The following is a 70,952-nucleotide window of genomic DNA, read 5'->3' as shown; positions in this document are numbered from 1 at the left end:
TAATTTTTGGGCGTCCGTGGCGCAATGGTTAGCGCGTTCGGCTGTTAACCGAAAGGTTGGAGGTTCGAGCCCATCCGGGAGCGGTGTTGTGAGGTCTCAGATGTGAAGTAAAAAGTCAAAGTTTTACCTCAATACCTGACGACCATTTAATATTTGGGCTTCCGTTGCGCTATGGTTAGCGCGTTCGGCTGTTAACCGAAAGGTTGGTGGTTCGAGCCCACCCGGGAGCGGTGTTGTGGGATCTCTAATGTAACGTAATAACCCAAAGTTTTCCCACAATACCAGACGACCATTTAATTTTTGGGCGTCCGTGGCGCAATGGTTAGCGCGTTCGGCTGTTAACTAACAGGTTGGTGGTTCGAGCCCATCCGGGAGAGGTGTTGTGACGTCTCAGATGTAACGTAAAATGTCAGAGTTTTTCCACAATACCTGACGAACATTTAATTTTTGGGCTTCCGTGGCTCAATGGTTAGCGCGTTCGGCTGTTAATCGAAAGGTTGGTGGTTCGAGCCCATCCGGGAGCGGTGTTGTGAGGTCTCAGATGTAGCGTGAAAAGACAAACTTTTTCCATAATACGTGATAACCATTTATTTTTTGAGCTTCCGTGGCTCAATTGTTAGCGCGTTCGGCTGTTAACCAATAGGTTGGTGGTTCGAGCCCACCCGGGAGCGGTGTTTTGGGATCTCAAATGTAACGTAAATAGCCAAAGTTTTTCCACAATACCTGTCGACCATTTAATTTTTGGGCGTCCGGGGCGCAATGGTTAGCGCGTTCGGCTGTTAACCGAAAGGTTGGAGGTTCGAGCCCATCCGGGAGCGGTGTTGTGAGGTCTCAGATGTGAAGTAAAAAGTCAAAGTTTTACCTCAATACCTGACGACCATTTAATATTTGGGCTTCCGTTGCGCTATGGTTAGCGCGTTCGGCTGTTAACCGAAAGGTTGGTGGTTCGAGCCCACCCGGGAGCGGTGTTGTGGGATCTCTAATGTAACGTAAAAACCCAAAGTTTTCCCACAATACCAGACGACCATTTAATTTTTGGGCGTCCGTGGCGCAATGGTTAGCGCGTTCGGCTGTTAACCGAAAGGTTGGTGGTTCGAGCCCATCCGGGAGCGGTGTTGTGACGTCTCAGATGTTACGTAAAATGTCAGAGTTTTTCCACAATACCTGACGAACATTTCATTTCTGGGCTTCCGTGGCGCAATAATTAGCGCGTCCAGCTGTTAATCGAAAGGTTGGTGGTTCGAGCCCACCCGGGAGCGGTGTTTTGGGATCTCAAATGTAACGTAAATAGCCAAAGTTTTTCCACAATACCTGACGACCATTTAATTTTTGGCCGTCCGTGGCGAATGGTTAGCGCGTTCGGCTGTTAACCGAAAGGTTGGTGGTTCGAGCCCATCCGGGAGCGGTGTTGTGAGGTCTCAGATGTAACGCAAAAAGTCAAAGTTTTTCCACAATACCTGACGACCATTTAATTTCTGAGCTTCCGTGGCTCAATGGTTAGTGCGTTCGGCTGTTAACCAATAGGTTGGTGGTTCGAGCCCATTCGGGAGCGGTTTTGCGAGGTCCGAGATGTAACGTAAAATGTCAGAGTTTTTCAACAATACCTGACGAACATTTAATTTTTGGGCTTCCGTGGCGCAATGATTAGCGCGTTCAGCTGTTAATCGAATGGTTGAAGGTTCGAGCCCACCCGGGAGAGGTGTTGTGGGGTCTCAGATGTAGCGTAAAAAGTCAAACCTTTTCCACAATACGTGACAACCATTTAATTTCTGAGCTTCCGTGGCTCAATGGTTAGCGCGTTCGGCTGTTAACCAATAGGTTGGTGGTTCGAGCCCATCCGAGAGCGGTGTTGTGAGGTCTCAGATGTAACGTAAAATGTCAGAGTTTTTCCACAATACCTGTGGAACATTTAATTTGTGGGCTTCCGTGGCGCAATGACTAGCGCGTTCAGCTGTTAATCGAAAGGTTGGAGGTTCGAGCCCACCCGGGAGAGGTGTTGTGGGGTCTCAGATGTAGCGTAAAAAGTCAAAACTTTTCCACAATACGTGACAACCATTTAATTTCTGAGCTTCCGTGGCTCAATGGTTAGCGCGTTCGGCTGTTAACCAATAGGTTGGTGGTTCGAGCCCATCCGAGAGCGGTGTTGTGTGGTCTCAGATGTAACGTAAAATGTCAGAGTTTTTCCACAATACCTGTGGAACATTTAACTTGTGGGCTTCCGTGGCGCAATGACTAGCGCGTTCAGCTGTTAATCGAAAGGTTGGAGGTTCGAGCCCACCCGGGAGAGGTGTTGTGGGGTCTCAGATGTAGCGTAAAAAGTCAAAACTTTTCCACAATACGTGACAACCATTTAATTTCTGAGCTCCCGTGGCTCAATGGTTAGCGCGTTCGGCTGTTAACCAATAGGTTGGTGGTTCGAGCCCATCCGGGAGCGGTGTTGTGAGGTCTCAGATGTGACGTAAAAAGTCAAGGTTTTTACACAATACCTGACGAGCATTTAATTTTTGGGCTTCCGTGGCGCAATGGTTAGCGCGTTCAGCTGTTAACCAATAGGTTGGTGGTTCGAGCCCACCCGGGAGCGGTGTTGTGGGATCTCAAATGTAACGTAGAAAACCAAAGTTTTTCCACAATACCTGACGACCATTTAGTTTTTGGGCTTCCGTGGCGCAATGGTTAGCGCGTTCGGCTGTTAACCAATAGGTTGGTGGTTCGAGCCCACCCGGGAGCGGTGATGTGGGATCCCAAATGTAACGTAGAAAGCCAAAGTTTTTCCACAATATCTGACGACCATTTATTTTTTGGGCTTCCTAGGCGCAATGGTTAGCGCGTTCGGCTGTTAACCAATAGGTTGGTGGTTCGAGCCCACCCGGGAGCGGTGTTGTGGGATCTCAAATGTAACGTAGAAAGCCAAAGTTTTTCCACAATACCTGACGACCATTTATTTTTTGGGCTTCCTTGGCGCAATGGTTAGCGCGTTCGGCTGTTAACCGAAAGGTTGGTGGTTCGAGCCCAACCGGGAGAGGTGTTAAAGGGTCTCAGATGTAACGTAATAAGTCATAACTTATCCACAATACCTGACAACCATTTAATTTCTGAGCTTCCGTGGCTCAATGGTTAGTGCGTTCGGCTGTTAACCAATAGGTTGGTGGTTCGAGCCCATTTGGGAGCGGTTTTGTGAGGTCCGAGATGTAACGTAAAATGTCAGAGTTTTTCAACAATACCTGACGAACATTTAATTTTTGGGCTTCCGTGGCGCAATGATTAGCGCGTTCAGCTGTTAATCGAATGGTTGAAGGTTCGAGCCCACCCGGGAGAGGTGTTGTGGGGTCTCAGATGTAGCGTAAAAAGTCAAACCTTTTCCACAATACGTGACAACCATTTAATTTCTGAGCTTCCGTGGCTCAATGGTTAGCGCGTTCGGCTGTTAACCAATAGGTTGGTGGTTCGAGCCCAACCGGGAGAGGTGTTAAAGGGTCTCAGATGTAACGTAATAAGTCATAACTTATCCACAATACCTGACAACCATTTAATTTCTGAGCTTCCGTGGCTCAATGGTTAGTGCGTTCGGCTGTTAACCAATAGGTTGGTGGTTCGAGCCCATTCGGGAGCGGTTTTGCGAGGTCCGAGATGTAACGTAAAATGTCAGAGTTTTTCAACAATACCTGACGAACATTTAATTTTTGGGCTTCCGTGGCGCAATGATTAGCGCGTTCAGCTGTTAATCGAATGGTTGAAGGTTCGAGCCCACCCGGGAGAGGTGTTGTGGGGTCTCAGATGTAGCGTAAAAAGTCAAACCTTTTCCACAATACGTGACAACCATTTAATTTCTGAGCTTCCGTGGCTCAATGGTTAGCGCGTTCGGCTGTTAACCAATAGGTTGGTGGTTCGAGCCCATCCGAGAGCGGTGTTGTGAGGTCTCAGATGTAACGTAAAATGTCAGAGTTTTTCCACAATACCTGTGGAACATTTAACTTGTGGGCTTCCGTGGCGCAATGACTAGCGCGTTCAGCTGTTAATCGAAAGGTTGGAGGTTCGAGCCCACCCGGGAGAGGTGTTGTGGGGTCTCAGATGTAGCGTAAAAAGTCAAAACTTTTCCACAATACGTGACAACCATTTAATTTCTGAGCTCCCGTGGCTCAATGGTTAGCGCGTTCGGCTGTTAACCAATAGGTTGGTGGTTCGAGCCCATCCGGGAGCGGTGTTGTGAGGTCTCAGATGTGACGTAAAAAGTCAAGGTTTTTACACAATACCTGACGAGCATTTAATTTTTGGGCTTCCGTGGCGCAATGGTTAGCGCGTTCAGCTGTTAACCAATAGGTTGGTGGTTCGAGCCCACCCGGGAGCGGTGTTGTGGGATCTCAAATGTAACGTAGAAAACCAAAGTTTTTCCACAATACCTGACGACCATTTAGTTTTTGGGCTTCCGTGGCGCAATGGTTAGCGCGTTCGGCTGTTAACCAATAGGTTGGTGGTTCGAGCCCACCCGGGAGCGGTGTTGTGGGATCTCAAATGTAACGTAGAAAGCCAAAGTTTTTCCACAATACCTGACGACCATTTATTTTTTGGGCTTCCTTGGCGCAATGGTTAGCGCGTTCGGCTGTTAACCGAAAGGTTGGTGGTTCGAGCCCAACCGGGAGAGGTGTTAAAGGGTCTCAGATGTAACGTAATAAGTCATAACTTATCCACAATACCTGACAACCATTTAATTTCTGAGCTTCCGTGGCTCAATGGTTAGTGCGTTCGGCTGTTAACCAATAGGTTGGTGGTTCGAGCCCATTCGGGAGCGGTTTTGCGAGGTCCGAGATGTAACGTAAAATGTCAGAGTTTTTCAACAATACCTGACGAACATTTAATTTTTGGGCTTCCGTGGCGCAATGATTAGCGCGTTCAGCTGTTAATCGAATGGTTGAAGGTTCGAGCCCACCCGGGAGAGGTGTTGTGGGGTCTCAGATGTAGCGTAAAAAGTCAAACCTTTTCCACAATACGTGACAACCATTTAATTTCTGAGCTTCCGTGGCTCAATGGTTAGCGCGTTCGGCTGTTAACCAATAGGTTGGTGGTTCGAGCCCATCCGAGAGCGGTGTTGTGAGGTCTCAGATGTAACGTAAAATGTCAGAGTTTTTCCACAATACCTGTGGAACATTTAATTTGTGGGCTTCCGTGGCGCAATGACTAGCGCGTTCAGCTGTTAATCGAAAGGTTGGAGGTTCGAGCCCACCCGGGAGAGGTGTTGTGGGGTCTCAGATGTAGCGTAAAAAGTCAAAACTTTTCCACAATACGTGACAACCATTTAATTTCTGAGCTTCCGTGGCTCAATGGTTAGCGCGTTCGGCTGTTAACCAATAGGTTGGTGGTTCGAGCCCATCCGAGAGCGGTGTTGTGTGGTCTCAGATGTAACGTAAAATGTCAGAGTTTTTCCACAATACCTGTGGAACATTTAACTTGTGGGCTTCCGTGGCGCAATGACTAGCGCGTTCAGCTGTTAATCGAAAGGTTGGAGGTTCGAGCCCACCCGGGAGAGGTGTTGTGGGGTCTCAGATGTAGCGTAAAAAGTCAAAACTTTTCCACAATACGTGACAACCATTTAATTTCTGAGCTCCCGTGGCTCAATGGTTAGCGCGTTCGGCTGTTAACCAATAGGTTGGTGGTTCGAGCCCATCCGGGAGCGGTGTTGTGAGGTCTCAGATGTGACGTAAAAAGTCAAGGTTTTTACACAATACCTGACGAGCATTTAATTTTTGGGCTTCCGTGGCGCAATGGTTAGCGCGTTCAGCTGTTAACCAATAGGTTGGTGGTTCGAGCCCACCCGGGAGCGGTGTTGTGGGATCTCAAATGTAACGTAGAAAACCAAAGTTTTTCCACAATACCTGACGACCATTTAGTTTTTGGGCTTCCGTGGCGCAATGGTTAGCGCGTTCGGCTGTTAACCAATAGGTTGGTGGTTCGAGCCCACCCGGGAGCGGTGATGTGGGATCCCAAATGTAACGTAGAAAGCCAAAGTTTTTCCACAATATCTGACGACCATTTATTTTTTGGGCTTCCTAGGCGCAATGGTTAGCGCGTTCGGCTGTTAACCGAAAGGTTGGTGGTTCGAGCCCAACCGGGAGAGGTGTTGTAGGGTCTCAGATGTAACGTAATAATCATAACTTATCCACAATACCTGACAACCATTCAATTTCTGAGCTTCCGTGGCTCAATGGTTAGCGCGTTCGGCTGTTAACCAATAGGTTGGTGGTTCGAGCCCATCCGGGAGCGGTGTTGTGAGGTCTCAGATGTAACGTAAAATGTCAGAGTTTTTCCACAATACCTCACGAACATTTAATTTTTGGGCTTCCGTGGCGCAATGATTAGCGCGTTCAGCTGTTAATCGAAAGGTTGAAGGTTCGAGCCCACCCGGGAGAGGTGTAGTGGGGTCTCAGATGTTGAGTAAAAAGTCAAAACTTTTCCACAATTCGTGACAACCATTTAATTTCTGAGCTTCCGTGGCTCAATGGTTAGCGCGTTCGGCTGTTAACCAATAGGTTGGTGGTTCGAGCCCACCCGGGAGCGGTGTTGTGAGATCTCAAATGTAACGTAGAAAGCCAAAGTTTTTCCACAATATCTGACGACCATTTAGTTTTTGGGCTTCCGTCGCGCAATGGTTAGCGCGTTCGGCTGTTAACCGAAAGGTTGGTGGTTCGAGCCCAACCGGGAGAGGTGTTATAGGGTCTCAGATGTAACGTAATAAGTCATAACTTATCCACAATACCTGACAACCATTTAATTTCTGAGCTTCCGTGGCTCAATGGTTAGTGCGTTCGGCTGTTAACCAATAGGTTGGTGGTTCGAGCCCATTCGGGAGCGGTTTTGTGAGGTCCTAGATGTAACGTAAAATGTCAGAGTTTTTCAACAATACCTGACGAACATTTAATTTTTGGGCTTCCGTGGCGCAATGATTAGCGCGTTCAGCTGTTAATCGAATGGTTGAAGGTTCGAGCCCACCCGGGAGAGGTGTTGTGGGGTCTCAGATGTAGCGTAAAAAGTCAAAACTTTTCCACAATACGTGACAACCATTTAATTTCTGAGCTTCCGTGGCTCAATGGTTAGCGCGTTCGGCTGTTAACCAATAGGTTGGTGGTTCGAGCCCATCCGAGAGCGGAGTTGTGAGGTCTCAGATGTAACGTAAAATGTCAGAGTTTTTCCACAATACCTGTGGAACATTTAATTTGTGGGCTTCCGTGGCGCAATGACTAGCGCGTTCAGCTGTTAATCGAAAGGTTGGAGGTTCGAGCCCACCCGGGAGAGGTGTTGTGGGGTCTCAGATGTAGCGTAAAAATCAAAACTTTTCGACAATACGTGACAACCATTTAATTTCTGAGCTTCCGTGGCTCAATGGTTAGCGCGTTCGGCTGTTAACCAATAGGTTGGTGGTTCGAGCCCATCCGAGAGCGGTGTTGTGAGGTCTCAGATGTAACGTAAAATGTCAGAGTTTTTCCACAATACCTGTGGAACATTTAATTTGTGGGCTTCCGTGGCGCAATGACTAGCGCGTTCAGCTGTTAATCGAAAGGTTGGAGGTTCGAGCCCACCCGGGAGAGGTGTTGTGGGGTCTCAGATGTAGCGTAAAAATCAAAACTTTTCCACAATACGTGACAACCATTTAATTTCTGAGCTTCCGTGGCTCAATGGTTAGCGCGTTCGGCTGTTAACCAATAGGTTGGTGGTTCGAGCCCACCCGGGAGCGGTGTTGTGAGATCTCAAATGTAACGTAGAAAGCCAAAGTTTTTCCACAATATCTGACGACCATTTAGTTTTTGGGCTTCCGTCGCGCAATGGTTAGCGCGTTCGGCTGTTAACCGAAAGGTTGGTGGTTCGAGCCCAACCGGGAGAGGTGTTATAGGGTCTCAGATGTAACGTAATAAGTCATAACTTATCCACAATACCTGACAACCATTTAATTTCTGAGCTTCCGTGGCTCAATGGTTAGCGCGTTCGGCTGTTAACCAATAGGTTGGTGGTTCGAGCCCATTCGGGAGCGGTTTTGTGAGGTCCTAGATGTAACGTAAAATGTCAGAGTTTTTCAACAATACCTGACGAACATTTAATTTTTGGGCTTCCGTGGCGCAATGATTAGCGCGTTCAGCTTTTAATCGAATGGTTGAAGGTTCGAGCCCACCCGGGAGAGGTGTTGTGGTGTCTCAGATGTAGCGTAAAAAGTCAAAACTTTTCCACAATACGTGACAACCATTTAATTTCTGAGCTTCCGTGGCTCAATGGTTAGCGCGTTCGGCTGTTAACCAATAGGTTGGTGGTTCGAGCCCATCCTGGAGCGGTGTTGTGAGGCCTCAGTTGTGACGTAAAAAGTGAAGGTTTTTACACAATACCTGACGAGCATTTAATTATTGGGCTTCCGTGGCGCAATGTTTAGCGCGTTCGGCTGTTAACCAATAGGTTGGTGGTTCGAGCCCACCCGGGAGCGGTGTTGTGGGATCTCAAATGTAACGTAGAAAGCCAAAGTTTTTCCACAATACCTGACGACCATTTATTTTTTGGGCTTCCTTGGCGCAATGGTTAGCGCGTTCGGCTGTTAACCGAAAGGTTGGTGGTTCGAGCCCACCCGGGAGCGGTGTTGTGAGATCTCAAATGTAACGTAGAAAGCCAAAGTTTTTCCACAATATCTGACGACCATTTAGTTTTTGGGCTTCCGTGGCGCAATGTTTAGCGCGTTCGGCTGTTAACCAATAGGTTGGTGGTTCGAGCCCACCCGGGAGCGGTGTTGTGGGATCTCAAATGTAACGTAGAAAGCCAAAGTTTTTCCACAATACCTGACGACCATTTATTTTTTGGGCTTCCTTGGCGCAATGGTTAGCGCGTTCGGCTGTTAACCGAAAGGTTGGTGGTTCGAGCCCAACCGGGAGAGGTGTTGTAGGGTCTCAGATGTAACGTAAAAAGTCAAAACTTATCCACGATACCTGACAACCATTCAATTTCTGAGCTTCCGTGGCTCAATGGTTAGCGCGTTCGGCTGTTAACCAATAGGTTGGTGGTTCGAGCCCATCCGGGAGCGGTGTTGTGAGGTCTCAGATGTAACGTAAAATGTCAGAGTTTTTCCACAATACCTCACGAACATTTAATTTTTGGGCTTCCGTGGCGCAATGATTAGCGCGTTCAGCTGTTAATCGAAAGGTTGAAGGTTCGAGCCCACCCGGGAGAGGTGTTGTGGGGTCTCAGATGTAGCGTAAAAAGTCAAAACTTTTCCACAATTCGTGACAACCATTTAATTTCTGAGCTTCCGTGGCTCAATGGTTAGCGCGTTCGGCTGTTAACCAATAGGTTGGTGGTTCGAGCCCACCCGGGAGCGGTGTTGTGAGATCTCAAATGTAACGTAGAAAGCCAAAGTTTTTCCACAATATCTGACGACCATTTAGTTTTTGGGCTTCCGTCGCGCAATGGTTAGCGCGTTCGGCTGTTAACCAATAGGTTGGTGGTTCGAGCCCACCCGGGAGCGGTGTTGTGGGATCTCAAATGTAACGTAGAAAGCCAAATTTTTTCCACAATACCTGACGACCATTTAATTTTTGGGCTTCCTTGGCGCAATGGTTAGCGCGTTCGGCTGTTAACCGAAAGGTTGGTGGTTCGAGCCCAACCGGGAGAGGTGTTATAGGGTCTCAGATGTAACGTAATAAGTCATAACTTATCCACATTACCTGACAACCATTTAATTTCTGAGCTTCCGTGGCTCAATGGTTAGTGCGTTCGGCTGTTAACCAATAGGTTGGTGGTTCGAGCCCATTCGGGAGCGGTTTTGTGAGGTCCTAGATGTAACGTAAAATGTCAGAGTTTTTCAAAAATACCTGACGAACATTTAATTTTTGGGCTTCCGTGGCGCAATGATTAGCGCGTTCAGCTGTTAATCGAATGGTTGAAGGTTCGAGCCCACCCGGGAGAGGTGTTGTGGGGTCTCAGATGTAGCGTAAAAAGTCAAACCTTTTCCACAATACGTGACAACCATTTAATTTCTGAGCTTCCGTGGCTCAATGGTTAGCGCGTTCGGCTGTTAACCAATAGGTTGGTGGTTCGAGCCCACCCGGGAGCGGTGTTGTGGGATCTCAAATGTAACGTAGAAAGCCAAAGTTTTTCCACAATACCTGACGACCATTTATTTTTTGGGCTTCCTTGGCGCAATGGTTAGCGCGTTCGGCTGTTAACCAATAGGTTGGTGGTTCGAGCCCACCCGGGAGCGGTGTTGTGAGATCTCAAATGTAACGTAGAAAGCCAAAGTTTTTCCACAATATCTAACGACCATTTAGTTTTTGGGCTTCCGTCGCGCAATGGTTAGCGCGTTCGGCTGTTAACCAATAGGTTGGTGGTTCGAGCCCACCCGGGAGCGGTGTTGTGGGATCTCAAATGTAACGTAGAAAGCCAAAGTTTTTCCACAATACCTGACGACCATTTATTTTTTGGGCTTCCTTGGCGCAATGGTTAGCGCGTTCGGCTGTTAACCGAAAGGTTGGTGGTTCGAGCCCAACCGGGAGAGGTGTTAAAGGGTCTCAGATGTAACGTAATAAGTCATAACTTATCCACAATACCTGACAACCATTTAATTTCTGAGCTTCCGTGGCTCAATGGTTAGTGCGTTCGGCTGTTAACCAATAGGTTGGTGGTTCGAGCCCATTCGGGAGCGGTTTTGCGAGGTCCGAGATGTAACGTAAAATGTCAGAGTTTTTCAACAATACCTGACGAACATTTAATTTTTGGGCTTCCGTGGCGCAATGATTAGCGCGTTCAGCTGTTAATCGAATGGTTGAAGGTTCGAGCCCACCCGGGAGAGGTGTTGTGGGGTCTCAGATGTAGCGTAAAAAGTCAAACCTTTTCCACAATACGTGACAACCATTTAATTTCTGAGCTTCCGTGGCTCAATGGTTAGCGCGTTCGGCTGTTAACCAATAGGTTGGTGGTTCGAGCCCATCCGAGAGCGGTGTTGTGAGGTCTCAGATGTAACGTAAAATGTCAGAGTTTTTCCACAATACCTGTGGAACATTTAATTTGTGGGCTTCCGTGGCGCAATGACTAGCGCGTTCAGCTGTTAATCGAAAGGTTGGAGGTTCGAGCCCACCCGGGAGAGGTGTTGTGGGGTCTCAGATGTAGCGTAAAAAGTCAAAACTTTTCCACAATACGTGACAACCATTTAATTTCTGAGCTTCCGTGGCTCAATGGTTAGCGCGTTCGGCTGTTAACCAATAGGTTGGTGGTTCGAGCCCATCCGAGAGCGGTGTTGTGTGGTCTCAGATGTAACGTAAAATGTCAGAGTTTTTCCACAATACCTGTGGAACATTTAACTTGTGGGCTTCCGTGGCGCAATGACTAGCGCGTTCAGCTGTTAATCGAAAGGTTGGAGGTTCGAGCCCACCCGGGAGAGGTGTTGTGGGGTCTCAGATGTAGCGTAAAAAGTCAAAAGTTTTCCACAATACGTGACAACCATTTAATTTCTGAGCTCCCGTGGCTCAATGGTTAGCGCGTTCGGCTGTTAACCAATAGGTTGGTGGTTCGAGCCCATCCGGGAGCGGTGTTGTGAGGTCTCAGATGTGACGTAAAAACAAGGTTTTTACACAATACCTGACAAGCATTTAATTTTTGGGCTTCCGTGGCGCAATGGTTAGCGCGTTCAGCTGTTAACCAATAGGTTGGTGGTTCGAGCCCACCCGGGAGCGGTGTTGTGGGATCTCAAATGTAACGTAGAAAACCAAAGTTTTTCCACAATACCTGACGACCATTTAGTTTTTGGGCTTCCGTGGCGCAATGGTTAGCGCGTTCGGCTGTTAACCAATAGGTTGGTGGTTCGAGCCCACCCGGGAGCGGTGATGTGGGATCCCAAATGTAACGTAGAAAGCCAAAGTTTTTCCACAATATCTGACGACCATTTATTTTTTGGGCTTCCTAGGCGCAATGGTTAGCGCGTTCGGCTGTTAACCAATAGGTTGGTGGTTCGAGCCCACCCGGGAGCGGTGTTGTGGGATCTCAAATGTAACGTAGAAAGCCAAAGTTTTTCCACAATACCTGACGACCATTTATTTTTTGGGCTTCCTTGGCGCAATGGTTAGCGCGTTCGGCTGTTAACCGAAAGGTTGGTGGTTCGAGCCCAACCGGGAGAGGTGTTAAAGGGTCTCAGATGTAACGTAATAAGTCATAACTTATCCACAATACCTGACAACCATTTAATTTCTGAGCTTCCGTGGCTCAATGGTTAGTGCGTTCGGCTGTTAACCAATAGGTTGGTGGTTCGAGCCCATTTGGGAGCGGTTTTGTGAGGTCCGAGATGTAACGTAAAATGTCAAAGTTTTTCAACAATACCTGACGAACATTTAATTTTTGGGCTTCCGTGGCGCAATGATTAGCGCGTTCAGCTGTTAATCGAATGGTTGAAGGTTCGAGCCCACCCGGGAGAGGTGTTGTGGGGTCTCAGATGTAGCGTAAAAAGTCAAACCTTTTCCACAATACGTGACAACCATTTAATTTCTGAGCTTCCGTGGCTCAATGGTTAGCGCGTTCGGCTGTTAACCAATAGGTTGGTGGTTCGAGCCCACCCGGGAGCGGTGTTGTGGGATCTCAAATGTAACGTAGAAAGCCAAAGTTTTTCCACAATACCTGACGACCATTTATTTTTTGGGCTTCCTTGGCGCAATGGTTAGCGCGTTCGGCTGTTAACCGAAAGGTTGGTGGTTCGAGCCCAACCGGGAGAGGTGTTAAAGGGTCTCAGATGTAACGTAATAAGTCATAACTTATCCACAATACCTGACAACCATTTAATTTCTGAGCTTCCGTGGCTCAATGGTTAGTGCGTTCGGCTGTTAACCAATAGGTTGGTGGTTCGAGCCCATTTGGGAGCGGTTTTGTGAGGTCCGAGATGTAACGTAAAATGTCAAAGTTTTTCAACAATACCTGACGAACATTTAATTTTTGGGCTTCCGTGGCGCAATGATTAGCGCGTTCAGCTGTTAATCGAATGGTTGAAGGTTCGAGCCCACCCGGGAGAGGTGTTGTGGGGTCTCAGATGTAGCGTAAAAAGTCAAACCTTTTCCACAATACGTGACAACCATTTAATTTCTGAGCTTCCGTGGCTCAATGGTTAGCGCGTTCGGCTGTTAACCAATAGGTTGGTGGTTCGAGCCCATCCGAGAGCGGTGTTGTGAGGTCTCAGATGTAACGTAAAATGTCAGAGTTTTTCCACAATACCTGTGGAACATTTAACTTGTGGGCTTCCGTGGCGCAATGACTAGCGCGTTCAGCTGTTAATCGAAAGGTTGGAGGTTCGAGCCCACCCGGGAGAGGTGTTGTGGGGTCTCAGATGTAGCGTAAAAAGTCAAAACTTTTCCACAATACGTGACAACCATTTAATTTCTGAGCTCCCGTGGCTCAATGGTTAGCGCGTTCGGCTGTTAACCAATAGGTTGGTGGTTCGAGCCCATCCGGGAGCGGTGTTGTGAGGTCTCAGATGTGACGTAAAAAGTCAAGGTTTTTACACAATACCTGACGAGCATTTAATTTTTGGGCTTCCGTGGCGCAATGGTTAGCGCGTTCAGCTGTTAACCAATAGGTTGGTGGTTCGAGCCCACCCGGGAGCGGTGTTGTGGGATCTCAAATGTAACGTAGAAAACCAAAGTTTTTCCACAATACCTGACGACCATTTAGTTTTTGGGCTTCCGTGGCGCAATGGTTAGCGCGTTCGGCTGTTAACCAATAGGTTGGTGGTTCGAGCCCACCCGGGAGCGGTGATGTGGGATCCCAAATGTAACGTAGAAAGCCAAAGTTTTTCCACAATATCTGACGACCATTTATTTTTTGGGCTTCCTAGGCGCAATGGTTAGCGCGTTCGGCTGTTAACCGAAAGGTTGGTGGTTCGAGCCCAACCGGGAGAGGTGTTGTAGGGTCTCAGATGTAACGTAATAATCATAACTTATCCACAATACCTGACAACCATTCAATTTCTGAGCTTCCGTGGCTCAATGGTTAGCGCGTTCGGCTGTTAACCAATAGGTTGGTGGTTCGAGCCCATCCGGGAGCGGTGTTGTGAGGTCTCAGATGTAACGTAAAATGTCAGAGTTTTTCCACAATACCTCACGAATATTTAATTTTTGGGCTTCCGTGGCGCAATGATTAGCGCGTTCAGCTGTTAATCGAAAGGTTGAAGGTTCGAGCCCACCCGGGAGAGGTGTAGTGGGGTCTCAGATGTTGAGTAAAAAGTCAAAACTTTTCCACAATTCGTGACAACCATTTAATTTCTGAGCTTCCGTGGCTCAATGGTTAGCGCGTTCGGCTGTTAACCAATAGGTTGGTGGTTCGAGCCCACCCGGGAGCGGTGTTGTGAGATCTCAAATGTAACGTAGAAAGCCAAAGTTTTTCCACAATATCTGACGACCATTTAGTTTTTGGGCTTCCGTCGCGCAATGGTTAGCGCGTTCGGCTGTTAACCGAAAGGTTGGTGGTTCGAGCCCAACCGGGAGAGGTGTTATAGGGTCTCAGATGTAACGTAATAAGTCATAACTTATCCACAATACCTGACAACCATTTAATTTCTGAGCTTCCGTGGCTCAATGGTTAGTGCGTTCGGCTGTTAACCAATAGGTTGGTGGTTCGAGCCCATTCGGGAGCGGTTTTGTGAGGTCCTAGATGTAACGTAAAATGTCAGAGTTTTTCAACAATACCTGACGAACATTTAATTTTTGGGCTTCCGTGGCGCAATGATTAGCGCGTTCAGCTGTTAATCGAATGGTTGAAGGTTCGAGCCCACCCGGGAGAGGTGTTGTGGGGTCTCAGATGTAGCGTAAAAAGTCAAAACTTTTCCACAATACGTGACAACCATTTAATTTCTGAGCTTCCGTGGCTCAATGGTTAGCGCGTTCGGCTGTTAACCAATAGGTTGGTGGTTCGAGCCCATCCGAGAGCGGTGTTGTGAGGTCTCAGATGTAACGTAAAATGTCAGAGTTTTTCCACAATACCTGTGGAACATTTAATTTGTGGGCTTCCGTGGCGCAATGACTAGCGCGTTCAGCTGTTAATCGAAAGGTTGGAGGTTCGAGCCCACCCGGGAGAGGTGTTGTGGGGTCTCAGATGTAGCGTAAAAATCAAAACTTTTCCACAATACGTGACAACCATTTAATTTCTGAGCTTCCGTGGCTCAATGGTTAGCGCGTTCGGCTGTTAACCAATAGGTTGGTGGTTCGAGCCCATCCGAGAGCGGTGTTGTGAGGTCTCAGATGTAACGTAAAATGTCAGAGTTTTTCCACAATACCTGTGGAACATTTAATTTGTGGGCTTCCGTGGCGCAATGACTAGCGCGTTCAGCTGTTAATCGAAAGGTTGGAGGTTCGAGCCCACCCGGGAGAGGTGTTGTGGGGTCTCAGATGTAGCGTAAAAATCAAAACTTTTCCACAATACGTGACAACCATTTAATTTCTGAGCTTCCGTGGCTCAATGGTTAGCGCGTTCGGCTGTTAACCAATAGGTTGGTGGTTCGAGCCCACCCGGGAGCGGTGTTGTGAGATCTCAAATGTAACGTAGAAAGCCAAAGTTTTTCCACAATATCTGACGACCATTTAGTTTTTGGGCTTCCGTCGCGCAATGGTTAGCGCGTTCGGCTGTTAACCGAAAGGTTGGTGGTTCGAGCCCAACCGGGAGAGGTGTTATAGGGTCTCAGATGTAACGTAATAAGTCATAACTTATCCACAATACCTGACAACCATTTAATTTCTGAGCTTCCGTGGCTCAATGGTTAGCGCGTTCGGCTGTTAACCAATAGGTTGGTGGTTCGAGCCCATTCGGGAGCGGTTTTGTGAGGTCCTAGATGTAACGTAAAATGTCAGAGTTTTTCAACAATACCTGACGAACATTTAATTTTTGGGCTTCCGTGGCGCAATGATTAGCGCGTTCAGCTTTTAATCGAATGGTTGAAGGTTCGAGCCCACCCGGGAGAGGTGTTGTGGTGTCTCAGATGTAGCGTAAAAAGTCAAAACTTTTCCACAATACGTGACAACCATTTAATTTCTGAGCTTCCGTGGCTCAATGGTTAGCGCGTTCGGCTGTTAACCAATAGGTTGGTGGTTCGAGCCCATCCTGGAGCGGTGTTGTGAGGCCTCAGTTGTGACGTAAAAAGTGAAGGTTTTTACACAATACCTGACGAGCATTTAATTATTGGGCTTCCGTGGCGCAATGGTTAGCGCGTTCGGCTGTTAACCAATAGGTTGGTGGTTCGAGCCCACCCGGGAGCGGTGTTGTGGGATCTCAAATGTAACGTAGAAAGCCAAAGTTTTTCCACAATACCTGACGACCATTTATTTTTTGGGCTTCCTTGGCGCAATGGTTAGCGCGTTCGGCTGTTAACCGAAAGGTTGGTGGTTCGAGCCCAACCGGGAGAGGTGTTGTAGGGTCTCAGATGTAACGTAAAAAGTCAAAACTTATCCACGATACCTGACAACCATTCAATTTGTGAGCTTCCGTGGCTCAATGGTTAGCGCGTTCGGCTGTTAACCAATAGGTTGGTGGTTCGAGCCCATCCGGGAGCGGTGTTGTGAGGTCTCAGATGTAACGTAAAATGTCAGAGTTTTTCCACAATACCTCACGAACATTTAATTTTTGGGCTTCCGTGGCGCAATGATTAGCGCGTTCAGCTGTTAATCGAAAGGTTGAAGGTTCGAGCCCACCCGGGAGAGGTGTTGTGGGGTCTCAGATGTAGCGTAAAAAGTCAAAACTTTTCCACAATTCGTGACAACCATTTAATTTCTGAGCTTCCGTGGCTCAATGGTTAGCGCGTTCGGCTGTTAACCAATAGGTTGGTGGTTCGAGCCCACCCGGGAGCGGTGTTGTGAGATCTCAAATGTAACGTAGAAAGCCAAAGTTTTTCCACAATATCTGACGACCATTTAGTTTTTGGGCTTCCGTCGCGCAATGGTTAGCGCGTTCGGCTGTTAACCAATAGGTTGGTGGTTCGAGCCCACCCGGGAGCGGTGTTGTGGGATCTCAAATGTAACGTAGAAAGCCAAATTTTTTCCACAATACCTGACGACCATTTATTTTTTGGGCTTCCTTGGCGCAATGGTTAGCGCGTTCGGCTGTTAACCGAAAGGTTGGAGGTTCGAGCCCAACCGGGAGAGGTGTTATAGGGTCTCAGATGTAACGTAATAAGTCATAACTTATCCACATTACCTGACAACCATTTAATTTCTGAGCTTCCGTGGCTCAATGGTTAGTGCGTTCGGCTGTTAACCAATAGGTTGGTGGTTCGAGCCCATTCGGGAGCGGTTTTGTGAGGTCCTAGATGTAACGTAAAATGTCAGAGTTTTTCAAAAATACCTGACGAACATTTAATTTTTGGGCTTCCGTGGCGCAATGATTAGCGCGTTCAGCTGTTAATCGAATGGTTGAAGGTTCGAGCCCACCCGGGAGAGGTGTTGTGGGGTCTCAGATGTAGCGTAAAAAGTCAAACCTTTTCCACAATACGTGACAACCATTTAATTTCTGAGCTTCCGTGGCTCAATGGTTAGCGCGTTCGGCTGTTAACCAATAGGTTGGTGGTTCGAGCCCATCCGAGAGCGGTGTTGTGAGGTCTCAGATGTAACGTAAAATGTCAGAGTTTTTCCACAATACCTGTGGAACATTTAATTTGTGGGCTTCCGTGGCGCAATGACTAGCGCGTTCAGCTGTTAATCGAAAGGTTGGAGGTTCGAGCCCACCCGGGAGAGGTGTTGTGGGGTCTCAGATGTAGCGTAAAAAGTCAAAACTTTTCCACAATACGTGACAACCATTTAATTTCTGAGCTTCCGTGGCTCAATGGTTAGCGCGTTCGGCTGTTAACCAATAGGTTGGTGGTTCGAGCCCACCCGGGAGCGGTGTTGTGGGATCTCAAATGTAACGTAGAAAGCCAAAGTTTTTCCACAATACCTGACGACCATTTATTTTTTGGGCTTCCTTGGCGCAATGGTTAGCGCGTTCGGCTGTTAACCGAAAGGTTGGTGGTTCGAGCCCAACCGGGAGAGGTGTTGTAGGGTCTCAGATGTAACGTAAAAAGTCAAAACTTATCCACAATACCTGACAACCATTTAATTTCTGAGCTTCCGTGGCTCAATGGTTAGCGCGTTCGGCTGTTAACCAATAGGTTGGTGGTTCGAGCCCATCCGAGAGCGGTGTTGTGAGGTCTCAGATGTAACGTAAAATGTCAGAGTTTTTCCACAATACCTGTGGAACATTTAATTTGTGGGCTTCCGTGGCGCAATGACTAGCGCGTTCAGCTGTTAATCGAAAGGTTGGAGGTTCGAGCCCACCCGGGAGAGGTGTTGTGGGGTCTCAGATGTAGCGTAAAAAGTCAAAACTTTTCCACAATACGTGACAACCATTTAATTTCTGAGCTTCCGTGGCTCAATGGTTAGCGCGTTCGGCTGTTAACCAATAGGTTGGTGGTTCGAGCCCATCCTGGAGCGGTGTTGTGAGGCCTCAGTTGTTACGTAAAAAGTGAAGGTTTTTACACAATACCTGACGAGCATTTAATTATTGGGCTTCCGTGGCGCAATGGTTAGCGCGTTCGGCTGTTAACCAATAGGTTGGTGGTTCGAGCCCACCCGGGAGCGGTGTTGTGGGATCTCAAATGTAACGTAGAAAGCCAAAGTTTTTCCACAATACCTGACGACCATTTATTTTTTGGGCTTCCTTGGCGCAATGGTTAGCGCGTTCGGCTGTTAACCGAAAGGTTGGTGGTTCGAGCCCAACCGGGAGAGGTGTTATAGGGTCTCAGATGTAACGTAATAAGTCATAACTTATCCACAATACCTGACATTTAATTTCTGAGCTTCCGTGGCTCAATGGTTAGTGCGTTCGGCTGTTAACCAATAGGTTGGTGGTTCGAGCCCATTCGGGAGCGGTTTTGTGAGGTCCTAGATGTAACGTAAAATGTCAGAGTTTTTCAAAAATACCTGACGAACATTTAATTTTTGGGCTTCCGTGGCGCAATGATTAGCGCGTTCAGCTGTTAATCGAATGGTTGAAGGTTCGAGCCCACCCGGGAGAGGTGTTGTGGGGTCTCAGATGTAGCGTAAAAAGTCAAACCCTTTCCACAATACGTGACAACCATTTAATTTCTGAGCTTCCGTGGCTCAATGGTTAGCGCGTTCGGCTGTTAACCAATAGGTTGGTGGTTCGAGCCCATCCGAGAGCGGTGTTGTGAGGTCTCAGATGTAACGTAAAATGTCAGAGTTTTCCACAATACCTGTGGAACATTTAATTTGTGGGCTTCCGTGGCGCAATGACTAGCGCGTTCAGCTGTTAATCGAAAGGTTGGAGGTTCGAGCCCACCCGGGAGAGGTGTTGTGGGGTCTCAGATGTAGCGTAAAAAGTCAAAACTTTTCCACAATACGTGACAACCATTTAATTTCTGAGCTTCCGTGGCTCAATGGTTAGCGCGTTCGGCTGTTAACCAATAGGTTGGTGGTTCGAGCCCATCCTGGAGCGGTGTTGTGAGGCCTCAGTTGTGACGTAAAAAGTGAAGGTTTTTACACAATACCTGACGAGCATTTAATTTTTGGGCTTCCGTGGCTCAATGGTTAGCGCGTTCGGCTGTTAACCATTAGGTTGGTGGTTCGAGCCCATCCGGGAGCGGTGTTGTGAGGTGTCAGATGTGACGTAAAAAGTTAAGGTTTTTCCACAATACCTGACGAACATTTAATTTTTGGGCTTCCTTGGCGCAATGGTTAGCGCGTTCGGCTGTTAACCGAAAGGTTGGTGGTTCGAGCCCAACCGGGAGAGGTGTTGTAGGGTCTCAGATGTAACGTAATAAGTCATAACTTATCCACAATACCTGACAACCATTTAATTTCTGAGCTTCCGTGGCTCAATGGTTAGCGCGTTCGACTCTTAACCAATAGGTTGGTGGTTCGAGCCCATCCGGGAGCGGTGTTATGAGGTCTCAGATGTGACGTAAAATGTCAAGGTTTTTGCACAATACCTGTGGAACATTTAATTTGTGGGCTTCCGTGGCGCAATGACTAGCGCGTTCAGCTGTTAATCGAAAGGTTGGAGGTTCGAGCCCACCCGGGAGAGGTGTTGTGGGGTCTCAGATTTAGCGTAAAAAGTCAAAACTTTTCCACAATACGTGACAACCATTTAATTTCTGAGCTTCCGTGGCTCAATGGTTAGCGCGTTCGGCTGTTAACCAATAGGTTGGTGGTTCGAGCCCATCCTGGAGCGGTGTTGTGAGGCCTCAGTTGTGACGTAAAAAGTGAAGGTTTTTACACAATACCTGACGAGCCTTTAATTATTGGGCTTCCGTGGCGCAATGGTTAGCGCGTTCGGCTGTTAACCAATAGGTTGGTGGTTCGAGCCCACCCGGGAGCGGTGTTGTGGGATCTCAAATGTAACGTAGAAAGCCAAAGTTTTTCCACAATACCTGACGACCATTTATTTTTTGGGCTTCCTTGGCGCAATGGTTAGCGCGTTCGGCTGTTAACCGAAAGGTTGGTGGTTCGAGCCCAACCGGGAGAGGTGTTGTAGGGTCTCAGATGTAACGTAAAAAGTCAAAACTTATCCACAATACCTGACAACCATTTAATTTCTGAGCTTCCGTGGCTCAATGGTTAGCGCGTTCGGCTGTTAACCAATAGGTTGGTGGTTCGAGCCCATCCGAGAGCGGTGTTGTGAGGTCTCAGATGTAACGTAAAATGTCAGAGTTTTTCCAGAATACCTGACGAACATTTAATTTTTGGGCTTCCGTTGCGCAATGATTAGCGCGTTCAGCTGTTAATCGAAAGGTTGAAGGTTCGAGCCCACTCGGGAGCGGTGTTGTGAGGTCTCAGATGTGACGTAAAAAGTCAAGGTTTTTACACAATACCTGACGACCATTTAGTTTTTGGGCGTCCGTGGCGCAATGGTTAGCGCGTTCGGCTGTTAACCAATAGGTGGGTGGTTCGAGCCCACCCGGGAGCGGTGATGTGGGATCTCAAATGTAACGTAGAAAGCCAAAGTTTTTCCACAATACCTGACGACCATTTATTTTTTGGGCTTCCGTGGCGCAATGGTTAGCGCGTTCGGCTGTTAACCGTAAGGTTGGTGGTTCGAGCCCAACCGCTAGAGGTGTTGTAGGGTCCCAGATGTAAGTTTTGACTTATTACGTTACATCTGAGACCCTACAACACCTCTCCTGGTTGGGCTCGAACCACCAACCTTCCGGTTAACAGCCGAACGCGCTAGCCATTGCGCCAAGGAAGCCAAAAAATAAATGGTCGTCAGGTATTGTGGAAAAACTTTGGCTTTCTACGTTACATTTGAGATCCCACAACACCGCTCCCGGGTGGGCTCGAACCACCAACCTATTGGTTAACAGCCGAACGCGCTAACCATTGCGCGACGGAAGCCCAAAAACTAAATGGTCGTCAGACATTGTGGAAAAACTTTGGCTTTCTACGTTACATTTGAGATCCCACAACACCGCTCCCGGGTGGGCTCGAACCACCAACCTATTGGTTAACAGCCGAACGCGCTAACCATTGCGCCACGGAAGCCCAAAAACTAAATGGTCGTCAGGTATTGTGGAAAAACTTTGGTTTTCTACGTTACATTTGAGATCCCACAACACCGCTCCCGGGTGGGCTCGAACCACCAACCTATTGGTTAACAGCTGAACGCGCTAACCATTGCGCCACGGAAGCCCAAAAATTAAATGCTCGTCAGGTATTGTGTAAAAACCTTGACTTTTTACGTCACATCTGAGACCTCACAACACCGCTCCCGGATGGGCTCGAACCACCAACCTATTGGTTAACAGCAGAACGCGCTAACCATTGAGCCACGGAAGCTCAGATATTAAATGGTTGTCTCGTATTGTGGAAAAGTTTTGACTTTTTACGCTGCATCTGAGACCCCACAACACCTCTCCCGGGTGGGCTCGAACCTTCAACCTTTCGATTAACAGCTGAACGCGCTAATCATTGCGCCACGGAAGCCCAAAAATTAAATGGTTGTCAGGTATTGTGGATAAGTTTTGACTTATTACGTTACATCTGAGACCCTACAACACCTCTCCCGGTTGATCGCTGGGTTGATGCTTCCCACATATATGACAGAACATCTCCCCACAACTATGTCTAGTAGTACGTTTTACGAAATCAATTATTTTAAAGCAGCTTTTGCAATGGTAAAGCCGCTCGCAAAGGGCTTTTTTGTTACCAACAGGAACCAAATGGCTGTTATAACAATCGTCACCCCAGAATTTTCGTAGGGAGGAGTCGCATGTTTTTGCACGTCCATGACAAACAGTCGGACGCATACATTTAAAGCAAAAATCATTGCATTTATGAGATTGAACACGCCAGTAAGGTGTGAGGCACTTCTCGCAAAAGTGTTCGTGACTAAACAATGGTTTTAAATTTGTTATGACGTTATAGTGATTATTCTCATTAAGTAGAAAGAGGCGTGGTCTGGTATCTGTAGGGTCGTTTTCGCCTAAAATTAGAATTGGAACTCTGTTTTCGAATTTATAAACAAATATAGAATAGGGGGATAAATAAACTTTAAATTTCTGGAATGAATCGGGGGTACCGCATTCGGATACAGAGACTCCGGCCTTTTGACAAAGATCTAAAGCCTCTGTTTTTTGGCTTGTGTAACGGGGTCCTGCTTGTGATATGGTCACGTAACGATTTTTTAACTCTGTGTTGTTTTCGTTGTTCATGTGGAGACGATGAGCGACAGCAACACAAAGGCTACGCGCTAAACAGAGATTATCAGTGTTTGGTATTCGTCGAATCCCCCTTCGATCCTTTGAAAAAATACTGAATGGCTTGAGTTGACGATGATTAGAACGTCCATACCCTTCTGGTATTCTGACTATACTAAATATCATTTTTATAGGTCCTTGAAAAAAATGTTCGATCTCATCATCATAAAGTAACTCGGCTAGTTGATCAAAGAGAATAGAAGGGTCTACTTGATCGAGCCTTTTAAAGGATAATTCAAGTTCCGAACGACAGTTTATACCCAGACTTCGTAAAGTTATTTGCACGTAATCTGTTGCTCTATATTCGCTTAATACGTGTTCCGTAATAGAACATATGCTATCCACCGGATCATCAGTTATATTTAGAGTTATTTCCCTGCCATACATATTAAAATGTTCAAAAAATCTCTCGCTCTGCTCTAGAATTTCGCAAGATGGTACATCTTCTATAGGCGAAGGGGGACACCCCCCACCCCATTGATCATAAACATTCGCCTCGGCCTCCTCCGAATCTACGATGGAGCTCTTTTCGCTGGGGGCGTAATCGGAAAAGTTCAGAGACATATATTCAAAAGGGTCGTTTTCCGTCTCGTCTTGTTGACACGCGTTATCTAGAATCTCCCCCATCTCCCTGCCAGTTTGTGAATTATCGAAACTGGGTCTCAAAGATTCATGGTTATTACGTTCCATTTCTTGCTTCCGTCTTTTCACGCGGTCTAAGTAAGAAATTTTTAAAGGGGTAGGAATTAAATTATATAAATGTTCCAATTCGTCATGTGTTTGACAGGTTTCAGGTGTACGAGGAACGTTCTTCATATAGTCTATTAGATCGAGGAACGTTTGAACATTATTTAAGCCGCCATTTATGATAAAACCGGGTAATGTTGAAGGTATATTAGCAGGATCTAAGTGTAAATAAGAGCATAGAAAATAATAAAACTTGTATATTTCGACTATGTTCCAAGGCTTATTTACGGCCATTTCGTCAAGTGTCCAGCGAAGTGCTTCAGCGTCCATGTTGAGGTTTTGACGATTGATGTTCGACTGTGAAGTACTGTTATTTTCTCACGTTCTTTATACTAGATTCCTACCCCCCCTTCTCTTCCTCCTCTCAAGGGGGGTCAAGGACAGTTGATTTTTCGAAATTATTGACTAACAATACAAGGTCCTAGCAAAGGCCATCGCAGCTGATTCCCGACATGTTTAAACACGTCTAACATTGTTTGACAGTGAACAATAGGTGATATAAGATAGACGTACGATGGCTTGACAGGGTGTCAAATAGTCGTATAACAAAACAACGAATTTGCAATAGATTTTATAATTCAACAAAAGGAATAATTATAACAAAAGAGTTGGTGCGACATTCCACTAGGTGGGGACTTCTTCAACAATGACATTGAGATTAACAGTTGAACGCGCTAATAATTGCGCCACGGAAGCCCAAAAATTAAATGTTCGTCAGGTATTGTGGAAAAACTCTGACATTTTACGTTACATCTGAGACCTCACAACACCGCTCCCGGATGGGCTCGAACCACCAACCTATTGGTTAACAGCCGAACGCGCTAACCATTGCGCCACGGAAGCCCAAAAATTAAATGGTCGTCAGGTGTTGTGGAAAAAACCTTGACTTTTTACGTCACATCTGAGACGTCACAACTCCGCTCCCGGATGGGCTCGAACCACACACCTATTGGTTAACAGCCGAACGCGCTAACCTTTGAGCCACGGAAGCTCAGAAGTTAAATGGTTGTCAGGTATTGTGGATAAGTTATGACTTTTTACGTTACATCTGAGACCCTACAACACCTCTTCCGGTTGGGCTCGAACCACCAACCTTTCGGTTAACAGCCGAACGCGCTAACCATTGCGCCAAGGAAGCCCAAAAATTTAATGGTCGTCAGGTATTGTGGCAAAACTTTGGCTTTCTACGTTACATTTGAGATCCCACACCACCGCTCCCGGGTGGGCTCGAACCACCAACCTATTGGTTAACAGCCGAACGCGCTAACCATCGAGCCACGGAAGCTCAGAAATAAACTGGTTGTCACGTATTGTGGATAAGTTTTGACTTTTTACGCTACATCTGAGACCCCACAACACCTCTTCCGGGTGGGCTTGAACCACCAGCCTTTCGATTAACAGTTGAACGCGCTAATAATTGCGCCACGGAAGCCCAAAAATTCAAGCAAATGTAACGATATTCATTCAAAAAACTGTTAAAATTCAATTTTTCAATAAGAAATCGTTGTCACGGATTTTGTATCTTGAAGAAGAAAAACATGCGATTTTTTCGGTACACCTTGGAATGCATTTTTTTCTGGAGAAATTCTTGACCGAATTCAGCTTAATTCCCTATAAAACACTCATTGAAAGTGATTTCATCTCGATTGAACAATAATTAAAAATTTACCTCGATTTTTAATAACATTTTCAAAATCGACGTTTCACGGCCAAAGAAGCATACTTTGAGTAATTCTTCACTATTTTCAAATATATTCATTGAAACCATTATTTTTATACTTTTTGCTTTAATTCAAGCAATGTAACGATATTCATTCAAAAAACTGTTAAAATTCAATTTTCAATAAGAAATCGTATTCACGGATTTTGTGTCTTGAAGAAGAAAAACCTGCGATTTTTTCGGTACTTTTTTGAATGCATTTTTTTCTGGAGAAATTTTTGACCGAATTCAGCTTAATTCCCTATAAAACACTCATTGAAAGTGGTGGTTCGAGCCCACCCGGGACCGGTGTTGTGGGATCTCAAATGTAACGTAAAAACCAAAGTTTTTCCACAATACCTGACAACCATTTAATTTTTGGGTTTCCGTGCCGCATTGGTTAGCGCTTTCGGCTATGAACCGAAAGGTTGGTGGTTCGTGCCCATCCGGGAGCGGTGTTGTGAGGTCTCAGATGTGACGTAAAAAGTCAGAGTTTTTCCACAATACCTGACAAACATTTAATTTTTGGGCTTCCGTGGCGCAATGGTTAGCGCGCTCAACTGTTATTCAAAAGGTTGGTGGTTCGAGCGTACCCGGGAGCGGTGTTGTGATGTCTCAGATATGACGTAAAAAGTCGAGGTTTTTCCACAATACCTGACGACCATTTAATATTTGGGCTTCCGTGGCGCAATGGTTAGCGCGTTCGGCTGTTAACCGAATGGTTAGTGGTTCGAGCCCACCCGAAAGCGGTGTTGTGAGGTCTCAGATGTAACGTAAAATGTCATAGTTTTTCCACAATAACTGACGAACATTTAATATTTGGGCTTCCGTGGCGCAATGGTTAGCGCGTTCAGCAGTTAACCGAAAGGTTGGTGTTTCGAGCCCACCCAGGAGAGGCGTTGTGGGGTCTCAGATGTAGCGTAAAAAGTCAAAACTTTTCCACAATACGGGACAAACATTTAATTTCTGAATTTCCGTGGCTCAATGGTTAGCGCGTACAGCTGTTAACCGAAAGTTTGGTGGTTCGAGCCCACCCGGGAGAGGTGTTGTGAGGTCTCAGATGTGACGTAAAAAGTCAAAGTTTTTCCACAATACCTGACGACCATATAAGTTTCTAGCTTCCATGGCGCAATGGTTGGCGCGTTCGGCTGTTAACCGAAAGGTTGGTGGTTCGAGCCCATCCGGGAGCGGTGTTGTGAGGTCTCAGATGTGACGTAAAAAGTCAAGAGTTTTCCACAATACCTGACGACCATTTAATATTTGGGCTTCCGTGGCGCAATGGTTAGAGCGTTCAGCTGTTATTTAAAAGCTGGTGGTTTAAGCCCTCACGGGAGCGGTGTTGTGAGGTCTCAGATGTGACGTAAAAAGTCAGAGTTTTTCCACAATACGAGACAACCATATAATTTCTGAACTTCCGTGGCTCAATGGTTAGCGCGTTCGGTTGTTAACCAGTAAGTTGGTGGTTCGAGCCCACCCGAAACCGGTGTTGTGAGGTCTCAGATGTGGCGTAAAAAGTCAAGGTTTTTCCACAATACCTGACGACCATTCAATTTTTGGGCTTCAGTGGCGCAATGGATAGCGCGTTCAGCTGTTATTCAAAAGAGTGGTGGTTTGAGCCCTCCCGGGTGCGGTGCTGTGAGGTCTCAGATGTAACGTAAAATGTCAGAGTTTTTCCACAATAACTGAAGAACATTTAATTTTTGGGCTTCCGTGGCGCAATGGTTAGTGCGTTCAGCAGTTAACCGAAAGGTTGGTGGTTCGAGCCCACCCGGGAGAGGTGTTGTGGGGTCTCAGATGTAGCGTAAAAAGTCAAAACTTTTCCACAATACGGGACAACCATTTAATTCCTGAGCTTCCGTGGCTCAATGGTTAGCACGTTCGGCTGTTAACCAATAGGTTGGTGGTTCGAGCCCACCCGGGGGCGGTGTTGTGGGGTCTCAGATGTAGCATAAAAATTCAAAACTTTTCCACAATACGTGATAACCATTTAATTTCTGAGCTTCCGTGGCTTAATTGTTAGCGCGTTCGGCTGTTAACCAATAGGTTGGTGGTTCGAGCCCACCCGGGACCGGTGTTGTGGGATCTCAAATGTAACGTAAAAACCAAAGTTTTTCCACAATACCTGACGACCATTGAATTTTTGGGTTTCCGTGGCGCATTGGTTAGCGCGTTCGGCTATGAACCGAAAGATTGGTGGTTCGTGCCCATCCGGGAGCGGTGTTGTGAGGTCTCAGATGTGACGTAAAAAGTCAGAGTTTTTCCACAATACCTGACGAACATTTAATTTTTGGGCTTCCGTGGCGCAATGGTTAGCGCGCTCAACTGTTATTCAAAAGGTTGGTGGTTCGAGCGTACCCGGGAGCGGTGTTGTGATGTCTCAGATGTGACGTAAAAAGTCGCGGTTTTTCCACAATACCTGACGACCATTTAATATTTGGGCTTCCGTGGCGCAATGGTTAGCGCGTTCGGCTGTTAACCGAAAGGTTGGTGGTTCGAGCCCACCCGAAAGCGGTGTTGTGAGGTCTCAGATGTAACGTAAAATGTCATAGTTTTTCCACAATAACTGACGAACATTTAATTTCTGAACTTCCGTGGCTCAATGGTTAGCGCGTTCGGCTGTTAACCAATAGGTTGGTGGTTCGAGCCCATCTGGGAGCGGTGTTGTGAGGTCTCAGATGTAACGTAAAAAGTCAAACGTTTTCCACAATAACTGACGAACCGAACGTTTGGTGGTTCGAGCCCATCCGGGAGCGTTTTGTAGTGTCTCAGATGTAACGTGAAAAGTCAGAGTTTTTCCACAATACGAGACAACCATATAATTTCTGAACTTCCGTGGCTCAATGGTTAGCGCGTTCGGCTGTTAACCAGTAAGTTGGTGGTTCGAGCCCACCCGAAACCGGTGTTGTGAGGTCTCAGATGTGGCGTAAAAAGTCAAGGTTTCTCCACAATACCTGACAACCATTTAATTACTGAGCTTCCGTGGCTCAATGGTTGGCGCGTTCGGCTGTTAACCGAAAGGTTGGTGGTTCGAGCCCATCCGGGAGCGGTGTTGTGAGGTCTCAGATGTGACGTAAAAAGTCAAGAGTTTTCCACAATACGAGACAACCATATAATTTCTGAACTTCCGTTGGCTCAATGGTTAGCGCGTTCGGCTGTTAACCAGTAAGTTGGTGGTTCGAGCCCACCCGAAACCGGTGTTGTGAGGTCTCAGATGTGGCGTAAAAAGTCAAGGTTTTTCCACAATACCTGACGACCATTCAATTTTTGGGCTTCCGTGGCGCAATGGTTAGCGCGTTCAGCTGTTATTCAAAAGAGTGGTGGTTTGAGCCCTCCCGGGAGCGGTGCTGTGAGGTCTCAGATGTAACGTAAAATGTCAGAGTTTTTCCACAATAACTGACGAACATTTAATTTTTGGGCTTCCGTGGCGCAATGGTTAGTGCGTTCAGCAGTTAACCGAAAGGTGGGTGGTTTGAGCCCACCCGGGAGAGGTGTTGTGGGGTCTCAGATGTAGCGTAAAAAGTCAAAACTTTTCCACAATACGGGACAACCATTTAATTCCTGAGCTTCCGTGGCTCAATGGTTAGCGCGTTCGGCTGTTAACCAATTGGTTGGTGGTTCGAGCTCACCCGGGAGCGGTGTTGTGGGGTCTCAGATGTAGCATAAAAATTCAAAACTTTTCCACAATACGTGATAACCATTTAATTTCTGAGCTTCCGTGGCTTAATTGTTAGCGCGTTCGCCTGTTAACCAATAGGTTGGTGGTTCGAGCCCACCCGGGACTGGTGTTGTGGGATCTCAAATGTAACGTAAAAACCAAAGTTTTTCCACAATACCTGACGACCATTGAATTTTTGGGTTTCCGTGGCGCATTGGTTAGCGCGTTCGGCTATGAACCGAAAGGTTGGTGGTTCGTGCCCATCTGGGAGCGGTGTTGTGAGGTCTCAGATGTGACGTAAAAGGTCAGAGTTTTTCCACAATACCTGACGAACATTTAATTTTTGGGCTTCCGTGGCGCAATGGTTAGCGCGCTCAACTGTTATTCAAAAGGTTGGTGGTTCGAGCGTACCCGGGAGCGGTGTTGTGATGTCTCAGATGTGACGTAAAAAGTCGCGGTTTTTCCACAATACCTGACGACCATTTAATATTTGGGCTTCCGTGGCGCAATGGTTAGCGCGTTCGGCTGTTAACCGAAAGGTTGGTGGTTCGAGCCCACCCGAAAGCGGTGTTGTGAGGTCTCAGATGTAACGTAAAATGTCATAGTTTTTCCACAATAACTGACGAACATTTAATTTCTGAACTTCCGTGGCTCAATGGTTAGCGCGTTCGGCTGTTAACCAATAGGTTGGTGGTTCGAGCCCATCTGGGAGCGGTGTTGTGAGGTCTCAGATGTAACGTAAAAAGTCAAACGTTTTCCACAATAACTGACGAACCGAACGTTTGGTGGTTCGAGCCCATCCGGGAGCGTTTTGTAGTGTCTCAGATGTAACGTGAAAAGTCAGAGTTTTTCCACAATACGAGACAACCATATAATTTCTGAACTTCCGTGGCTCAATGGTTAGCGCGTTCGGCTGTTAACCAGTAAGTTGGTGGTTCGAGCCCACCCGAAACCGGTGTTGTGAGGTCTCAGATGTGGCGTAAAAAGTCAAGGTTTCTCCACAATACCTGACAACCATTTAATTACTGAGCTTCCGTGGCTCAATGGTTGGCGCGTTCGGCTGTTAACCGAAAGGTTGGTGGTTCGAGCCCATCCGGGAGCGGTGTTGTGAGGTCTCAGATGTGACGTAAAAAGTCAAGAGTTTTCCACAATACGAGACAACCATATAATTTCTGAACTTCCGTTGGCTCAATGGTTAGCGCGTTCGGCTGTTAACCAGTAAGTTGGTGGTTCGAGCCCACCCGAAACCGGTGTTGTGAGGTCTCAGATGTGGCGTAAAAAGTCAAGGTTTTTCCACAATACCTGACGACCATTCAATTTTTGGGCTTCCGTGGCGCAATGGTTAGCGCGTTCAGCTGTTATTCAAAAGAGTGGTGGTTTGAGCCCTCCCGGGAGCGGTGCTGTGAGGTCTCAGATGTAACGTAAAATGTCAGAGTTTTTCCACAATAACTGACGAACATTTAATTTTTGGGCTTCCGTGGCGCAATGGTTAGTGCGTTCAGCAGTTAACCGAAAGGTGGGTGGTTTGAGCCCACCCGGGAGAGGTGTTGTGGGGTCTCAGATGTAGCGTAAAAAGTCAAAACTTTTCCACAATACGGTACAACCATTTAATTCCTGAGCTTCCGTGGCTCAATGGTTAGCGCGTTCGGCTGTTAACCAATTGGTTGGTGGTTCGAGCTCACCCGGGAGCGGTGTTGTGGGGTCTCAGATGTAGCATAAAAATTCAAAACTTTTCCACAATACGTGATAACCATTTAATTTCTGAGCTTCCGTGGCTTAATTGTTAGCGCGTTCGCCTGTTAACCAATAGGTTGGTGGTTCGAGCCCACCCGGGACCGGTGTTGTGGGATCTCAAATGTAACGTAAAAACCAAAGTTTTTCCACAATACCTGACGACCATTGAATTTTTGGGTTTCCGTGGCGCATTGGTTAGCGCGTTCGGCTATGAACCGAAAGGTTGGTGGTTCGTGCCCATCCGGGAGCGGTGTTGTGAGGTCTCAGATGTGACGTAAAAAGTCAGAGTTTTTCCACAATACCTGACGAACATTTAATTTTTGGGCTTCCGTGGCGCAATGGTTAGCGCGCTCAACTGTTATTCAAAAGGTTGGTGGTTCGAGCGTACCCGGGAGCGGTGTTGTGATGTCTCAGATGTGACGTAAAAAGTCGCGGTTTTTCCACAATACCTGACGACCATTTAATATTTAGGCTTCCGTGGCGCAATGGTTAGCGCGTTCGGCTGTTAACCGAAAGGTTGGTGGTTCGAGCCCACCCGAAAGCGGTGTTGTGAGGTCTCAGATGTAACGTAAAATGTCATAGTTTTTCCACAATAACTGACGAACATTTAATTTCTGAACTTCCGTGGCTCAATGGTTAGCGCGTTCGGCTGTTAACCAATAGGTTGGTGGTTCGAGCCCATCTGGGAGCGGTGTTGTGAGGTCTCAGATGTAACGTAAAAAGTCAAACGTTTTCCACAATAACTGACGAACCGAAAGTTTGGTGGTTCGAGCCCATCCGGGAGCGTTTTGTGGTGTCTCAGATGTAACGTGAAAAGTCAGAGTTTTTCCACAATACCTGACGAATATTTAATTTTTGGGCTTCCGTGGCTCAATGGTTAGCGCGTTCGGCTGTTAACCAGTAAGTTGGTGGTTCGAGCCCACCCGAAACCGGTGTTGTGAGGTCTCAGATGTAGCATAAAAATTCAAAAATTTCCACAATACGTGATAACCATTTAATTTCTGAGCTTCCGTGGCTTAATTGTTAGCGCGTTCGGCTGTTAACCAATAGGTTGGTGGTTCGAGCCCACCCGGGACCGGTGTTGTGGGATCTCAAATGTAACGTAAAAACCAAAGTTTTTCCACAATACCTGACGACCATTGAATTTTTGGGTTTCCGTGGCGCATTGGTTAGCGCGTTCGGCTATGAACCGAAAGGTTGGTGGTTCGTGCCCATCCGGGAGCGGTGTTGTGAGGTCTCAGATGTGACGTAAAAAGTCGAGGTTTTTCCACAATACCTGACGAACATTTAATTTTTGGGCTTCCGTGGCGCAATGGTTAGCGCGTTCGGCTGTTAACCGAAAGGTTGGTGGTTCGAGCCCACCCGAAAGCGGTGTTGTGAGGTCTCAGATGTAACTTAAAATGTCATAGTTTTTCCACAATACCTGACGACCATTTAATATTTGGGCTTACGTGGCGCAATGGTTAGTGCGCTCAGCTGTTATTCAAAAGGTTGGTGGTTCGAGCTCCTCCGGGAGCGTTTTGTGGGGTCTCAGATGTGACGTAAAAAGTCGAGGCTTTTCCACAATACCTGACGACCATTTAATATTTGGGCTTCCGTGGCGCAATGGTTAGCGCGTTCGGCTGTTAACCGAAAGGTTGGTGGTTCGAGCCCACCCGAAAGCGGTGTTGTGAGGTCTCAGATGTAACTTAAAATGTCATAGTTTTTCCACAATACCTGACGACCATTTAATATTTGGGCTTACGTGGCGCAATGGTTAGTGCGCTCAGCTGTTATTCAAAAGGTTGGTGGTTCGAGCCCCTCCGGGAGCGTTTTGTGGGGTCTCAGATGTAACGTAAAAAAGTCAGAGTTTCTCCACAATACCTGACAACCATTTAATTACTGAGCTTCCGTGGCTCAATGGTTAGCGCGTTCGGCTGTTAACCAATAGGTTGGTGGTTCGAGCCCATCCGGGAGCGGTGTTGTGAGGTCTCAGATGTAACGTAAAATGTCATAGTTTTTCCACAGCACCTGACGACCATTTAAATTTTGGGCTTCTGTGGCGCAATGGTTAGCGCGTTCAGCTATTATTCAAAAGACTGGTGGTTTGAGCCCTCCCGGGAGCGGTGCTGTGAGGTCTCAGATGTAACGTAAAATGTCAGAGTTTTTCCACAATAACTGACGAACATTTAATTTTTGGGCTTCCGTGGCGCAATGGTTAGCGCGTTCAGCAGTAAAACAATAGGTTGGTGGTTCGAGCCCACCCGGGAGCGGTGTTGTGGGATCTCAAATGTAACGTAAAAAGCCAAAGTTTTTTCACAATACCTGACGACCATTTAATTCTTGGGCTTCCGTTGCGCAATGGTTAGCGCGCTCAACTGTTATTCAAAAGGTTGGTGGTTCGAGCGTACCCGGGAGCGGTGTTGTGATGTCTCAGATGTGACGTAAAAAGTCGCGGTTATTCCACAATACCTGACGACCATTTAATATTTGGGCTTCCGTGGCGCAATGGTTAGCGCGTTCGGCTGTTAACCGAAAGGTTGGTGGTTCGAGCCCACCCGAAAGCGGTGTTGTGAGGTCTCAGATGTAACGTAAAATGTCATAGTTTTCCACAATAACTGACGAACATTTAATTTCTGAACTTCCGTGGCTCAATGGTTAGCGCGTTCGGCTGTTAACCAATAGGTTGGTGGTTCGAGCCCATCTGGGAGCGGTGTTGTGAGGTCTCAGATGTAACTTAAAAAGTCAAACGTTTTCCACAATAACTGACGAACCGAAAGTTTGGTGGTTCGAGCCCATCCGGGAGCGTTTTGTGGTGTCTCAGATGTAACGTGAAAAGTCAGAGTTTTTCCGCAATACCTGACGAACATTTAATTTTTGGGCTTCCGTGGCTCAATGGTTAGCGCGTTCGGCTGTTAACCAGTAAGTTGGTGGTTCGAACCCACCCGAAACCGGTGTTGTGAGGTCTCAGATGTGGCGTAAAAAGTCAAGGTTTCTCCACAATACCTGACAACCATTTAATTACTGAGCTTCCGTGGCTCAATGGTTGGCACGTTCGGCTGTTAACCGAAAGGTTGGTGGTTCGAGCCCATCCGGGAGCGGTGTTGTGAGGTCTCAGATGTGACGTAAAAGTCAAGAGTTTTCCACAATACCTGACGACCAATTAATATTTGGGCTTCCGTGGCGCAATGGTTAGTGCGTTCAGCAGTTAACCGAAAGGTGGGTGGTTCGAGCCCACCCGGGAGAGGTGTTGTGGGGTCTCAGATGTAGCGTAAAAAGTCAAAACTTTTCCACAATACGTGATAACCATTTAATTTCTGAGCTTCCGTGGCTTAATTGTTAGCGCGTTCGGCTGTTAACCAATAGGTTGGTGGTTCGAGCCCACCCGGGACCGGTGTTGTGGGATCTCAAATGTAACGTAAAAAGTCGAGGTTTTTCCACAATACCTGACGAACATTTAATTTTTGGGCTTCCGTGGCGCAATGGTTAGCGCGCTCAACTGTTATTCAAAAGGTTGGTGGTTCGAGCGTACCCGGGAGCGGTGTTGTGATGTCTCAGATGTGACGTAAAAAGTCGAGGTTTTTCCACAATACCTGACGACCATTTAATATATGGGCTTCCGTGGCGCAATGGTTAGCGCGTTCGGCTGTTAACCGAAAGGTTGGTGGTTCGAGCCCACCCGAAAGCGGTGTTGTGAGGTCTCAGATGTAACGTAAAATGTCATAGTTTTTCCACAATACCTGACGACCATTTAATATTTGGGGTTACGTGGCGCAATGGTTAGTGCGCTCAGCTGTTATTCAAAAGGTTGGTGGTTCGAGCTCCTCCGGGAGCGTTTTGTGGGGTCTCAGATGTGACGTAAAAAGTCGAGGTTTTTCCACAATACCTGACGACCATTTAATATTTGGGCTTCCGTGGCGCAATGGTTAGCGCGTTCGGCTGTTAACCGAAAGGTTGGTGGTTCGAGCCCACCCGAAAGCGGTGTTGTGAGGTCTCAGATGTAACGTAAAATGTCATAGTTTTTCCACAATTCCTGACGACCATTTAATATTTGGGTTTACGTGGCGCAATGGTTAGTGCGCTCAGCTGTTATTCAAAAGGTTGGTGGTTCGAGCCCCTCCGGGAGCGTTTTGTGGGGTCTCAGATGTAACGTAAAAGGTCAGAGTTTCTCCACAATACCTGACAACCATTTAATTACTGAGCTTCCGTGGCTCAATGGTTAGCGCGTTCGGCTGTTAACCAATAGGTTGGTGGTTCGAGCCCATCCGGGAGCGGTGTTGTGAGGTCTCAGATGTAACGTAAAATGTCATAGTTTTTCCACAGCACCTGACGACCATTTAAATTTTGGGCTTCCGTGGCGCAATGGTTAGCGCGTTCAGCTATTATTCAAAAGACTGGTGGTTTGAGCCCTCCCGGGAGCGGTGCTGTGAGGTCTCAGATGTAACGTAAAATGTCAGAGTTTTTCCACAATAACTGACGAACATTTAATTTTTGGGCTTCCGTGGCGCAATGGTTAGCGCGTTCAGCAGTAAAACAATAGGTTGGTGGTTCGAGCCCACCCGGGAGCGATGTTGTGGGATCGCAAATGTAACGTAAAAAGCCAAAGTTTTTTCACAATACCTGACGACCATTTAATTCTTGGGCTTCCGTTGCGCAATGGTTAGCGCGCTCAACTGTTATTCAAAAGGTTGGTGGTTCGAGCGTACCCGGGAGCGGTGTTGTGATGTCTCAGATGTGACGTAAAAAGTCGCGGTTTTTCCACAATACCTGACGACCATTTAATATTTGGGCTTCCGTGGCGCAATGGTTAGCGCGTTCGGCTGTTAACCGAAAGGTTGGTGGTTCGAGCCCACCCGAAAGCGGTGTTGTGAGGTCTCAGATGTAACGTAAAATGTCATAGTTTTTCCACAATAACTGACGAACATTTAATTTCTGAACTTCCGTGGCTCAATGGTTAGCGCATTCGGCTGTTAACCAATAGGTTGGTGGTTCGAGCCCATCTGGGAGCGGTGTTGTGAGGTCTCAGATGTTACTTAAAAAGTCAAACGTTTTCCACAATAACTGACGAACCGAAAGTTTGGTGGTTCGAGCCCATCCGGGAGCGTTTTGTGGTGTCTCAGATGTAACGTGAAAAGTCAGAGTTTTTCCACAATACCTGACGAACATTTAATTTTTGGGCTTCCGTGGCTCAATGGTTAGCGCGTTCGGCTGTTAACCAGTAAGTTGGTGGTTCGAGCCCACCCGAAACCGGTGTTGTGAGGTCTCAGATGTGGCGTAAAAAGTCAAGGTTTCTCCACAATACCTGACAACCATTTAATTACTGAGCTTCCGTGGCTCAATGGTTGGCGCGTTCGGCTGTTAACCGAAAGGTTGGTGGTTCGAGCCCATCCGGGAGCGGTGTTGTGAGGTCTCAGATGTGACGTAAAAGTCAAGAGTTTTCCACAATACCTGACGACCATTTAATTTTTGGGTTTCCGTGGCGCATTGGTTAGCGCGTTCGGCTATGAACCGAAAGGTTGGTGGTTCGTGCCCATCCGGGAGCGGTGTTGTGAGGTCTCAGATGTGACGTAAAAAGTCGAGGTTTTTCCACAATACCTGACGAACATTTAATTTTTGGGCTTCCGTGGCGCAATGGTTAGCGCGCTCAACTGTTATTCAAAAGGTTGGTGGTTCGAGCGTACCCGGGAGCGGTGTTGTGATGTCTCAGATGTGACGTAAAAAGTCGAGGTTTTTCCACAATACCTGACGACCATTTAATATTTGGGCTTCCGTGGCGCAATGGTTAGCGCGTTCGGCTGTTAACCGAAAGGTTGGTGATTGAGCCCACCCGAAAGCGGTGTTGTGAGGTCTCAGATGTAACGTAAAATGTCATAGTTTAACCACAATACCTGACGACCATTTAATATTTGGGCTTACGTGGCGCAATGGTTAGTGCGCTCAGCTGTTATTCAAAAGGTTGGTGGTTCGAGCCCCTCCGGGAGCGTTTTGTGGGGTCTCAGATGTGACGTAAAAGTCGAGGTTTTTCCACAATACCTGTCGACCATTTAATATTTGGGCTTCCGTGGCGCAATGGTTAGCACGTTCGGCTGTTAACCGAAAGGTTGGTGGTTCGAGCCCACCCGAAAGCGGTGTTGTGAGGTCTCAGATGTAACGTAATATGTCATAGTTTTTCCACAATACCTGACGACCATTTAATATTTGGGCTTACGTGGCGCAATGGTTAGTGCGCTCAGCTGTTATTCAAAAGGTTGGTGGTTCGAGCCCCTCCGGGAGCGTTTTGTGGGGTCTCAGATGTAACGTAAAAAGTCAGAGTTTCTCCACAATACCTGACAACCATTTAATTACTGAGCTTCCGTGGCTCAATGGTTAGCGCGTTCGGCTGTTAACCAATAGGTTGGTGGTTCGAGCCCATCCGGGAGCGGTGTTGTGAGGTCTCAGATGTAACGTAAAATGTCATAGTTTTTCCACAGCACCTGACGACCATTTAAATTTTGGGCTTCCGTGGCGCAATGGTTAGCGCGTTCAGCTGTTAACCGAAAGGTTGGTGGTTCGAGCCCACCCGGGAGCGGTGTTTTTGGATCTCAAATGTAACGTAAAAAGCCAAAGTTTTTTCACAATACCTGACGACCATCTAATTCTTGGGCTTCCGTTGCGCAATGGTTAGCGCGTTCGGCTGTTGACCGAAAGGTTGGTGGTTCGAGCCCACCTGGGAGAGGTGTTGTAGGGTCTCAGATGTAACGTAAAAAGTCATAACTTATCCACAATACCTAACAACCATTTAATTTCTGAGCTTCTGTGGCTCACTGGTAAGCGCGTTCGGCTGTTAACAAATAGGTTGGTGGTTCGAGCCCATCCGGGAGAAGTGTTGTGACGTCTCAGATGTAACGTAAAATGTCAGAGTTTTTCCACAATACCTGACGAACATTTAATTTTTGGGCTTCCGTGGCTCAATGGCTAGAGCGTTCGGCTGTTAACCAATAGGTTGGTGGTTCGAGCCCTCCCGGGAGCGGTGTTGTGACGCCTCAGATGTAACGTAAAATGTCAGAGTTTTTCCACAATACCTGACGAGCATTTAATTTTTGGGCTTCCGTGGCGCAATGGTTAGCGCGTTCAGCTGTTAATCGAAAGGTTGGTGGTTCGAGCCCATCCGGGGGCGGTGTTGTGAGGTCTCAGATGTGAAGTAAAAAGTCAAAGTTTTACCTCAATACCTGACGAAAATTTAATTTTTGGGCTTCAGTGGCGCAATGGTCAGCGCGTTCAGCTGTTAACCGAAAGGTTGGTGGTTCAAGCCCACCCGGGAGCGGTGTTTTTGGATCTCAAATGTAACGTAAATAGCCAAAGTTTTTCCACAATACCTGACGAACATTTAATTTTTGGGCTTCCGTGGCGCAATGGTTAGCGCGTTCGGCTGTTAACCGAAAGGTTGGTGGTTCGAGCCCATCTGGGAGCGGTGTTGTGAGGTCTCAGATGTAACGTAAAAAGTCAAACGTTTTCCACAATAACTGACGAACCGAAAGTTTGGTGGTTCGAGCCCATCCGGGAGCGTTTTGTGGTGTCTCAGATGTAACGTGAAAAGTCAGAGTTTTTCCACAATACCTGACGAACATTTAATTTTTGGGCTTCCGTGGCTCAATGGTTAGCGCGTTCGGCTGTTAACCAGTAAGTTGGTGGTTCGAGCCCACCCGAAACCGGTGTTGTGAGGTCTCAGATGTGGCGTAAAAAGTCAAGGTTTCTCCACAATACCTGACAACCATTTAATTACTGAGCTTCCGTGGCTCAATGGTTGGCGCGTTCGGCTGTTAACCGAAAGGTTGGTGGTTCGAGCCCATCCGGGAGCGGTGTTGTGAGGTCTCAGATGTGACGTAAAAGTCAAGAGTTTTCCACAATACCTGACGACCAATTAATATTTGGGCTTCCGTGGCGCAATGGTTAGCGCGTTCGGCTGTTAACCGAAAGGTTGGTGGTTCGAGCCCATCTGGGAGCGGTGTTGTGAGGTCTCAGATGTAACGTAAAAAGTCAAACGTTTTCCACAATAACTGACGAACCGAAAGTTTGGTGGTTCGAGCCCATCCGGGAGCGTTTTGTGGTGTCTCAGATGTAACGTAAAATGTCATAGTTTTTCCACAGCACCTGACGACCATTTAAATTTTGGGCTTCCGTGGCGCAATGGTTAGCGCGTTCAGCTGTTATTCAAAAGACTGGTGGTTTGAGCCCTCCCGGGAGCGGTGCTGTGAGATCTCAGATGTAACGTAAAATGTCAGAGTTTTTCCACAATAACTGACGAACATTTAATTTTTGGGCTTCCGTGGCGCAATGGTTAGCGCGTTCAGCAGTAAAACAATAGGTTGGTGGTTCGAGCCCACCCGGGAGCGGTGTTGTGGGATCTCAAATGTAACGTAAAAAGCCAAAGTTTTTTCACAATACCTGACGACCATTTAATTCTTGGGCTTCCGTTGCGCAATGGTTAGCGCGTTCGGCTGTTGACCGAAAGGTTGGTGGTTCGAGCCCACCTGGGAGAGGTGTTGTAGGGTCTCAGATGTAACGTAAAAAGTCATAACTTATCCACAATACCTAACAACCATTTAATTTCTGAGCTTCTGTGGCTCAATGGTTAGCGCGTTCGGCTGTTAACCAATAGGTTGGTGGTTCGAGCCCATCCGGGAGAAGTGTTGTGACGTCTCAGATGTAACGTAAAATGTCAGAGTTTTTCCACAATACCTGACGAACATTTAATTTTTGGGCTTCCGTGGCTCAATGGTTAGAGCGTTCGGCTGTTAACCAATAGGTTGGTGGTTCGAGCCCACCCGGGAGCGGTGTTTTTGGATCTCAAATGTAACGTAAATAGCCAAAGTTTTTCCACAATACCTGACGACCATTTAATTTTTGGGCTTCCGTGGCTCAATGGTTAGCGCGTTCGGCTGTTAATCGAAAGGTTGGTGGTTCGAGCCCATCCGGGAGCGGTGTTGTGAGGTCTCAGATGTAGCGTGAAAAGTCAAACTTTTTCGATAATACGTGATAACCATTTCATTTCTGGGCTTCCGTGGCGCAATAATTAGCGCGTCCAGCTGTTAATCGAAAGGTTGGTGGTTCGAGCCCACCCGGGAGGGGTGTTTTGGGATCTCAAATGTAACGTAAATAGCCAAAGTTTTTCCACAATACCTGACGACCATTTAATTTTTGGCCGTCCGTGGCGAATGGTTAGCGCGTTCGGCTGTTAACCGAAAGGTTGGTGGTTCGAGCCCATCCGGGAGCGGTGTTGTGAGGTCTCAGATGTAGCGTGAAAAGTCAAACTTTTTCCCTAATACATGATAACCATTTATTTTCTGAGCTTCCGTGGCTCAATGGTTAGCGCGTTCGGCTGTTAACTAACAGGTTGGTGGTTCGAGCCCATCCGGGAGAGGTGTTGTGACGTCTCAGATGTAACGTAAAATGTCAGAGTTTTTCCACAATACCTGACGAACATTTAATTTTTGGGCTTCCGTGGCTCAATGGTTAGCGCGTTCGGCTGTTAATCGAAAGGTTGGTGGTTCGAGCCCATCCGGGAGCGGTGTTGTGAGGTCTCAGATGTAGCGTGAAAAGTCAAACTTTTTCCATAATACGTGATAACCATTTATTTTCTGAGCTTCCGTGGCTCAATTGTTAGCGCGTTCGGCTGTTAACCAATAGGTTGGTGGTTCGAGCCCACCCGGGAGCGGTGTTTTGGGATCTCAAATGTAACGTAAATAGCCAAAGTTTTTCCACAATACCTGTCGACCATTTAATTTTTGGGCGTCCGTGGCGCAATGGTTAGCGCGTTCGGCTGTTAACCGAAAGGTTGGAGGTTCGAGCCCATCCGGGAGCGGTGTTGTGAGGTCTCAGATGTGAAGTAAAAAGTCAAAGTTTTACCTCAATACCTGACGACCATTTAATATTTGGGCTTCCGTTGCGCTATGGTTAGCGCGTTCGGCTGTTAACCGAAAGGTTGGTGGTTCGAGCCCACCCGGGAGCGGTGTTGTGGGATCTCTAATTTAACGTAAAAACCCAAAGTTTTCCCACAATACCAGACGACCATTTAATTTTTGGGCGTCCGTGGCGCAATGGTTAGCGCGTTCGGCTGTTAACCGAAAGGTTGGTGGTTCGAGCCCATCCGGGAGCGGTGTTGTGACGTCTCAGATGTTACGTAAAATGTCAGAGTTTTTCCACAATACCTGACGAACATTTCATTTCTGGGCTTCCGTGGCGCAATAATTAGCGCGTCCAGCTGTTAATCGAAAGGTTGGTGGTTCGAGCCCACCCGGGAGCGGTGTTTTGGGATCTCAAATGTAACGTAAATAGCCAAAGTTTTTCCACAATACCTGACGACCATTTAATTTTTGGCCGTCCGTGGCGAATGGTTAGCGCGTTCGGCTGTTAACCGAAAGGTTGGTGGTTCGAGCCCATCCGGGAGCGGTGTTGTGAGGTCTCAGATGTAGCGTGAAAAGTCAAACTTTTTCCCTTATACATGATAACCATTTATTTTCTGAGCTTCCGTGGCTCAATGGTTAGCGCGTTCGGCTGTTAACTAACAGGTTGGTGGTTCGAGCCCATCCGGGAGAGGTGTTGTGACGTCTCAGATGTAACGTAAAATGTCAGAGTTTTTCCACAATACCTGACGAACATTTAATTTTTGGGCTTCCGTGGCTCAATGGTTAGCGCGTTCGGCTGTTAATCGAAAGGTTGGTGGTTCGAGCCCATCCGGGAGCGGTGTTGTGAGGTCTCAGATGTAGCGTGAAAAGTCAAACTTTTTCCATAATACGTGATAACCATTTATTTTCTGAGCTTCCGTGGCTCAATTGTTAGCGCGTTCGGCTGTTAACCAATAGGTTGGTGGTTCGAGCCCACCCGGGAGCGGTGTTTTGGGATCTCAAATGTAACGTAAATAGCCAAAGTTTTACCTCAATACCTGACGACCATTTAATATTTGGGCTTCCGTTGCGCTATGGTTAGCGCGTTCGGCTGTTAACCGAAAGGTTGGTGGTTCGAGCCCACCCGGGAGCGGTGTTGTGGGATCTCTAATTTAACGTAAAAACCCAAAGTTTTCCCACAATACCAGACGACCATTTAATTTTTGGGCGTCCGTGGCGCAATGGTTAGCGCGTTCGGCTGTTAACCGAAAGGTTGGTGGTTCGAGCCCATCCGGGAGCGGTGTTGTGACGTCTCAGATGTTACGTAAAATGTCAGAGTTTTTCCACAATACCTGACGAACATTTCATTTCTGGGCTTCCGTGGCGCAATAATTAGCGCGTCCAGCTGTTAATCGAAAGGTTGGTGGTTCGAGCCCACCCGGGAGCGGTGTTTTGGGATCTCAAATGTAACGTAAATAGCCAAAGTTTTTCCACAATACCTGAAGACCATTTAATTTTTGGCCGTCCGTGGCGAATGGTTAGCGCGTTCGGCTGTTAACCGAAAGGTTGGTGGTTCGAGCCCATCCGGGAGCGGTGTTGTGAGGTCTCAGATGTAGCGTGAAAAGTCAAACTTTTTCCCTTATACATGATAACCATTTATTTTCTGAGCTTCCGTGGCTCAATGGTTAGCGCGTTCGGCTGTTAACTAACAGGTTGGTGGTTCGAGCCCATCCGGGAGAGGTGTTGTGACGTCTCAGATGTAACGTAAAATGTCAGAGTTTTTCCACAATACCTGACGAACATTTAATTTTTGGACTTCCGTGGCTCAATGGTTAGCGCGTTCGGCTGTTAATCGAAAGGTTGGTGGTTCGAGCCCATCCGGGAGCGGTGTTGTGGGGTCTCAGATGTAGCATAAAAATTCAAAACTTTTCCACAATACGTGATAACCATTTAATTTCTGAGCTTCCGTGGCTTAATTGTTAGCGCGTTCGGCTGTTAACCAATAGGTTGGTGGTTCGAGCCCACCCGGGACCGGTGTTGTGGGATCTCAAATGTAACGTAAAAAGTCGAGGTTTTTCCACAATACCTGACGAACATTTAATTTTTGGGCTTCCGTGGCGCAATGGTTAGCGCGCTCAACTGTTATTCAAAAGGTTGGTGGTTCGAGCGTACCCGGGAGCGGTGTTGTGATGTCTCAGATGTGACGTAAAAAGTCGAGGTTTTTCCACAATACCTGACGACCATTTAATATATGGGCTTCCGTGGCGCAATGGTTAGCGCGTTCGGCTGTTAACCGAAAGGTTGGTGGTTCGAGCCCACCCGAAAGCGGTGTTGTGAGGTCTCAGATGTAACGTAAAATGTCATAGTTTTTCCACAATACCTGACGACCATTTAATATTTGGGCTTACGTGGCGCAATGGTTAGTGCGCTCAGCTGTTATTCAAAAGGTTGGTGGTTCGAGCTCCTCCGGGAGCGTTTTGTGGGGTCTCAGATGTGACGTAAAAAGTCGAGGTTTTACCTCAATACCTGACGACCATTTAATATTTGGGCTTCCGTTGCGCTATGGTTAGCGCGTTCGGCTGTTAACCGAAAGGTTGGTGGTTCGAGCCCACCCGGGAGCGGTGTTGTGGGATCTCTAATTTAACGTAAAAACCCAAAGTTTTCCCACAATACCAGACGACCATTTAATTTTTGGGCGTCCGTGGCGCAATGGTTAGCGCGTTCGGCTGTTAACCGAAAGGTTGGTGGTTCGAGCCCATCCGGGAGCGGTGTTGTGACGTCTCAGATGTTACGTAAAATGTCAGAGTTTTTCCACAATACCTGACGAACATTTCATTTCTGGGCTTCCGTGGCGCAATAATTAGCGCGTCCAGCTGTTAATCGAAAGGTTGGTGGTTCGAGCCCACCCGGGAGCGGTGTTTTGGGATCTCAAATGTAACGTAAATAGCCAAAGTTTTTCCACAATACCTGAAGACCATTTAATTTTTGGCCGTCCGTGGCGAATGGTTAGCGCGTTCGGCTGTTAACCGAAAGGTTGGTGGTTCGAGCCCATCCGGGAGCGGTGTTGTGAGGTCTCAGATGTAGCGTGAAAAGTCAAACTTTTTCCCTTATACATGATAACCATTTATTTTCTGAGCTTCCGTGGCTCAATGGTTAGCGCGTTCGGCTGTTAACTAACAGGTTGGTGGTTCGAGCCCATCCGGGAGAGGTGTTGTGACGTCTCAGATGTAACGTAAAATGTCAGAGTTTTTCCACAATACCTGACGAACATTTAATTTTTGGACTTCCGTGGCTCAATGGTTAGCGCGTTCGGCTGTTAATCGAAAGGTTGGTGGTTCGAGCCCATCCGGGAGCGGTGTTGTGGGGTCTCAGATGTAGCATAAAAATTCAAAACTTTTCCACAATACGTGATAACCATTTAATTTCTGAGCTTCCGTGGCTTAATTGTTAGCGCGTTCGGCTGTTAACCAATAGGTTGGTGGTTCGAGCCCACCCGGGACCGGTGTTGTGGGATCTCAAATGTAACGTAAAAAGTCGAGGTTTTTCCACAATACCTGACGAACATTTAATTTTTGGGCTTCCGTGGCGCAATGGTTAGCGCGCTCAACTGTTATTCAAAAGGTTGGTGGTTCGAGCGTACCCGGGAGCGGTGTTGTGATGTCTCAGATGTGACGTAAAAAGTCGAGGTTTTTCCACAATACCTGACGACCATTTAATATATGGGCTTCCGTGGCGCAATGGTTAGCGCGTTCGGCTGTTAACCGAAAGGTTGGTGGTTCGAGCCCACCCGAAAGCGGTGTTGTGAGGTCTCAGATGTAACGTAAAATGTCATAGTTTTTCCACAATACCTGACGACCATTTAATATTTGGGCTTACGTGGCGCAATGGTTAGTGCGCTCAGCTGTTATTCAAAAGGTTGGTGGTTCGAGCTCCTCCGGGAGCGTTTTGTGGGGTCTCAGATGTGACGTAAAAAGTCGAGGTTTTTCCACAATACCTGACGACCATTTAATATTTGGGCTTCCGTGGCGCAATGGTTAGCGCGTTCGGCTGTTAACCGAAAGGTTGGTGGTTCGAGCCCACCCGAAAGCGGTGTTGTGAGGTCTCAGATGTAACGTAAAATGTCATAGTTTTTCCACAATACCTGACGACCATTTAATATTTGGGCTTACGTGGCGCAATGGTTAGTGCGCTCAGCTGTTATTCAAAAGGTTGGTGGTTCGAGCCCCTCCGGGAGCGTTTTGTGGGGTCTCAGATGTAACGTAAAAAGTCAGAGTTTCTCCACAATACCTGACAACCATTTAATTACTGAGCTTCCGTGGCTCAATGGTTAGCGCGTTCGGCTGTTAACCAATAGGTTGGTGGTTCGAGCCCATCCGGGAGCGGTGTTGTGAGGTCTCAGATGTAACGTAAAATGTCATAGTTTTTCCACAGCACCTGACGACCATTTAAATTTTGGGCTTCCGTGGCGCAATGGTTAGCGCGTTCAGCTATTATTCAAAAGACTGGTGGTTTGAGCCCTCCCGGGAGCGGTGCTGTGAGGTCTCAGATGTAACGTAAAATGTCAGAGTTTTTCCACAATAACTGACGAACATTTAATTTTTGGGCTTCCGTGGCGCAATGGTTAGCGCGTTCAGCAGTAAAACAATAGGTTGGTGGTTCGAGCCCACCCGGGAGCGGTGTTGTGGGATCTCAAATGTAACGTAAAAAGCCAAAGTTTTTTCACAATACCTGACGACAATTTAATTCTTGGGCTTCCGTTGCGCAATGGTTAGCGCGCTCAACTGTTATTCAAAAGGTTGGTGGTTCGAGCGTACCCGGGAGCGGTGTTGTGATGTCTCAGATGTGACGTAAAAAGTCGCGGTTTTTCCACAATACCTGACGACCATTTAATATTTGGGCTTCCGTGGCGCAATGGTTAGCGCGTTCGGCTGTTAACCGAAAGGTTGGTGGTTCGAGCCCACCCGAAAGCGGTGTTGTGAGGTCTCAGATGTAACGTAAAATGTCATAGTTTTTCCACAATAACTGACGAACATTTAATTTCTGAACTTCCGTGGCTCAATGGTTAGCGCGTTCGGCTGTTAACCAATAGGTTGGTGGTTCGAGCCCATCTGGGAGCGGTGTTGTGATGTCTCAGATGTGACGTAAAAAGTCGCGGTTTTTCCACAATACCTGACGACCATTTAATATTTGGGCTTCCGTGGCGCAATGGTTAGCGCGTTCGGCTGTTAACCGAAAGTTTGGTGGTTCGAGCCCATCCGGGAGCGTTTTGTGGTGTCTCAGATGTAACGTGAAAAGTCAGAGTTTTTCCACAATACCTGACGAACATTTAATTTTTGGGCTTCCGTGGCTCAATGGTTAGCGCGTTCGGCTGTTAACCATTAAGTTGGTGGTTCGAGCCCACCCGAAACCGGTGTTGTGAGGTCTCAGATGTGGCGTAAAAAGTCAAGGTTTCTCCACAATACCTGACAACCATTTAATTACTGAGCTTCCGTGGCTCAATGGTTGGCGCGTTCGGCTGTTAACCGAAAGGTTGGTGGTTCGAGCCCATCCGGGAGCGGTGTTGTGAGGTCTCAGATGTGACGTAAAAGTCAAGAGTTTTCCACAATACCTGACGACCAATTAATATTTGGGATTTCCGTGGTGCAATGGTTAGTGCGTTCAGCAGTTAACCGAAAGGTGGGTGGTTCGAGCCCAGCCGGGAGAGGTGTTGTGGGGTCTCAGATGTAGCGTAAAAAGTCAAAACTTTTCCACAATACGGGACAACCATTTAATTCCTGGGCTTCCGTGGCTCAATGGTTAGCGCGTTCGGCTGTTAACCAATAGGTTGGTGGTTCGAGCCCACCCGGGAGCGGTGTTGTGGGGTCTCAGATGTAGCATAAAAATTCAAAACTTTTCCACAATACGTGATAACCATTTAATTTCTGAGCTTCCGTGGCTTAATTGTTAGCGCGTTCGGCTGTTAACCAATAGGTTGGTGGTTCGAGCCCACCCGGGACCGGTGTTGTGGGATCTCAAATGTAACGTAAAAACCAAAGTTTTTCCACAATACCTGACGACCATTGAATTTTTGGGTTTCCGTGGCGCATTGGTTAGCGCGTTCGGCTATGAACCGAAAGGTTGGTGGTTCGTGCCCATCCGGGAGCGGTGTTGTGAGGTCTCAGATGTGACGTAAAAAGTCGAGGTTTTTCCACAATACCTGACGAACATTTAATTTTTGGGCTTCCGTGGCGCAATGGTTAGCGCGCTCAACTGTTATTCAAAAGGTTGGTGGTTCGAGCGTACCCGGGAGCGGTGTTGTGGGATCTCAAATGTAACGTAAAAAGCCAAAGTTTTTTCACAATACCTGACGACCATTTAATTCTTGGGCTTCCGTTGCGCAATGGTTAGCGCGTTCGGCTGTTAACCAATAGGTTGGTGGTTCGAGCCCATCCGGGAGAAGTGTTGTGACGTCTCAGATGTAACGTAAAATGTCAGAGTTTTTCCACAATACCTGACGAACATTTAATTTTTGGGCTTCCGTGGCTCAATGGTTAGAGCGTTCGGCTGTTAACCAATAGGTTGGTGGTTCGAGCCCTCCCGGGAGCGGTGTTGTGACGTCTCAGATGTAACGTAAAATGTCAGAGTTTTTCCACAATACCTGACGAGCATTTAATTTTTGGGCTTCCGTGGCTCAATGGTTAGCGCGTTCGGCTGTTAACCAATAGGTTGGTGGTTCGAGCCCATCTGGGAGCGGTGTTGTGATGTCTCAGATGTGACGTAAAAAGTCGCGGTTTTTCCACAATACCTGACGACCATTTAATATTTGGGCTTCCGTGGCGCAATGGTTAGCGCGTTCGGCTGTTAACCGAAAGTTTGGTGGTTCGAGCCCATCCGGGAGCGTTTTGTGGTGTCTCAGATGTAACGTGAAAAGTCAGAGTTTTTCCACAATACCTGACGAACATTTAATTTTTGGGCTTCCGTGGCTCAATGGTTAGCGCGTTCGGCTGTTAACCATTAAGTTGGTGGTTCGAGCCCACCCGAAACCGGTGTTGTGAGGTCTCAGATGTGGCGTAAAAAGTCAAGGTTTCTCCACAATACCTGACAACCATTTAATTACTGAGCTTCCGTGGCTCAATGGTTGGCGCGTTCGGCTGTTAACCGAAAGGTTGGTGGTTCGAGCCCATCCGGGAGCGGTGTTGTGAGGTCTCAGATGTGACGTAAAAGTCAAGAGTTTTCCACAATACCTGACGACCAATTAATATTTGGGATTTCCGTGGTGCAATGGTTAGTGCGTTCAGCAGTTAACCGAAAGGTGGGTGGTTCGAGCCCAGCCGGGAGAGGTGTTGTGGGGTCTCAGATGTAGCGTAAAAAGTCAAAACTTTTCCACAATACGGGACAACCATTTAATTCCTGGGCTTCCGTGGCTCAATGGTTAGCGCGTTCGGCTGTTAACCAATAGGTTGGTGGTTCGAGCCCACCCGGGAGCGGTGTTGTGGGGTCTCAGATGTAGCATAAAAATTCAAAACTTTTCCACAATACGTGATAACCATTTAATTTCTGAGCTTCCGTGGCTTAATTGTTAGCGCGTTCGGCTGTTAACCAATAGGTTGGTGGTTCGAGCCCACCCGGGACCGGTGTTGTGGGATCTCAAATGTAACGTAAAAACCAAAGTTTTTCCACAATACCTGACGACCATTGAATTTTTGGGTTTCCGTGGCGCATTGGTTAGCGCGTTCGGCTGTTAACCGAAAGGTTGGAGGTTCGAGCCCATCCGGGAGCGGTGTTGTGAGGTCTCAGATGTGAAGTAAAAAGTCAAAGTTTTACCTCAATACCTGACGACCATTTAATATTTGGGCTTCCGTTGCGCTATGGTTAGCGCGTTCGGCTGTTAACCGAAAGGTTGGTGGTTCGAGCCCATCCGGGAGCGGTGTTGTGACGTCTCAGATGTTACGTAAAATGTCAGAGTTTTTCCACAATACCTGACGAACATTTCATTTCTGGGCTTCCGTGGCGCAATAATTAGCGCGTCCAGCTGTTAATCGAAAGGTTGGTGGTTCGAGCCCACCCGGGAGGGGTGTTTTGGGATCTCAAATGTAACGTAAATAGCCAAAGTTTTTCCACAATACCTGACGACCATTTAATTTTTGGCCGTCCGTGGCGAATGGTTAGCGCGTTCGGCTGTTAACCGAAAGGTTGGTGGTTCGAGCCCATCCGGGAGCGGTGTTGTGAGGTCTCAGATGTAGCATGAAAAGTCAAACTTTTTCCCTAATACATGATAACCATTTATTTTCTGAGCTTCCGTGGCTCAATGGTTAGCGCGTTCGGCTGTTAACTAACAGGTTGGTGGTTCGAGCCCATCCGGGAGAGGTGTTGTGACGTCTCAGATGTAACGTAAAATGTCAGAGTTTTTCCACGATACCTGACGAACATTTAATTTTTGGGCTTCCGTGGCTCAATGGTTAGCGCGTTCGGCTGTTAATCGAAAGGTTGGTGGTTCGAGCCCACCCGGGAGCGGTGTTGTGAGGTCTCAGATGTAGCGTGAAAAGTCAAACTTTTTCCATAATACGTGATAACCATTTATTTTCTGAGCTTCCGTGGCTCAATTGTTAGCGCGTTCGGCTGTTAACCAATAGGTTGGTGGTTCGAGCCCACCCGGGAGCGGTGTTTTGGGATCTCAAATGTAACGTAAATAGCCAAAGTTTTTCCACAATACCTGTCGACCATTTAATTTTTGGGCGTCCGTGGCGCAATGGTTAGCGCGTTCGGCTGTTAACCGAAAGGTTGGAGGTTCGAGCCCATCCGGGAGCGGTGTTGTGAGGTCTCAGATGTGAAGTAAAAAGTCAAAGTTTTACCTCAATACCTGACGACCATTTAATATTTGGGCTTCCGTTGCGCTATGGTTAGCGCGTTCGGCTGTTAACCGAAAGGTTGGTGGTTCGAGCCCACCCGGGAGCGGTGTTGTGGGATCTCTAATGTAACGTAAAAACCCAAAGTTTTCCCACAATACCAGACGACCATTTAATTTTTGGGCGTCCGTGGCGCAATGGTTAGCGCGTTCGGCTGTTAACCGAAAGGTTGGTGGTTCGAGCCCATCCGGAAGCGGTGTTGTGACGTCTCAGATGTTACGTAAAATGTCAGAGTTTTTCCACAATACCTGACGAACATTTCATTTCTGGGCTTCCGTGGCGCAGTAATTAGCGCGTCCAGCTGTTAATCGAAAGGTTGGTGGTTCGAGCCCACCCGGGAGCGGTGTTTTGGGATCTCAAATGTAACGTAAATAGCCAAAGTTTTTCCACAATACCTGACGACCATTTAATTTTTGGCCGTCCGTGGCGAATGGTTAGCGCGTTCGGCTGTTAACCGAAAGGTTGGTGGTTCGAGCCCATCCGGGAGCGGTGTTGTGAGGTCTCAGATGTAGCGTGAAAAGTCAAACTTTTTCCCTTATACATGATAACCATTTATTGTCTGAGCTTCCGTGGCTCAATGGTTAGCGCGTTCGGCTGTTAACTAACAGGTTGGTGGTTCGAGCCCATCCGGGAGAGGTGTTGTGACGTCTCAGATGTAACGTAAAATGTCAGAGTTTTTCCACAATACCTGACGAACATTTAATTTTTGGACTTCCGTGGCTCAATGGTTAGCGCGTTCGGCTGTTAATCGAAAGGTTGGTGGTTCGAGCCCATCCGGGAGCGGTGTCGTGAGGTCTCAGATGTAGCGTGAAAAGTCAAACTTTTTCCATAATACGTGATAACCATTTATTTTCTGAGCTTCCGTGGCTCCATGGATAGCGCGTTCGGATGTTAACCAAAAGGTTGGTGGTTCGAGCCCACCAGGGAGCGGTGTTGTGGGATCTCAAATGTAACATATAAAGCCAAAGTTTTTCCACAATACCTGACGACCATTTCATTTCTGAGCTTCCTTGACTCCATGGTTAGCGCGTTCGGATGTGAACCAAAAGGTTGGTGGTTCGAGCCCACCCGGGAGCGGTGTTGTGGGGTCTGAAATGTAACGTGAAAAGCAAAAGTTTTTCCACAATACCTGACGACCTTTTAATTTTTGGGCTTCCGTGGCGCAATGGTTAGCGCGCTCAGCTGTTATTCAAAAGATTGGTGGTTCGAACCCACCCGGGACGGAAATTTGAGATCTCATATGTAACGTAAAGAGTCAGAGTTTTTCCACAATACCTGATGAACAATTAGTTTTTGGGCTTCCGTGGCGCGATGGTTAGCGCGTTCAGCTGTTAACCGAAAGGTTGGTGGTTCGAGCCCACCCGGGAGAGTTGTTATGAGGTCTCAGATGTAGCGTAAAAATTCAAAACTTTTTCACAATACGTGATAACCATTTAATTTCTGAGCTTCCGTGGTTCAATGGTTAGCGCGTTAAACAAAAGGTTGGTGGTTCGAGCCCACCCGGGAGCGGTGTTGTGGGGTCTCAAATGTAACGTAAAAAGCAAAAGTTTTTCCACAATACCTGACGACCATTTAATTTTTGGGCTTCCGTGGCGCAATGGTTAGCGCGCTCAGCTGTTATTCAAAAGATTGGTGGTTCGAACCCACCCGGGACGGTGTTTTGAGGTCTCAGATGTAACGTAAAAAGTGAGAGTTTTTCCACAATACCTGATGAACATTTAATTTTTGAGCTTCCGTGGTTCAATGGTTAGCGCGTTAAACAAAAGGTTGGTGGTTCAAGCCCACCCGGGAGCGGTGTTGTGAAGTCTCAAATGTAACGTAAAAAGCAAAGTTTTTCCACAATACCAGACGACCATTTAATTTTTGGGCTTCCGTGGCGCAATAGTTAGCGCGTTCGGCTGTTAACCGAAATTTGGTGGTTCGAGCCCATCCGGGAGCGGTGTTGTGAGGTCTCAGATGTGACGTAAAAAGTCAAAGTTTTACCACAATACCCGACGAACATTTCATTTCTGAGCTTCCTTGGCTCCATGGTTATCGCGTTCGGATGTTAACCAAAAGGTTGTTGGTTCGAGCCCACCCGGGAGCGGTGTTGTGGGGTCTCAAATGTAACGTAAAAAGCAAAAGTTTTTCCACAATACCTGACGACCATTTAATTTTTGGGCTTCCGTGGCGCAATGGTTAGCGCGCTCAGCTGTTATTCAAAAGATTGGTGGTTCGAACCCACCCGGGACGGTGTTTTGAGGTCTCAGATGTAACGTAAAGGGTCAGAGTTTTTCCACAATACCTGATGAACATTTAGTTTTTGGGCTTCCATGGCGCGATGGTTAGCGCGTTCAGCTGTTAACCGAAAGGTTGGTGGTTCGAGCCCACCCGGGAGAGGTGTTATGAGGTCTCAGATGTAGCGTAAAAATTCAAAACTTTTTCACAATACGTGATAACCATTTAATTTCTGAGCTTCCGTGGTTCAATGGTTAGCGCGTTAAACAAAAGGTTGGTGGTTCGAGCCCACCCGGGAGCGGTGTTGTGGGGTCTCAAATGTAACGTAAAAAGCAAAAGCTTTTCCACAATACCTGACGACCATTTAATTTTTGGGCTTCCGTGGCGCAATGGTTAGCGCGCTCAGCTGTTATTCAAAAGATTGGTGGTTCGAACCCACCCGGGACGGTGTTTTGAGGTCTCAGATGTAACGTAAAAAGTGAGAGTTTTTCCACAATACCTGATGAACATTCAATTTCTGAGCTTCCGTGGTTCAATGGTTAGCGCGTTAAACAAAAGGTTGGTGGTTCAAGCCCAGCCGGGAGCGGTGTTGTGAAGTCTCAAATGTAACGTAAAAAGCAAAGTTTTTCCACAATACCAGACGACCATTTAATTTTTGGGCTTCCGTGGCGCAATAGTTAGCGCGTTCGGCTGTTAACCGAAATTTGGTGGTTCGAGCCCATCCGGGAGCGGTGTTGTGAGGTCTCAGATGTGACGTAAAAAGTCAAAGTTTTACCACAATACCCGACGAACATTTCATTTCTGAGCTTCCTTGGCTCCATGGTTATCGCGTTCGGATGTTAACCAAAAGGTTGTTGGTTCGAGCCCACCCGGGAGCGGTGTTGTGGGGTCTCAAATGTAACGTAAAAAGCAAAAGTTTTTCCACAATACCTGACGACCATTTAATTTTTGGGCTTCCGTGGCGCAATGGTTAGCGCGCTCAGCTGTTATTCAAAAGATTGGTGGTTCGAACCCACCCGGGACGGTGTTTTGAGGTCTCAGATGTAACGTAAAGGGTCAGAGTTTTTCCACAATACCTGATGAACATTTAGTTTTTGGGCTTCCATGGCGCGATGGTTAGCGCGTTCAGCTGTTAACCGAAAGGTTGGTGGTTCGAGCCCACCCGGGAGAGGTGTTATGAGGTCTCAGATGTAGCGTAAAAATTCAAAACTTTTTCACAATACGTGATAACCATTTAATTTCTGAGCTTCCGTGGTTCAATGGTTAGCGCGTTAAACAAAAGGTTGGTGGTTCGAGCCCACCCGGGAGCGGTGTTGTGGGGTCTCAAATGTAACGTAAAAAGCAAAAGCTTTTCCACAATACCTGACGACCATTTAATTTTTGGGCTTCCGTGGCGCAATGGTTAGCGCGCTCAGCTGTTATTGAAAAGATTGGTGGTTCGAACCCACCCGGGACGGTGTTTTGAGGTCTCAGATGTAACGTAAAAAGTGAGAGTTTTTCCACAATACCTGATGAACATTTAATTTCTGAGCTTCCGTGGTTCAATGGTTAGCGCGTTAAACAAAAGGTTGGTGGTTCAAGCCCAGCCGGGAGCGGTGTTGTGAAGTCTCAAATGTAACGTAAAAAGCAAAGTTTTTCCACAATACCAGACGACCATTTAATTTTTGGGCTTCCGTGGCACAATAGTTCGCGCGTTCGGCTGTTAACCGAAATTTGGTGGTTCGAGCCCATCGGGGAGCGGTGTTGTGAGGTCTCAGATGTGACGTAAAAATTCAAAGTTTTTCCACAATACCCGACGACCATTTCATTTCTGAGCTTCCTTGGCTCCATGGTTATCGCGTTCGGATGTTAACCAAAAGGTTGTTGGTTCGAGCCCACCCGGGAGCGGTGTTTTGAGGTCTCATGTGACGTAAAAAATAAGAGTTTTTCCACAATACCTGACGAACATTTAATTTTTGGGCTTCCGTGGCGCAATGGTTAGAGCGTTCAGCTGTTAACCGAAAGGTTGGTGGTTCGAGCCCACCCGGGACAGGTGTTATGGGGTCTCAGATGTGACGTAAAAATCCAAAGTTTTTCCACAATACCTGACGACCATATCATTTCTGAGCTTCCTTGGCTCCATGGATAGCGCGTTCGGATGTTAACCAAAAGGTTGGTGGTTCGAGCCCACCAGGGAGCGGTGTTGTGGGATCTCAAATGTAACATATAAAGCCAAAGTTTTTCCACAATACCTGACGACCATTTCATTTCTGAGCTTCCTCGGCTCCATGGTTAGCGCGTTCGGATGTGAACCAAAAGGTTGGTGGTTCGAGCCCACCCGGGAGCGGTGTTGTGGGGTCTCAAATGTAACGTAAAAAGCAAAAGTTTTTCCACAATACCTGATGAACATTTAATTTTTGGGCTTCCGTGGCGCAATGGTTAGAGCGTTCAGCTGTTAACCGAAAAGTTGGTGGTTCGAGCCCACCCGGGACAGGTGTTATGGGGTCTCAGATGTGACGTAAAAATCCAAAGTTTTTCCACAATACCTGACGACCATATCATTTCTGAGCTTCCTTGGCTCCATGGATAGCGCGTTCGGATGTTAACCAAAAGGTTGGTGATTCGAGCCCACCAGGGAGCGGTGTTGTGGGATCTCAAATGTAACATATAAAGCCAAAGTTTTTCCACAATACCTGACGACCATTTCATTTCTGAGCTTCCTTGACTCCATGGTTAGCGCGTTCGGATGTGAACCAAAAGGTTGGTGGTTCGAGCCCACCCGGGAGCGGTGTTGTGGGGTCTCAAATGTAACGTAAAAAGCAAAATTTTTTCCACAATACCTGACGACCATTTAATTTTTGGGCTTCTGTGGTGCAATGGTTAGCGCGCTCAGCTGTTATTCAAAAGATTGGTGGTTCGAACCCACCCGGGACGGTGTTTTGAGGTCTCAGATGTAACGTAAAGAGTCAGAGTTTTTCCACAATACCTGATGAACATTTAGTTTTTGGGCTTCCATGGCGCGATGGTTAGCGCGTTAAACAAAAGGTTGGTGTTTCAAGCCCACCCGGGAGCGGTGTTGTGAAGTCTCAAATGTAACGTAAAAAGCAAAGTTTTTCCACAATACCAGACGACCATTTAATTTTAGGGCTTCCGTGTCGCAATAGTTAGCGCGTTCGGCTGTTAACCGAAATTTGGTGGTTCGAGCCCATCCGGGAGCGGTGTTGTGAGGCCTCAGATGTGACGTAAAAAGTCAAAGTTTTTCCACAATACCCGACGACCATTTCATTTCTGAGCTTCCTTGGCTCCATGGTTATCGCGTTCGGATGTTAACCAAAAGGTTGTTGGTTCGAGCCCACCCGGGAGCGGTGTTGTGAGGTCTCAGATGTGACGTAAAAAATAAGAGTTTTTCCACAATACCTGACGAACATTTAATTTTTGGGCTTCCGTGGCGCAATGGTTAGAGCGTTCAGCTGTTAACCGAAAGGTTGGTGGTTCGAGCCCACCCGGGACAGGTGTTATGGGGTCTCAGATGTGACGTGAAAATCCAAAGTTTTTCCACAATACCTGACGACCATTTCATTTCTGAGCTTCCTTGGCTCCATGGATAGCGCGTTCGGATGTTAACCAAAAGGTTGGTGGTTCGAGCCCACAAGGGAGCGGTGTTGTGGGATCTCAAATGTAACATATAAAGCCAAAGTTTTTCCACAATACCTGACGACCATTTCATTTCTGAGCTTCCTCGGCTCCATGGTTAGCGCGTTCGGATGTGAACCAAAAGGTTGGTGGTTCGAGCCCACCCGGGAGCGGTGTTGTGGGGTCTCAAATGTAACGTAAAAAGCAAAAGTTTTTCCACAATACCTGACGACAATTTAATTTTTGGGCTTCCGTGGCGCAATGGTTAGCGCGCTCAGCTGTTATTCAAAAGATTGGTGGTTCGAACCCACCCGGGACGGTGTTTTGAGGTCTCAGATGTAACGTAAAAAGTCAGAGTTTTTCCACAATACCTGATGAACATTTAATTTTTGGGCTTCCGTGGCGCAATGGTTAGAGCGTTCAGCTGTTAACCGAAAAGTTGGTGGTTCGAGCCCACCCGGGACAGGTGTTATGGGGTCTCAGATGTGACGTAAAAATCCAAAGTTTTTCCACAATACCTGACGACCATATCATTTCTGAGCTTCCTTGGCTCCATGGATAGCGCGTTCGGATGTTAACCAAAAGGTTGGTGATTCGAGCCCACCAGGGAGCGGTGTTGTGGGATCTCAAATGTAACATATAAAGCCAAAGTTTTTCCACAATACCTGACGACCATTTCATTTCTGAGCTTCCTTGACTCCATGGTTAGCGCGTTCGGATGTGAACCAAAAGGTTGGTGGTTCGAGCCCACCCGGGAGCGGTGTTGTGGGGTCTCAAATGTAACGTAAAAAGCAAAATTTTTTCCACAATACCTGACGACCATTTAATTTTTGGGCTTCTGTGGTGCAATGGTTAGCGCGCTCAGCTGTTATTCAAAAGATTGGTGGTTCGAACCCACCCGGGACGGTGTTTTGAGGTCTCAGATGTAACGTAAAGAGTCAGAGTTTTTCCACAATACCTGATGAACATTTAGTTTTTGGGCTTCCATGGCGCGATGGTTAGCGCGTTAAACAAAAGGTTGGTGTTTCAAGCCCACCCGGGAGCGGTGTTGTGAAGTCTCAAATGTAACGTAAAAAGCAAAGTTTTTCCACAATACCAGACGACCATTTAATTTTAGGGCTTCCGTGGCGCAATAGTTAGCGCGTTCGGCTGTTAACCGAAATTTGGTGGTTCGAGCCCATCCGGGAGCGGTGTTGTGAGGCCTCAGATGTGACGTAAAAAGTCAAAGTTTTTCCACAATACCCGACGACCATTTCATTTCTGAGCTTCCTTGGCTCCATGGTTATCGCGTTCGGATGTTAACCAAAAGGTTGTTGGTTCGAGCCCACCCGGGAGCGGTGTTGTGAGGTCTCAGATGTGACGTAAAAAATAAGAGTTTTTCCACAATACCTGACGAACATTTAATTTTTGGGCTTCCGTGGCGCAATGGTTAGAGCGTTCAGCTGTTAACCGAAAGGTTGGTGGTTCGAGCCCACCCGGGACAGGTGTTATGGGGTCTCAGATGTGACGTGAAAATCCAAAGTTTTTCCACAATACCTGACGACCATTTCATTTCTGAGCTTCCTTGGCTCCATGGATAGCGCGTTCGGATGTTAACCAAAAGGTTGGTGGTTCGAGCCCACAAGGGAGCGGTGTTGTGGGATCTCAAATGTAACATATAAAGCCAAAGTTTTTCCACAATACCTGACGACCATTTCATTTCTGAGCTTCCTCGGCTCCATGGTTAGCGCGTTCGGATGTGAACCAAAAGGTTGCTGGTTCGAGCCCACCCGGGAGCGGTGTTGTGGGGTCTCAAATGTAACGTAAAAAGCAAAAGTTTTTCCACAATACCTGACGACCATTTAATTTTTGGGCTTCCGTGGTGCAATGGTTAGCGCGCTCAGCTGTTATTCAAAAGATTGGTGGTTCGAACCCACCCGGGACGGTGTTTTGAGGTCTCAGATGTAACGTAAAGAGTCAGAGTTTTTCCACAATACCTGATGAACATTTAGTTTTTGGGCTTCCATGGCGCGATGGTTAGCGCGTTCAGCTGTTAACCGAAAGGTTGGTGGTTCGAGCCCACCCGGGAGAGGTGTTATGAGGTCTCAGATGTAGCGTAAAAATTTAAAACTTTTTCACAATACGTGATAACCATTTAATTTCTGAGCTTCCGTGGTTCAATGGTTAGCGCGTTAAACAAAAGGTTGGTGGTTCGAGCCCACCCGGGAGCGGTGTTGTGGGGTCTCAAATGTAACGTAAAAAGCAAAAGTTTTTCCACAATACCTGACGACCATTTAATTTTTGGGCTTCCGTGGCGCAATGGTTAGCGCGCTCAGCTGTTATTCAAAAGATTGGTGGTTCGAACCCACCTGGGACGGTGTTTTGAGGTCTCAGATGTAACGTAAAAAGTGAGAGTTTTTCCACAATACCTGATGAACATTTAATTTCTGAGCTTCCGTGGTTCAATGGTTAGCACGTTAAACAAAAGGTTGGTGGTTCAAGCCCACCCGGGAGCGGTGTTGTGAAGTCTCAAATGTAACGTAAAAAGCAAAGTTTTTCCACAATACCAGACGACCATTTAATTTTTGGGCTTCCGTGGCGCAATAGTTAGCGCGTTCGGCTGTTAACCGAAATTTGGTGGTTCGAGCCCATCCGGGAGCGGTGTTGTGAGGTCTCAGATGTGACGTAAAAAGTCAAAGTTTTTCCACAATACCCGACGACCATTTCATTTCTGAGCTTCCTTGGCTCCATGGTTATCGCGTTCGGATGTTAACCAAAAGGTTGTTGGTTCGAGCCCACCCGGGAGCGGTGTTGTGAGGTCTCAGATGTGACGTAAAAAATAAGAGTTTTTCCACAATACCTGACGAACATTTAATTTTTGGGCTTCCGTGGCGCAATGGTTAGAGCGTTCAGCTGTTAACCGAAAGGTTGGTGGTTCGAGCCCACCCGGGACAGGTGTTATGGGGTCTCAGATGTGACGTGAAAATCCAAAGTTTTTCCACAATACCTGACGACCATTTCATTTCTGAGCTTCCTTGGCTCCATGGATAGCGCGTTCGGATGTTAACCAAAAGGTTGGTGGTTCGAGCCCACCAGGGAGCGGTGTTGTGGGATCTCAAATGTAACATATAAAGCCAAAGTTTTTCCACAATACCTGACGACCATTTCATTTCTGAGCTTCCTCGGCTCCATGGTTAGCGCGTTCGGATGTGAACCAAAAGGTTGGTGGGTCGAGCCCACCCGGGAGCGGTGTTGTGGGGTCTCAAATGTAACGTAAAAAGCAAAAGTTTTTCCAAAATACCTGACGACCATTTAATTTTTGGGCTTCCGTGGTGCAATGGTTAGCGCGCTCAGCTGTTATTCAAAAGATTAGTGGTTCGAACCCACCCGGGACGGTGTTTTGAGGTCTCAGATGTATCGTAAAGAGTCAGAGTTTTTCCACAATACCTGATGAACATTTAGTTTTTGGGCTTCCATGGCGCGATGGTTAGCGCGTTCAGCTGTTAACCGAAAGGTTGGTGGTTCGAGCCCACCCGGGAGAGGTGTTATGAGGTCTCAGATGTAGCGTAAAAATTCAAAACTTTTTCACAATACGTGATAACCATTTAATTTCTGAGCTTCCGTGGTTCAATGGTTAGCGCGTTAAACAAAAGGTTGGTGGTTCGAGCCCACCCGGGAGCGGTGTTGTGGGGTCTCAAATGTAACGTAAAAAGCAAAAGTTTTCCACAATACCTGACGACCATTTAATTTTTGGGCTTCCGTGGCGCAATGGTTAGCGCGCTCAGCTGTTATTCAAAAGATTGGTGGTTCGAACCCACCCGGGACGGTGTTTTGAGGTCTCAGATGTAACGTAAAAAGTGAGAGTTTTTCCACAATACCTGATGAACATATAATTTCTGAGCTTCCGTGGTTCAATGGTTAGCGCGTTAAACAAAAGGTTGGTGGTTCAAGCCCACCCGGGAGCGGTGTTGTGAAGTCTCAAATGTAACGTAAAAAGCAAAGTTTTTCCACAATATTAGACGACCATTTAATTTTTGGGCTTCCGTGGCGCGATAGTTAGCGCGTTCGGCTGTTAACCGAAATTTGGTGGTTCGAGCCCATCCGGGAGCGGTGTTGTGAGGTCTCAGATGTGACGTAAAAAGTCAAAGTTTTTCCACAATACCCGACGACCATTTCATTTCTGAGCTTCCTTGACTCCATGGTTATCGCGTTCGGATGTTAACCAAAAGGTTGTTGGTTCGAGCCCACCCGGGAACGGTGTTGTGAGGTCTCAGATGTGACGTAAAAATAAGAGTTTCTCCACAATACCTGATGAACATTTAATTTTTGGGCTTCCGTGGCGCAATAGTTAGAGCGTTCAGCTGTTAACCGAAAGGTTGGTGGTTCGAGCCCACCCGGGACAGGTGTTATGGGGTCTCAGATGTGACGTAAAAATCCAAAGTTTTTCCACAATACCTGACGACCATATCATTTCTGAGCTTCCTTGGCTCCATGGATAGCCCGTTCGGATGTTAACCAAAAGGTTGGTGGTTCGAGCCCACCAGGGAGCGGTGTTGTGGGATCTCAAATGTAACATATAAAGCCAAAGTTTTTCCACAATACCTGACGACCATTTCATTTCTGAGCTTCCTCGGCTCCATGGTTAGCGCGTTCGGATGTGAGCCAAAAGGTTGGTGGTTCGAGCCCACCCGGGAGCGGTGTTGTGGGGTCTCAAATGTAACGTAAAAAGCAAAAGTTTTTCCACAATACCTGATGAACATTTAATTTTTGGGCTTCCGTGGCGCGATGGTTAGCGCGTTCAGCTGTTAACCGAAAGGTTGGTGGTTCGAGCCCACCCGGGACAGGTGTTATGGGGTCTCAGATGTGACGTAAAAAGTCAAAGTTTTTCCACAATACCTGACGACCATTTCATTTCTGAGCTTCCTTGGCTCCATGGTTATCGCGTTCGGATGTTAACCAAAAGGTTGTTCGTTCGAGCCCACCCGGAAGCGGTGTTGTGAGGTTTCAGATGTGACGTAAAAAATAAGATTTTTTCCACAATACCTGACGAACATTTAATTTTTGGGCTTCCGTGGCCCAATGGTTAGAGCGTTCAGCTGTTAACCGAAAGGTTGGTGGTTCGAGCCCACCCGGGACAGGTGTTATGGGGTGTCAGATGTGACGTAAAAAGTCAAAGATTTTCCACAGTACCTGACGACCATTTCATTTCTGAGCTTCCTTGGCTCCATGGTTATCGCGTTCGGATGTTAACCAAAAGGTTGTTGGTTCGAGCCCACCCGGGAGCGGTGTTGTGAGGTCTCAGATGTGAAGTAAAAAATAAGAGTTTTTCCACAATACCTGACGACCATTTCATTTCTGAGCTTCCTTGGCTCCATGGATAGAGCGTTCGGATATGAACCAAAAGGTTGGTGGTTCGAGCCCACTCGGGAGCGGTGTTGAGGGGTCTCAAATGTAACGTAAAAAGCAAAAGTTTTTCCACAATACCTGACGAACATTTAATGTTTGGGCTTCCGTGGCGCAATGGTTAGCGCGTTCGGATGTTTACCAAAAGGTTGGTGGACCATAATTAAAGAGCACTAGCATGCGCGTGTGACTGATTGGTCCGGCTTTTAAGTAAACACTGCTAAAGTGACTAACAATATGAGGATGTTTGAACGATTCCCTCCCATTGGAACGAAATCCCATTCAACCGAAATCAAAGAAGAGAGGTCCCATTGGACCGCAATCCCGCACCTTGGGCGGTTTACGAAAAGTGGAGATAGCCATGAAAGGCTGCACTTAACGTTAGTGTGCACTGCCTAGTTATCTCTAATAAAAACGAAGTTGCAATGAGTTAACCGTGGAATCGGTTTAAAAGGCTTATGTTAATTTAAGGGAAAGCTAAAATAAGCCGTTAACCGCAACATTTTCTTTAATGTTACCCTAAAGTAAGTTTCCAATGGTATTTTCATGAAAAGTACGAAACATTTACGGCGCTCAACCTAACCTAACCAAACCTAACCTAACCAAACCTAACCAAAGCAAACCAAACATAACATAACAGTAATGTTTTGGAAAAAGCATATTATTTGAGAAGTCAAAACACCGTCCCGGGTGGGTTTGAACCACTAATCTTTTGAATAACAGCTGAGCGCGCTAACCATTGCACCACGGAAGCCCAAAAATTAAATGGTCGTCAGGTATTGTGGAAAAACTTTTGCTTTATATGTTACATTTGAGATCCCACAACACCGCTCCCTGGTGGGCTCGAACCACCAACCTTTTGGTTAACATCCGAACGCGCTATCCATGGAGCCAAGGAAGCTCAGAAATGAAATGGTCGTCAGGTATTGTGGAAAAACTTTGGATTTTCACGTCACATCTGAGACCCCATAACACCTGTCCCGGGTGGGCTCGAACCACCAACCTTTCGGTTAACAGCTGAACGCTCTAACCATTGCGCCACGGAAGCCCAAAAATTAAATGTTCGTCAGGTATTGTGGAAAAACTCTTATTTTTTACGTCACATCTGAGACCTCACAACACCGCTCCCGGGTGGGCTCGAACCAACAACCTTTTGGTTAACATCAGAACGCGATAACCATGGAGCCAAGGAAGCTCAGAAATGAAATGGTCGTCGGGTATTGTGGAAAAACTTTGACTTTTTACGTCACATCTGAGACCTCACAACACCGCTCCCGGATGGGCTCGAACCACCAAATTTCGGTTAACAGCCGAACGCGCTAACTATTGCGCCACGGAAGCCCAAAAATTAAATGGTCGTCTTGTATTGTGGAAAAACTTTGCTTTTTACGTTACATTTGAGACTTCACAACACCGCTCCCGGGTGGGCTTGAACCACCAACCTTTTGTTTAACGCGCTAACCATTGAACCACGGAAGCTCAGAAATTAAATGTTCATCAGGTATTGTGGAAAAACTCTCACTTTTTACGTTACATCTGAGACCTCAAAACACCGTCCCGGGTGGGTTCGAACCACCAATCTTTTGAATAACAGCTGAGCGCGCTAACCATTGCGCCACGGAAGCCCAAAAATTAAATGGTCGTCAGGTATTGTGGAAAAACTTTTGCTTTTTACGTTACATTTGAGACCCCACAACACCGCTCCCGGGTGGGCTCGAACCACCAACCTTTTGTTTAACGCGCTAACCATTGAACCACGGAAGCTCAGAAATTAAATGGTTATCACGTATTGTGAAAAGTTTTGAATTTTTACGCTACATCTGAGACCTCATAACACCTCTCCCGGGTGGGCTCGAACCACCAACCTTTCGGTTAACAGCTGAACGCGCTAACCATTGAACCACGGAAGCTCAGAAATTAAATGTTCATCAGGTATTGTGGAAAAACTCTCACTTTTTACGTTACATCTGAGACCTCAAAACACCGTCCCGGGTGGGTTCGAACCACCAATCTTTTGAATAACAGCTGAGCGCGCTAACCATTGCGCCACGGAAGCCCAAAAATTAAATGGTCGTCAGGTATTGTGGAAAAACTTTTGCTTTTTACGTTACATTTGAGACCCCACAACACCGCTCCCGGGTGGGCTCGAACCACCAACCTTTTGTTTAACGCGCTAACCATTGAACCACGGAAGCTCAGAAATTAAATGGTTATCACGTATTGTGAAAAAGTTTTGAATTTTTACGCTACATCTGAGACCTCATAACACCTCTCCCGGATGGGCTCGAACCACCAAATTTCGGTTAACAGCCGAACGCGCTAACTATTGCGCCACGGAAGCCCAAAAATTAAATGGTCGTCTGGTATTGTGGAAAAACTTTGCTTTTTACGTTACATTTGAGACTTCACAACACCGCTCCCGGGTGGGCTTGAACCACCAACCTTTTGTTTAACGCGCTAACCATTGAACCACGGAAGCTCAGAAATTAAATGTTCATCAGGTATTGTGGAAAAACTCTCACTTTTTACGTTACATCTGAGACCTCAAAACACCGTCCCGGGTGGGTTCGAACCACCAATCTTTTGAATAACAGCTGAGCGCGCTAACCATTGCGCCACGGAAGCCCAAAAATTAAATGGTCGTCAGGTATTGTGGAAAAACTTTTGCTTTTTACGTTACATTTGAGACCCCACAACACCGCTCCCGGGTGGGCTCGAACCACCAACCTTTTGTTTAACGCGCTAACCATTGAACCACGGAAGCTCAGAAATTAAATGGTTATCACGTATTGTGAAAAAGTTTTGAATTTTTACGCTACATCTGAGACCTCATAACACCTCTCCCGGGTGGGCTCGAACCACCAACCTTTCGGTTAACAGCTGAACGCGCTAACCATTGAACCACGGAAGCTCAGAAATTAAATGTTCATCAGGTATTGTGGAAAAACTCTCACTTTTTACGTTACATCTGAGACCTCAAAACACCGTCCCGGGTGGGTTCGAACCACCAATCTTTTGAATAACAGCTGAGCGCGCTAACCATTGCGCCACGGAAGCCCAAAAATTAAATTGTCGTCAGGTATTGTGGAAAAACTTTTGCTTTTTACGTTACATTTGAGACCCCACAACACCGCTCCCGGGTGGGCTCGAACCACCAACCTTTTGGTTCACATCCGAACGCGCTAACCATGGAGCCGAGGAAGCTCAGAAATGAAATGGTCGTCAGGTATTGTGGAAAAACTTTGGATTTTTACGTCACATCTGAGACCCCATAACACCTGTCCCGGGTGGGCTCGAACCACCAACCTTTCGGTTAACAGCTGAACGCTCTAACCATTGCGCCACGGAAGCCCAAAAATTAAATGTTCATCAGGTATTTTGGAAAAACTCTGACTTTTTACGTTACATCTGAGACCTCAAAACACCGTCCCGGGTGGGTTCGAACCACCAATCTTTTGAATAACAGCTGAGCGCGCTAACCATTGCGCCACGGAAGCCCAAAAATTAAATTGTCGTCTGGTATTGTGGAAAAACTTTGCTTTTTACGTTACATTTGAGACTTCACAACACCGCTCCCGGGTGGGCTTGAACCACCAACCTTTTGTTTAACGCGCTAACCATTGAACCACGGAAGCTCAGAAATTAAATGTTCATCAGGTATTGTGGAAAAACTCTCACTTTTTACGTTACATCTGAGACCTCAAAACACCGTCCCGGGTGGGTTCGAACCACCAATCTTTTGAATAACAGCTGAGCGCGCTAACCATTGCGCCACGGAAGCCCAAAAATTAAATGGTCGTCAGGTATTGTGGAAAAACTTTTGCTTTTTACGTTACATTTGAGACCCCACAACACCGCTCCCGGGTGGGCTCGAACCACCAACCTTTTGTTTAACGCGCTAACCATTGAACCACGGAAGCTCAGAAATTAAATGGTTATCACGTATTGTGAAAAAGTTTTGAATTTTTACGCTACATCTGAGACCTCATAACACCTCTCCCGGGTGGGCTCGAACCACCAACCTTTCGGTTAACAGCTGAACGCGCTAACCATTGAACCACGGAAGCTCAGAAATTAAATGTTCATCAGGTATTGTGGAAAAACTCTCACTTTTTACGTTACATCTGAGACCTCAAAACACCGTCCCGGGTGGGTTCGAACCACCAATCTTTTGAATAACAGCTGAGCGCGCTAACCATTGCGCCACGGAAGCCCAAAAATTAAATTGTCGTCAGGTATTGTGGAAAAACTTTTGCTTTTTACGTTACATTTGAGACCCCACAACACCGCTCCCGGGTGGGCTCGAACCACCAACCTTTTGGTTCACATCCGAACGCGCTAACCATGGAGCCGAGGAAGCTCAGAAATGAAATGGTCGTCAGGTATTGTGGAAAAACTTTGGATTTTTACGTCACATCTGAGACCCCATAACACCTGTCCCGGGTGGGCTCGAACCACCAACCTTTCGGTTAACAGCTGAACGCTCTAACCATTGCGCCACGGAAGCCCAAAAATTAAATGTTCATCAGGTATTTTGGAAAAACTCTGACTTTTTACGTTACATCTGAGACCTCAAAACACCGTCCCGGGTGGGTTCGAACCACCAATCTTTTGAATAACAGCTGAGCGCGCTAACCATTGCGCCACGGAAGCCCAAAAATTAAATTGTCGTCAGGTATTGTGGAAAAACTTTTGCTTTTTACGTTACATTTGAGACCCCACAACACCGCTCCCGGGTGGGCTCGAACCACCAACCTTTTGGTTCACATCCGAACGCGCTAACCATGGAGCCGAGGAAGCTCAGAAATGAAATGGTCGTCAGGTATTGTGGAAAAACTTTGGCTTTATATGTTACATTTGAGATCCCACAACACCGCTCCCTGGTGGGCTCGAACCACCAACCTTTTGGTTAACATCCGAACGCGCTATCCATGGAGCCAAGGAAGCTCAGAAATGATATGGTCGTCAGGTATTGTGGAAAAACTTTGGATTTTTACGTCACATCTGAGACCCCATAACACCTGTCCCGGGTGGGCTCGAACCACCAACCTTTCGGTTAACAGCTGAACGCTCTAACCATTGCGCCACGGAAGCCGAAAAATTAAATGTTCGTCAGGTATTGTGGAAAAACTCTTATTTTTTACGTCACATCTGAGACCTCACAACACCGCTCCCGGGTGGGCTCGAACCAACAACCTTTTGGTTAACATCCGAACGCGATAACCATGGAGCCAAGGAAGCTCAGAAATGAAATGGTCGTCGGGTATTGTGGAAAAACTTTGAATTTTTACGTCACATCTGAGACCTCACAACACCGCTCCCGGATGGGCTCGAACCACCAAATTTCGGTTAACAGCCGAACGCGCTAACTATTGCGCCACGGAAGCCCAAAAATTAAATGGTCGTCTGGTATTGTGGAAAAACTTTGCTTTTTACGTTACATTTGAGACTTCACAACACCGCTCCCGGCTGGGCTTGAACCACCAACCTTTTGTTTAACGCGCTTACCATTGAACCACGGAAGCTCAGAAATTAAATGTTCATCAGGTATTGTGGAAAAACTCTCACTTTTTACGTTACATCTGAGACCTCAAAACACCGTCCCGGGTGGGTTCGAACCACCAATCTTTTGAATAACAGCTGAGCGCGCTAACCATTGCGCCACGGAAGCCCAAAAATTAAATGGTCGTCAGGTATTGTGGAAAAACTTTTGCTTTTTACGTTACATTTGAGACCCCACAACACCGCTCCCGGGTGGGCTCGAACCACCAACCTTTTGTTTAACGCGCTAACCATTGAACCACGGAAGCTCAGAAATTAAATGGTTATCACGTATTGTGAAAAAGTTTTGAATTTTTACGCTACATCTGAGACCTCATAACACCTCTCCCGGGTGGGCTCGAACCACCAACCTTTCGGTTAACAGCTGAACGCGCTAAACTTCGCGCCATGGAAGCCCAAAAGCTAAATGTTCATCAGGTATTGTGGAAAAACTCTGACTCTTTACGTTACATCTGAGACCTCAAAACACCGTCCCGGGTGGGTTCGAACCACCAATCTTTTGAATAACAGCTGAGCGCGCTAACCATTGCGCCACGGAAGCCCAAAAATTAAATGGTCGTCAGGTATTGTGGAAAAACTTTTGCTTTTTACGTTACATTTGAGACCCCACAACACCGCTCCCGGGTGGGCTCGAACCAACAAGCTTTTGGTTAACATCCGAACGCGATAACCATGGAGCCAAGGAAGCTCAGAAATGAAATGGTCGTCGGGTATTGTGGTAAAACTTTGACTTTTTACGTCACATCTGAGACCTCACAACACCGCTCCCGGATGGGCTCGAACCACCAAATTTCGGTTAACAGCCGAACGCGCTAACTATTGCGCCACGGAAGCCCAAAAATTAAATGGTCGTCTGGTATTGTGGAAAAACTTTGCTTTTTACGTTACATTTGAGACTTCACAACACCGCTCCCGGGTGGGCTTGAACCACCAACCTTTTGTTTAACGCGCTAACCATTGAACCACGGAAGCTAAGAAATTAAATGTTCATCAGGTATTGTGGAAAAACTCTCACTTTTTACGTTACATCTGAGACCTCAAAACACCGTCCCGGGTGGGTTCGAACCACCAATCTTTTGAATAACAGCTGAGCGCGCTAACCATTGCGCCACGGAAGCCCAAAAATTAAATGGTCGTCAGGTATTGTGGAAAAACTTTTGCTTTTTACGTTACATTTGAGACCCCACAACACCGCTCCCGGGTGGGCTCGAACCACCAACCTTTTGGTTCACATCCGAACGCGCTAACCATGGAGTCAAGGAAGCTCAGAAATGAAATGGTCGTCAGGTATTGTGGAAAAACTTTGGCTTTATATGTTACATTTGAGATCCCACAACACCGCTCCCTGGTGGGCTCGAATCACCAACCTTTTGGTTAACATCCGAACGCGATAACCATGGAGCCAAGGAAGCTCAGAAATGAAATGGTCGTCGGGTATTGTGGAAAAACTTTGACTTTTTACGTCACATCTGAGACCTCACAACACCGCTCCCGGATGGGCTCGAACCACCAAATTTCTGTTAACAGCCGAACGCGCTAACTATTGCGCCACGGAAGCCCAAAAATTAAATGGTCGTCTGGTATTGTGGAAAAACTTTGCTTTTTACGTTACATTTGAGACTTCACAACACCGCTCCCGGGTGGGCTTGAACCACCAACCTTTTGTTTAACGCGCTTACCATTGAACCACGGAAGCTCAGAAATTAAATGTTCATCAGGTATTGTGGAAAAACTCTCACTTTTTACGTTACATCTGAGACCTCAAAACACCGTCCCGGGTGGGTTCGAACCACCAATCTTTTGAATAACAGCTGAGCGCGCTAACCATTGCGCCACGGAAGCCCAAAAATTAAATGGTCGTCAGGTATTGTGGAAAAACTTTTGCTTTTTACGTTACATTTGAGACCCCACAACACCGCTCCCGGGTGGGCTCGAACCACCAACCTTTTGTTTAACGCGCTAACCATTGAACCACGGAAGCTCAGAAATTAAATGGTTATCACGTATTGTGAAAAAGTTTTGAATTTTTACGCTACATCTGAGACCTCATAACACCTCTCCCGGGTGGGCTCGAACCACCAACCTTTCGGTTAACAGCTGAACGCGCTAAACTTCGCGCCATGGAAGCCCAAAAGCTAAATGTTCATCAGGTATTGTGGAAAAACTCTGACTCTTTACGTTACATCTGAGACCTCAAAACACCGTCCCGGGTGGGTTCGAACCACCAATCTTTTGAATAACAGCTGAGCGCGCTAACCATTGCGCCACGGAAGCCCAAAAATTAAATGGTCGTCAGGTATTGTGGAAAAACTTTTGCTTTTTACGTTACATTTGAGACCCCACAACACCGCTCCCGGGTGGGCTCGAACCAACAAGCTTTTGGTTAACATCCGAACGCGATAACCATGGAGCCAAGGAAGCTCAGAAATGAAATGGTCGTCGGGTATTGTGGTAAAACTTTGACTTTTTACGTCACATCTGAGACCTCACAACACCGCTCCCGGATGGGCTCGAACCACCAAATTTCGGTTAACAGCCGAACGCGCTAACTATTGCGCCACGGAAGCCCAAAAATTAAATGGTCGTCTGGTATTGTGGAAAAACTTTGCTTTTTACGTTACATTTGAGACTTCACAACACCGCTCCCGGGTGGGCTTGAACCACCAACCTTTTGTTTAACGCGCTAACCATTGAACCACGGAAGCTAAGAAATTAAATGTTCATCAGGTATTGTGGAAAAACTCTCACTTTTTACGTTACATCTGAGACCTCAAAACACCGTCCCGGGTGGGTTCGAACCACCAATCTTTTGAATAACAGCTGAGCGCGCTAACCATTGCGCCACGGAAGCCCAAAAATTAAATGGTCGTCAGGTATTGTGGAAAAACTTTTGCTTTTTACGTTACATTTGAGACCCCACAACACCGCTCCCGGGTGGGCTCGAACCACCAACCTTTTGTTTAACGCGCTAACCATTGAACCACGGAAGCTCAGAAATTAAATGGTTATCACGTATTGTGAAAACGTTTTGAATTTTTACGCTACATCTGAGACCTCATAACAACTCTCCCGGGTGGGCTCGAACCACCAACCTTTCGGTTAACAGCTGAACGCGCTAACCATCGCGCCACGGAAGCCCAAAAACTAAATGTTCATCAGGTATTGTGGAAAAACTCTGTCTCTTTACGTTACATCTGAGATCTCAAATTACCGTCCCGGGTGGGTTCGAACCACCAATCTTTTGAATAACAGCTGAGCGCGCTAACCATTGCGCCACGGAAGCCCAAAAATTAAAAGGTCGTCAGGTATTGTGGAAAAACTTTTGCTTTTCACGTTACATTTGAGACCCCACAACACCGCTCCCTGGTGGGCTCGAACCACCAACCTTTTGGTTAACATCCGAACGCGCTATCCATGGAGCCAAGGAAGCTCAGAAATGATATGGTCGTCAGATATTGTGGAAAAACTTTGGATTTTTACGTCACATCTGAGACCCCATAACACCTGTCCCGGGTGGGCTCGAACCACCAACCTTTCGGTTAACAGCTGAACGCGATAACCATGGAGCCAAGGAAGCTCAGAAATTAAATGGTCGTCAGGTATTGTGGAAAAACTCTTATTTTTTACGTCACATCTGAGACCTCACAACACCGCTCCCTGGTGGGCTCGAACCACCAACCTTTTGGTTAACATCCGAACGCGCTATCCATGGAGCCAAGGAAGCTCAGAAATGATATGGTCGTCAGATATTGTGGAAAAACTTTGGATTTTTACGTAACATCTGAGACCCCATAACACCTGTCCCGGGTGGGCTCGAACCACCAACCTTTCGGTTAACAGCTGAACGCTCTAACCATTGCGCAACGGAAGCCCAAAAATTAAATGTTCGTCAGGTATTGTGGAAAAACTCTTATTTTTTACGTCACATCTGAGACCTCACAACACCGCTCCCGGGTCGGTTCGAACCACCAATCTTTTGAATAACAGCTGAGCGCGCTAACCATTAAGCCACGGAAGCCCAAAAATTAAATGGTCGTCAGGTATTGTGGAAAAACTTTTGCTTTTTACGATACATTTGAGACCCCACAACATCGCTCCCGGGTGGGCTCGAACCACCAACCTTTTGGTTCACATCCGAACGCGCTAACCATGGAGTCAAGTAAGCTCAGAAATGAAATGGTCGTCAGGTATTGTGGAAAAACTTTGGCTTTATATGTTACATTTGAGATCCCACAACACCGCTCCCTGGTGGGCTCGAACCACCAACCTTTTGGTTAACATCCGAACGCGCTATCCATGGAGCCAAGGAAGCTCAGAAATGATATGGTCGTCAGATATTGTGGAAAAACTTTGGATTTTTACGTCACATCTGAGACAGTTAAAGCAAAAAGTACAAAAATTATGGTTTCAGTGGTTAAATTTGAAAATAATAAAGAAATACTCAAAATATGCTTCTCTGGCCGTGAAACGTCGATTTTGAAAATGTTATTAAAAATCGAGGTACATTTTTATTTATTGTTCAATCGAGATGAAATCACTTTTAAGGAGTATTTTATAGAGAATTAAGCTGAATTCGGTCAAAAATTTGTCCAGAAAAAAATGCATTGTACCGAAAATGTCGCATGTTTTTTTTCTACAAGATACAAAATCCGTGACTACGATTTCTTATTGAAAATTGAATTTTAACAGTTTTTTGATTGAATGTCGTTACATTTGCTTGAATTAAAGTAAAATGTACAAAAATAACGGCTTCAGTGGTTATATTTGAAAATAGTTAAGAAATACTCAAAATATGCTTTTCTGGCCGTGAAACGTCGATTTAGAAAATGTTATTAAAAATCGAGGTACATTTTTATTTATTGTTCAATCGAGATGAAATCACTTT

The 70,952-nt window shown here is 46.8% G+C and overlaps 6 non-coding genes across 6 annotated transcripts; all 6 read left to right on the top strand.

Annotated features, from left to right (window-relative positions):
* Positions 1–27,322: 27,322 nt before the first annotated feature.
* Positions 27,323–27,395, top strand: TRNAH-AUG (transfer RNA histidin (anticodon AUG)). Its single transcript has one exon. It is a non-coding gene; the product is annotated as a tRNA-His (tRNA).
* A 1,638-nt stretch (positions 27,396–29,033) lies between these two features.
* TRNAH-AUG (transfer RNA histidin (anticodon AUG)) lies at positions 29,034–29,106 on the top strand. The gene has a single exon. It is a non-coding gene; the product is annotated as a tRNA-His (tRNA).
* Positions 29,107–30,744: 1,638 nt separating this feature from the next.
* TRNAH-AUG (transfer RNA histidin (anticodon AUG)) lies at positions 30,745–30,817 on the top strand. The gene has a single exon. It is a non-coding gene; the product is annotated as a tRNA-His (tRNA).
* A 901-nt stretch (positions 30,818–31,718) lies between these two features.
* On the top strand, positions 31,719–31,791 carry TRNAH-AUG (transfer RNA histidin (anticodon AUG)). The gene has a single exon. It is a non-coding gene; the product is annotated as a tRNA-His (tRNA).
* A 4,225-nt stretch (positions 31,792–36,016) lies between these two features.
* TRNAH-AUG (transfer RNA histidin (anticodon AUG)) lies at positions 36,017–36,089 on the top strand. Its single transcript has one exon. It is a non-coding gene; the product is annotated as a tRNA-His (tRNA).
* A 10,391-nt stretch (positions 36,090–46,480) lies between these two features.
* TRNAH-AUG (transfer RNA histidin (anticodon AUG)) lies at positions 46,481–46,553 on the top strand. Its single transcript has one exon. It is a non-coding gene; the product is annotated as a tRNA-His (tRNA).
* The last annotated feature ends 24,399 nt before the right edge of the window (positions 46,554–70,952 follow it).

Source organism: Phalangium opilio, unplaced genomic scaffold (assembly GCF_054372755.1).
Source record: "Phalangium opilio isolate 3A_F unplaced genomic scaffold, DU_Popi_V2 ptg000360l_1, whole genome shotgun sequence".
Classification (NCBI taxonomy): Eukaryota; Metazoa; Arthropoda; class Arachnida; order Opiliones; family Phalangiidae; genus Phalangium; species Phalangium opilio.
The sequence above is the reverse complement of the archived record's forward strand: the minus strand, read 5'-3'. Positions and strand labels throughout refer to the sequence as shown.